Genomic DNA, 72089 nt, shown 5'->3' with positions numbered 1-72089 from the left:
CTGCCTGAACAAGCGGCAAACAAAGAATGATTGGCAATTCCCTCCTCTCTCTTTGCTGACTCCTATCTGCATGGCTAAAATGAATTTATTTAGGGAAACCCAACTTTCTGGGTGCAAATTCACAGTGCATCAATACACATTTTCCTGCTGTGCAGTGACACCCTTAGTCACATGAAGTACCTGAGAACTAGAAATAAACAGGGCATGTTTCCCATTGGCATACAGAGGAGAAGGATGCAAATCCATATGGATTTAGTTGTCAGGTTTTGTTTTCTTTTGTTTTTACCTTAAACATTCACAAGAGATACGGAATTCCTCTTTTGAGACTTCATTCCACATGAATGTTTCTGGTCATTCTTTTACACAGGAATTCATTGTCCATAGGACTGGAACAACAATAACCAGGAAGCCACATTTGCTATGAACTTTATCAAAGAGAATTAGCTATGGTGACTGAACAATAACTTTAAATGGCAGAGTTACAAAAATAGCCTGGACTGATAAAGGCAAGCTAGTAATTACAATATTAGCACTCTCTACATGTCGCATTTTAATATTCTCTTAAAACTACAATAAAGCTTTCCTTTTCAACAGCACCAACCATCAGTGTGTCTTGCAAAAAAAGAAAGGAAAATAAAAAGAAAGGAATTCTACGAAAGCGAGGGAGGTTTAATATAATAAACTAAATGGAACGATCAGTAAGGAAGGAATCAGAATTGGAAAGGTGATGAGGCTGTAGAAGGTGTTTTTTTTTTTAAGATTAGAAATGTCAACACCCCCCCCCCAAGTGATCACTTTGTCATTCAGTTCTCAGGATGGGATTGCTTTCATGGAGGACTGTTTTGTGGTAGGGGTGCCCTATGATTATATTTTTACACATTGCTCATATTTGAGGAGCTCTGTCCATAATATGTGGGAAATGGTCTTCTGCATGTGTGTGTTTGTGTCCAACCACTTGTCCACCTTCACTCATGAAATTCAAGATCACATGATAAGTGATCTAGAAGATAAGAGTTGCAGGTGTATCTTAATGGCAGCAGCAACAAAAACTAAAAAGAACTAATTATTTGATAGAAGGCTAATCTACAATTGTTATTTTGGTGTAAAATCTACTCTAAAAATTGAAATAGCTGTGTTAAATAATGTGAGGGCAATTGAGCATTAATGATCTGCTTTCAAACTCTACATTTAATGAACATAAATTTAGGCTGCAAGCCCATAGACCTATCTACAGTAGGTGTAAATTTCAATAAATGCAGTGGGACTTATTTTGAAGAGTAGATACATATGAGATTGCATTACAAAGTGATTTAAATAAATGCTTGAATTTGGTCTGAAGTACACTTGCTCTGCATTCCCTATCAAACATGAAAGTTTTTGTTGTTGTTTAGTCGTTTAGTCGTGTCCGACTCTTCACGGCCCCACGGACCAGAACATTCCAGGCCCTCCTGTCTTCCACTGCCTCCCGGAGTTGGCTCAAATTCATGTTGGTTGCTTTGATGACACTGTCCATCCATCTCATTCTCTGTCGTCCCCTTCTCTTCCTTCACGATTTCCTAACATCAAGGTATTTTCCAAGGAGTCTTCTCTTCTCATGAGATGTCCAAAATATTGGAGCCTCAGTTTCAGGATCTGTCCTTCCAGTGAGCACTCAGGCTTGATTTCCTTTAGAATGGATAGGTTTGTTCTCCTTGCAGTCCAGGGGACAATCAAGAGCCTCCTCCAGCACCACAGTTCAAGAGCCTCAATTCTTCGGCGGTCAGCTTTCTTTATGGTCCAGCTCTCACTTCCATACATCACTACAGGAAAAACCATAGCTTTGACTATTCGGACTTTTGTTGGCAAGGTGATGTCTCTGCTTTTTAAGATGCTGTCGAGGTTTGTCAGCGCTTTCCTCCCAAGAAGCAGGCGTCTTTTAATTTCATAGCTGCTGTCACCATTTGCAGTGATCGGTAAAATCTGTCACTGCCTCCATATCTTCCCCTGGTGATGGGACCAGTGGCCATGATCTTGGTTTTTTTAATGTTGAACTTTAGACCATTTTTTGCACTCTCCTTTTTCACCCTCTTTACAGGGTTCTTTAATTCCTCCTCACTTTCTCCCATCAGAGTGGTATCATCTGCATATTGGAGGTTGTTGATATTTCTTCCGGCAATCTTAATTCCAGCTTGGGATTCATTCAGTCCTACCTTTTGCATGATGTATTCTGCATATACGTTAAATATGCAGGGGGGCAAAATACAGCCTTGTCGTACTCCGTTCCCAATTTTGAACCAATCAGTTGTTCCATTTCCAGTTCTAACTGTTGCTTCCTGTCCCACGTATAGGTTTCTCAGGAGATAGATAAGGTGGTCAGGTACTCTTATTTCTTTAAGGACTTGTCATAGTTTGCTTTGGTCCACACAGTCAAAGGCTTTTGCGAAGTCAAGCAGAAGTAGATGCTTTCCTGGAACTCTCTGGCTTTCTCCATAATCCAGCGCATGTTAGCAATTTGGTGTCTAGTTCCTCTGCCCCTTCAGAATCCTGCTTGTACTTCTGGGAGTTCTCAGTCGACATACTGCTGAAGCCTACCTTGTAGGATTTTGAGCATAACCTTGCTAGCGTGTGAAATGAGTGCGATTGTATGGTAGTTGGAGCATTCTTTGGCACTGCCCTTCTTTGGGATTAGGATGTAGACTGATCTTTTCCAATCCGCTGGCCATTGTTGAGTTTTCCAAGCTTGCTGGCATATTGAATGTAGCAACAGCATCATTTTTTAAGATTTTAAATAGTTCCACTGGAATGCCATCACCTCCACTGGCCTTGTTGTTAGCCAAGTTTCTAAGGCCCACTTGACTTCATTCTCCAGGATGTCTTGCCACCTCTTCTTGATGTCTTCTGCTTGTGTTAGATCCCATTCTTGTCCTTTATCATGTCCATTTTTGCACAAAATGTTCCTCTAATATCTCCAGTTTTCCTGAACAGATCTCCTTTTTTTCCTTTTCTATTATTTATTTATATGCCATCAGCTTCTTATTAAGCCGTACTCTCTTTGTGAGTCTAGAGATCATTGAGCCAAGGTACACAAAGTCACGAACAACCTCCAATTTTTGTGTGGTGATGGTAATAGAGGGAGATGAGTCCGCACCCTGGCCCATATTGATTGGCGGTTGGGTAACCGAATGATGAGTGGTTAGCGTGATTAGTATGTTATGGGAATGTGGGTCTGGTGAGAATAGAGTTGAAATTTGATAGTCTAGAGCAGTGATCCCCAACCTTGGGCCTCCAGATGTTATTGGACTTCAGGTCCCAGAAATCCTGGCCAGCAGAGGTGGTGGTGAAGGCTTCTGGGAGTTGTAGTTTAAGAACATCTGGAGGCCCAAGGTTGGGGACCACTGGTCTAGAGAGAGAGAGAGAGAGCAGAAAAGAAGATTTGAAATTTTGCTACGTAGAGAGAGAGAGAGCACAAAGGAAAAATGCAGATATAACTGTCTAGAGCAGTGGTTTCCAAACTTGGGTAACCCAAGTGTTCTCAGACTGCACCTCCCAGAAACCTTGGCGAGCACAGGTAGTAGTGAAGGCTTCTGGATATTGCAGTCTAAGTACACCTGGGTCACCCAAGGTTGGGAATCACTGGTCTAGAGGGAGGTATCAGAAAGTCAGAAGAGAGAACTGAGGGGAGTTAGAAGACTTTCTGAAAATAGTCTTTGGTAGAGTATATGATCAGAAGTCTGGCTATAGTAGTTAGCATATGCATGTAAGCCAGACTGAGGATCTGTAATCTAATTATTTTGAAACTTAAATTCTGAATAAATATATTTAGAACTTACTGTTGTTTTAAGGGATGTGGTGGTGCTGCGGGTTAAACCATAGAAGCATCTGTGCTGCAAGGTCAGAAGACTAGCAGTCATAAGATCGAATTCACGTGAGTTCCTGTCACTTGTCCCAGCTCCTGGGTGGGACCTAGCAGTTGGAAACCATGTAAAAATGAGAGTAGATAACTTGCTACCACAACAGTGGGAAGGTAACGGCATCCCACGTCTAGTTGCACTGGCCACGTGACCACGGAAATGGGCTACAGACAAATGCTGGTTCTATGACTTGGAAATGGGGATGAGCACCGCACCCTAGAGTCAGACATGACTGGACTAAATGTCAAGGGGAACCTTTACCTTTACTGTCATTTTAGCCCTTATCATTTGTATCCAAGAAGCTTCCTTTCCCTTCATACCTACTATTATTGGTCCTTAAAAAAAATTCCTATTTGATTGTTTGACCCAAACTCTCCTCATTATTTTATGTGGAACTGAGAATAAGGAACCCAGACTACTAATGAACAAAAAAAGAGCATAGTCATGTACACTTACACTTTACCACTAGGTTTTCAGGAATTAAAAGGTGTAAAAAAAGTGCCTTCAACAGCTTGAATATTGTGTGACCTAGTGTAAAAATTAGTGGAAAGTTCAATGTCTCCCAGTGCCAAAATGTCACACCAGCTATTAAACATTTCTCAGAAATATACAAAAAAAGCAACATATTTACAGCTCATTTCTTCTACAAAAACATACACAAAATCTACCAAATTGAAATGGAACAGATCAGTGCCATAAATAGTGTAATATAATGCACAGTACTGATCAATACATATACAAAATATGTAAGTTGTGGCAGGTATAGGATTATGAAATTACCAGACCTTTGTTTCAAGAGTTCAGTTGAAAGCAGGAAAAAAACAATCCTTGTTCTGAACCTATTTCTCTATTGACACTGAGGCAGAAGAACAGAAAGGTTATGGGCCATGTGCACCAAAGCATTTTGCTTGCATTTCATTTCTTTAACCCAGCCTCAGAAAAATATCTGTTACAGTATCTAAGGAATACCGTGATTTTCCACATAGAGTCAAATTAAATATGATTACATTATACAGTATTTGCGAAGGCTTTCACGGCCGGGATCTAATGGTTGTTCTGGGTTTTTCGGGCTCTTTGGCCGTGTTCTGAAGGTTGTTCTTCCTAAAGTTTTGCCAGTCTCTGTAGCCGGCATCTTCAGATGCTGTCCTCTGAAGATGCCGGCCACAGAGACTGGCAAAACGTTAGGAAGAACAACCTTCAGAATACGGCCAAAGAGCCCGAAAAACCCAGAACAACCATATGATTACATTATTAGCAGTCAAATTCACATTAGTGTGCCAAAGATGTGATTCCATCAAAACTTAGTTGCTAATTCATCATATTTGCAAACCAAGCTTGTGTTCACTTCCCAATGGCCATATCCAGGTTTGAAATTTTGTATATAGAGAGCACTAAAATAATTAATGCAAATGTAAAAAAAATGCAATCCTGGAGAAGAAACATTACAGAACAAGAACCCAGAGAGAGACAGCTGAGATAAGTATATACAGATATGCTGGTTACCCATCTCGAAGGATTCAATATTAGTCAAGTCATTCCCAAATGTGAAATGCTACAATAATTATGTGATTATCTGATACTATTTTTCATGGTCCAGTTTCCTTTCAAGTAACGATTGCCACTTTTACAGAACAAGTTTCAAAGGTAGAGTCAAGCATTCTTAACTCATCACCAAATGTGAATAATAATAAGCCTCCCACATCCCCAAATTTAGTAAAACTTTTCCAAATCCCCCTCCCCCGCAAGTCTTTGAGAATGTTTTCACACTTCTCCAAAAGCAGTGGTCTACTAAAATATATGTGTGTGTGGTGATGGGGGCAGGATGCTCAGTCTGACAATGAGTCTTACACAGTGTCCTGCTAATAGTATTCAAGTTTGGCTATTGCCTAGCTTACACAATAGGATAGGGTTTATTTCTCTATGTAGAATACTCTTTCTCTCACACACATATACATATAAATATACATATACTGTACATCTGTATACATATACATATACATACATATTGCAATGTTAAACAGAGTTCTCAATGTGGTTTTTCAGGATACATGATTTATGCACCCATCTGTGTTAGAAAGTTTATTGCTGCTTCTGGTTAACAGACAACCCAAGAAATGGATAGGGTTCAGAAGAGAGATCTTTGTCTTAACAACTGCATATATTTCCCCACAATTCAACAGCCAGTTTGCTAAATTTAACTGGTTTCTTCTCAAAATATGCCCAGAAAGACTGGGGTGGGTGGGCGGAATTCCCATCTAGCTTTCTCTGTTTAGTTTGTCTGAAGAACAATTATAAGTGTGGGATGTTATGCAGAATGGTTTTGAAATACTGTGTCAAATGGCAAGAAAATAGTTTTTTTCCCAAAAAATTAAACATTTTTTTTCACTAGCAGCATGAAGGGAAATACTAAGATATTTAATTTTACACAGCATTCATCTGGGAGGAAATGGAGTCCAGCCTCATTCTTTAATATTTAATGAAAACTTTATTAATTTTTTGAAAATGAAAGATTTCATTTCTGATTTAGTCCTACCTCTAGAGTAGCAGTAACATTTTTCTTACATGTTGTCAGGTTTGCATTTATTTGCACTCAGGGCTTTGCTTAATTATTATTTTATTTTGTTATATTTTTCTTTGGCCTTAACATTACAGGAATAAAATAAAGAGGCTCCAAGTATTTGCTTTGCATTTCAATACAAGTTTTAATCATTTTCAGTACAATATCTATAGCCCCAGCTCAAGTATATAGGCATTTAAATTGGCTTAACTTCATGTAACATTATATGGGATTAAAGTCAGTGAACAGAATCACAAGAACTAGATGAGAGCTCCTTAAATTCAAGAGCAATTCCAGTGTGGCTTTTAAAAAATCTCCATATCACAGATTATTTTCCATAGGAAGTGTTTTTAGTTTCAAAAGAGGGAGATATGTAGCTTAGAGGACAGTTGCTCAAAAGAAAGAAGCCCTGTTGGGTATTGTATGTGTCTGTTGAAATAGACAGAAAAAGAGAGAGAGAAAGAGAGAAAAATTTCCCACCCTTCCCCCAGATAGTGGTCAAAAAAATTCCTTCAGGAATGAGTGAGAAATGGGAAAACCAAATTAAAAATATCTCAGACAAAAGCATCTAGAACAATTGAACGAGCTGTTAAAATCCTGACTGGGGGTGTGGTTCCACTAGCAACTTGATTTGATTCTTGATCTGAATTTTTATATCTATCATGTTCTAATCACTTAGTATATACAGTGGTGCCTCGCTTGACAACGATAATCCGTTCCAGCAAAATCACTGTAGAATGAAATTGTCGTCAAACAAAAGTAAAAAGCCCATTGAAATGCACTGAAAACCGCTCAATGCATTCCAATGGGCGAAATACCTCAGCGTCCAGCAAAGATCCTCCATAGGGCGGCCATTTTCCGGTGCCTGTAAAGCACCTCATCATTAAGCGATTTCGTCATGGAGCAGGGTAATCATTAAGCGGGGCAGCACTGTAAATCGGTACAGTAGTTGCATCTACTTTGACTGCAATTATATCTATTTCTGTCAATTAAAACAGGTTTGACAGCTTCACTGGTGAAATTCACTCATTTCCTTTCTGTTTTAGGAGCACACTTTTGGTAAACTTTTTTTAAAAAATCAGTGATACAGTAATAAATTGATGGTTGCATTCATCAGACAAAAAAGTTAGTTGTGATGCATCACTAAACATTTCTATAAGATGTTTTTAAAAAACAGGAGAGAGGAAACATTGTAGTTCCAATGTTGCTGACATTCAGCAAGAGTACAAAATAAATCAACAGCTTCATCCACAGCCACCAAACTGAACTAAATTAAATTGTTTTAGAAGTGAGGTATTTTAAAAGCCTCTATCAGCCAGTAAAAAAACCCTCACTTTGCAGCCCAAATAAATCAATTTCAGCCATGTGATTTTATAAATCGATTTAACTATGCTTCTTATTGCAGTGGAACCACACCCTGATACAAATAATTGTTTGGGGGGGAATAATCATTCAGAATGGGATAGGTAGAATATAAATTCCTCTAGTTTGGCATGCCTTATCCCATTTTGAAGACTACACTGGATTTCCCCAACTAGACATCACTGGACTCCCACGAGCCCTAGGCAATAAGCAGCAGTAATAATGGAATTACACCCCAACAGTATCTGGAGGGCCACAGTTTCCTTTGCCCCGTATTTGACTTAGCCCCAAGAAATGCAGGCCCACACCAAAATCGATTCTTCAGCTATTGGCAGGCCCTGTCCAACCAGTATCCTCCCAATTTTTTAAAAGCACAAATAAAGGTTTCTAGCTAGTGTTTTCAGAATGGATGGGAAGTTACTAGTATGCATCATTTTTACTTGAGGCAAAACTGGGTACACCTCTCATGTCCCTAGTGAGGCCCCCACTTCCAGGTTGCATACTTTAACTGTTCAATTTTACTTTCATTTTTAGAAAAGGTGCTGAATTTGTGCTGAGACGTTTGGCACAAAATATGGAAAACATGAAGAAACAAAAAAAAGCATTCATTTTCTTGCTCTTGGGATGGAGAAAAAACAGGTCTGGAAAGCTTTCTGCAAATGGACTCACTGTGTTGAGACTATGTTATTACAACAGTCGATGGTTTTTTCTGCTTTTCTAAAGACTATACTTACATTTTTTTAAATTAAAAAAAAACATGTTTATAAATTACTGGCCCTTTTTCAGGCCCCCTTAACTGGTGACTACTGAGCTTGTGATAATGGCAGCCAAATAGGTGTCTCCAGATGGATATGAAACTGTCCTGTACCAATTCCAGCCATTCATCCACCCACTCTAACTGCAAGATTTCCTGGGAGTTTCAGAAATGAGTGAGTTATCTGTCCCATTACTCTGGAAAGGAGAAATGAGGAGCCTAATGTGGACTGCTTAAAGAAAATTAGCTGCAGGAGCTTCAAAGCCCTCTAAAGAACATTGTTATTTCCCAATCGTAATCCAATGAATAATTTCACTGCAATGCAAAGTGACTGCATGGATGTTAATTTAGCTTGCACTCATGAGGTGCAGGAGTCAGGCTATCACCTCAGGGCCTATCTGTGAGTGTACAGAATAAATAAACACGACTACAAGCTTCAGTGCAACAGAAAATGGTGCTTTCTAACAGAATAGTGATCACGAACGTAGCAACCAATACATTATCCTCTTCAGTTTTATAGTTGAGAGAATGGGAATGGCATTTTGGCAACTCCTGGCACAATATACAATCTATTGCCAGTTCTCAAATATCGCACAAGCCTTGGCCATGTGCAATATTACGTAAGTCATCCCTCAGGAAGGACATCCTTAGAAGCTGAGCAGTTTTCCCTGATGTTAGCCAGCCTAACTGCTGAACTGAATTTGTGGGATGGTAATGAAACATGCATTATTAAGTAATTTTTTTGTAATCATGCAAGCAAATTAGTAATGGGACAGCTGATTTGTTTATTTAGTAAAAGTATCTGGCCAGAATTCTGTTACTTGCACTCACTGGCCAAAGTGTAAATCTCAGTAGTGAACTTCTGTGAACTTAGGAAGTCAGTCTAGGCATTTAGTGTTGGTGGTTGTGGCAGCAAATGCTCACACTGACTTCTCAATTCAGCATTCAAACTGGAACCAATAGCAACATATTTCTTCAACTGCATGCCAGCTACTGCAGTTGCTCTTCTGTTCATCAGGTCTAATAAAGTACCATACAGTAAAACAGATTGAAGATCATTTTAAATGTAAGTTTAAAAACTAATTCAGAAAACCAGAGGTTTCAAGAGCATAGTTTTAAAAGGGAGTTTCACAAACATTGCTACAAGAAAAGGAAAATCTGCTGTACTCAGGAAAACTAGTGGCTTGAAGTGGTGGGGTGTGCAATAGAACCTCAATTAAAATTTGTGTTTGTTACTTGCCAATGAAACTTTTGTTATCAGCTTTGTGGTGTTATTCGTGGAAGGGTCAGATACTTAGCTAGACATAAATGAAGGGATCCACCTGCAGAAACAGAGGTTGAGAATGGGATTCCCCACTCTGTCTCCCAGAGAAGAGCCAGCCTTGGGCAAGCTGCACAGTCCCAGGGTGTCCCCAGAAGAAGGGAATAAGAAACCGCTTCTGAGCACTCTGTACTTAGAAAACCCAGGAAAGGATTGTCATAACTCAGATTTGACTCAATGGCACATAATTATAATAATTAAGAATTAATTCCTTGAAACCTTGAGCCTGGATGGATAAATATGTTTGGATTTCATTTTTCCACATTCTTTTCTTTTTAAAATTAGAATGTGTTTCAGTCCCAAATATGAAGAAGTTTATGCGTTTGGTCATATTCGTTCATTTCATTTCACTTCCTTCCTTCATTTTGTTAAACAACCTAAATGAAAACCAAATTATCCCCAGTTCTGAATATCCTCAATGTTATCTACCATCAGATTTGGTGCACACCAAAAGCTGGTGCCTGCAATGACCAATGAATCTAATAAATAGATAAAACTGGAGGTTGTGGAAGTGCACAAGATAAAATCTGTTATACGTCTGAGATTTAAGAACATCTGTTGTTGAGATGTGTGCAGTTCTACTGTACATTAGTAGTTAGTGGATTTGCTCTGCATTTGTACTCATATAATTGGGGACAATTTGCCTTCAGGACTACAATAAACAGGAACAACTGCAAATGAACTGTGAAGGTGATTGGGTTATTCGCTCATGTACGAAAGCAAAACTACATGGTGGATTCCCCCTTTTCAGGATGTGATTAACTTCTGTTGATGTAATTGTGTCTTGTGGGGAGAATTAGACCTTGCAGTAAAAGTGCTGCTACCAGCACTGTCATTCTCTCTCTCTCTCTCTCTCTCTCTCTCTCTCTCTCTCTCTCTCTCTCATATGCACACACAAACACAAACACAAACACAAACACACACACACACACACACACACACACACACAGAGAGAGAGAGAGAGAGAGAGAGAGAGAGAGAGAGAGAGAGAGAGAGAGAGATGCCTTGCAGAAGGCTTTAAAGTCAAGGGAGTATTTTTTTAAAAAAATATATACATATTTAAAAGCATAATTTACAATATCTGTCATTTTAGAACATTTTGATTGATTTTTGGATCTTGTTCTTCAATTGCCTTCACCCAACAGGATTGCTTGACTAGGGTGACCATTCACACTTGGCAAAAAGGTGGACATACATCACCAAAAAGGATGAAGAAATGCACTAATTTGTATGATATGACATGTGTTAATATCATAGCATCCTTTCCAATGAAGGACTGTTCATCCTGAAAAAGAATGTCACTCTAGAAGTTTTAGACCACAGGCTCTATCAGTCCGAGGTAATGTGGCCAATGGTTAAAAGTGCTTAGAGCTGTCATCTCACAAAAACTGGGGACCTAAGGGTGCATTTAGTCCTTTTACTTTTACTTTACTTTATTTAGACTTATACCCCACCCCTCTAGACAAAATCTACTCGGGGTGGCTTACAAAAATGATAAAATACAATAAAAATATAATTACTAAAAACTTAATAATACAATCAACTAACAGGTGGATATATACATTATCAAGATGGGGAACTAAAGAAATGAAACAGTTAATTGACTGGAGGGAAGGCCTGCCTAAAGAGCCAAGTTTTTAAATGGCGTTTAAAAACACCCAGCGAGGGAGCTGGTAGAGTGTTCCACAGCCGAGGGGCCGCTGCCAAGAAGGCCCAGTTTCTTGTTCTTTCTTTCCGGGCCTCTCTCGGCATAAGGACCCTCAGCCATCCCTGCTGGTTTGTCAGGTAAATCGAGTAGACCTGGGTGGGAGAAGGTGATCTGCCAGTTATCGAGGTCCCAAACCATTTAGGGCTGTATATGTCATCATCATAACTTTGAAATCAATGTGGAAATGAATGGGCAACCAATGTAGAGCAGCCAGGGTGGGGGAGATATGCTGATATTTCCTCACCCCACTAAGGAGCCTTGCTGCCGCATTTTGAACCATTTGAAGTTTCCGCATCAATCCCAAAGGCAGCCCCATGTAGAGTGCGTTACAATGGTCTAATCTCGAGATTACGCACGTGCAGACAAGAGTAGTGACCCCCCCACATCAAGATATGGTCGCAGCTGGGCAATCCGCCACAGGTGAAATAGGCAAAACGGACCACGGATGCTACCTGGGTTTCCATGGTAAGCGTTGGGTCCAGGTGTATCCCCAAGCTGCGAACCTCACTCTTTGCCATGAGGGTTGACCCCCCAAAAAAGAGGGGGTCACACACGCCACCTCCGTCTTGTCCAGTGGTAGGCAACTTCCAGAGGTATGGGAATAGCATAGAATTCATGCCCAGCAGCCACTGATGACCTCAACCTCCATGAATTTATGCAGTTCACCTTGAAAGTCATCCACACTACATCTTATGGTAGCAAATGTCATAGTTTCACTATGTGTTATATGAAGGCATATTTCTTTGTATCTGGCCTGAGTCTTCCCTATTCACCTTTGGAGAATGACTGTGGGTTCTAGTACTGTGACAGCATAGGTTTACTACTGCACTATGTGAATAATTTTATGCCTCCTCTTACTGAATATTTTTTCAAAGCTGAGGAGACCCATATTTTCCTTCGCAGGGCGGATGCTCTTGGCCTTTGATAATTTAGAGTGTTCTTGTTTCTCACCTTTTCCAGGTCTATACTTAAGGCTTCCATATAACCAATTTGGCTCGGTTTTACCTGAATTGTATACATGCCACTGATTGCTGATTTAGTCTATGGGCTGGCTCTAATTCCATGCTTTCAGCATTCAGTATATATATGCAGTTCCTATTTGGGCCAATTGTCTTCAGTAAAACAATCTGCATTGGAACCAGGTTGCTAGTCTCTTCAGTCTGGCATATATCCAAGGAGTCAACACAAATAGCTTCAACCTGACCAGAAATTCAGCATCTTTCCAAACACAAGACACAGCCTAGTTACAATAAAATATTGTCTCCTATCAATGAAGAAAATGACAGCTTGTGTGTTTTTTCTCTCTCGATCTTTGAAACTTTCTCTCACTTTCTCCTGCATCTCCCCCATATCCATGAGTGGAGATTCAGTCATATCATGGGAATATCACTGGAAGCCTATGTGCATGACACAGTGTCATTATTTATGTATATGCACCAGTGACCTACTTGATTCACTTTTCCTCTTTCATCTTGATGGCACCCCTGTAAATTAGATTGGGCTGAGAGGTGCCATTGAGCCCATGAACACCAAATGAGCTTTGTGAGTAAGCTAGCATTTGGCCAATAATACTTTTTTCAATCAGAGGTGCTGTATAAAAAAGGATAAGGCTGAAACATATTGGTAGAAAAATAATACATTGCTTAATGAGTTGAATTTGCAGAACATATAAGTAAGGCTACCCAATCTATAAAAATAGGTTACTCAGCTCTGGAGAACTGGAATATGACAGGTTGGCAATGCTATCTATACTGCTCTTTTTGAAATGCAGGGTCCAAAACTCTGCTGCATATTCCAGGGATAGTTACATGGGAGATTTATATCAAGGTATTACAAAAAAGGCAGTTTCATCTTCAATTTCTTTCCTAATGATCCCCAGCATGGAATTTACCATGTTCTCAGGACAGTCAACATTTCCTCAACCTGCACACTACAACTATAAAGATTCTTTTCCTTATCATTCATTCACCACCTTCTTAGACCCCATCAATATATATGCAGCGTGTCTAATGTTTTTAATGGTTTTTTTTTTAAAGTGAATGGCTATAACCTTGCCTTGTGAAACAGAAGCCCAAGTAAAAATAGCAGTGCTGATTTTAATGGCTAATGTAGATGGATAATACACACAAGAAAGTGCATCAACTGAAAAAGATTGGGATTGTTTTTATTTTATTTTATTGTTTATCTTCTGCCTTGGCTTGTTTGTTCTGTTTTTAGGCCACTTTCAAAGGCAGGCCAAAGGGACATTTTTGGATTTGCATACCTGTTAATGTATAAATGCATACAAATGAGACTAGTGGCCTATTTTTTCCTTTTTCCTTTGGGAGAGGTATTGCCCTAAATCACATTGCTACCAACACAGCTGGAAAGAAAAAAAAATTGTTTGGGGCCAAAGAAAAGTCCACAATCCCTGTATTTACTGTTGCATCTGTTAACCAACAAATAATGTAGGAAAACATATAAATACCTTTCTGAAGGTTACTGAAGCATAATAGCTGTCTAAGAAAACCAAGTGTGAACCAGAAAGTACTGGGCTAATAATATCTCATCCTTCTTATGGGCTCTCTGAGATCTGCTCCAGAATGAATAAGTCCAGAGCTTCGAATAGTTACTTTTTTTGGACTATAGTTCCCAGAATTCCCTCAGCCAGCATGGTTCAGCATGGTCTCAGGTTAAGTTCTTCATCTACAAGATGGCAACAGTAATATAAAGCTATTTAATAGACATGCTATAAAGGGCAGGGAGATTAATTGTGTTTCCAGTGTCCATGATCATCTAGGTCTTAATATCAATTTATCCAACATGTAATGCTAGGGTGCTCTATAAATCAAACGATCTCTCTCCCTCAAAGATTTTCTCTGACTCAGAATCTGACACAGGAATCTGAGCATAGCGAGTCCACATTATAGATGCAGAAGCAGATGTTCTCCAGTGATAACTTCTTACTCTAATTGGTTGTAATGAACTACCTGATGAGAACACCTGGCCAATTGGGTGGGTATCTGTCACACACCCCCAGTTCCCCTGTTTGTTCTTCCACACAACCCAGGTTCACTTTCAGGTATGACATTTATTTCTCAACCCTTTTCCGCTGCCGCCACGGTACTTTTTTACCTTTTACCCACCAAAAAAATTTATATAAGCCAACATTACCCCCTTGATTTGAAAGGAAGGAAATGATACAGTATTTGATGAAGCCATCCTTTTTCCTGCCTTAATTCAAGCCTTGCCTGTTTTTTTCATAGTTTTGAGTCAGTCTCTCTCTCTCACACACACACACACAGACTCAAACACACATCCTTCCTCCCACCCTCCCTCCACCCTTTTTCCCCGCCTTAATTCAAGCCTTGCCTGTTCCTAGTTTTGAGTCACACTCTCTCTCTCTTCTCTCTCTCTCTCTCTCTCTCTCTCTCTCTCTCTCTCTCACACACACACACACACACACACACACACACACATCCTCCCTCCACCCTTTTTTCCTGCCTTAATTCAAGCTCTGCTCATTACCCCTAGGATTTTCACTTTTACCCCATCTGGGATAATTTATCCCTGTTCCCCGACCACTGCTCTATTAAATATGACTCTTAATTCACAGTTCTCCGTTATAACAATGTTTATTTATGTATTTATCAGTAAATCATATAAAGTAAATCATGGATGATCTTATTTTATTCATTCAATAACTTGTGCTTTGGTAACTTTTATATTTTCTTATGTATAATCATGTTAATCAAGGTATTTATTCTTTTCTTATCTTGTTCTATGTATCTGTTTATACTTCTTTAACACCAGGCTGGTCCTAAATGTCTAAACTGCTTCTTTCGAACTGATATCCCTAACTCTAACTCATATCCCTAACTCATCCCTAACTGATGTTTAACTTTCTTCCATTTCTCTTATATATCCCTAGTTCTGCCTCTTCTGTTCTCCCATTGATTGTTAAATCAGGGTTCCATTGTGATGGACAGGAATGGTTACTGACCTGTCCGTCACAGTATCTTTGAAACAATTTTATCTTATTTAATTTAATTTTATTTTTGTGAGTGTTTTATAGTTTGAGGTTTTTGGTCAGGGGCTCACCAAAATGTGTCTTGACCACTTTCAGAGGTTTTTTCTTTTTCTTTTAATAAGGATTTTAAAAAATTATTTAAATAAAAATACACTATACGAGGGCAATAATAAAAATCACAACCCTCCAAAATAACACGCATATCAGATAGCATTACTAAATCAAGTTAACACATCTCTGCATCCATTGACAAGTGAGGCTGGATGATTGCTGAAAGAATCAGTACAATTATTAGAATACTGAATAAAGGGGAGCCAAGTTTACAAAATGAGTCTGTGCTGGAATTCTGGTACATTCATCGTGACTGTGCAGTGCGTTTTTCCATTGAATGTTAATTTCAATACTCTAGATCACTGGTTCTTAACCTTGGGTTACTCAGGAGTTTTGGACTGCAACTCCCAGAAGCCTTCACCACCAGCTGTCCTGACTGGGGTTTCTGGGAGTTGCAGTTCAAAAGCATCCAAGTAACAAAGGTTAAGAACCTCTGCTCTAGATTTCCGAGCATATATTGAAATTTCTGCAGCCCTTTTCCAAAATTGAACTATTGTTTCTCTAGCTACTACAATAGAATTTTTTTTTACTTCTTATGATGTAGTAATGCATGAGAAATATATTCAAAAATTAAAAAAATATAAACTCATTAATCCCAGTACTGGGGTTACAACAATCTACTTTCAGAACTTTTAGTCTACGGTTTCCAGAATCCACCAACTCATAAGGCTGGTAGCCATATGGAATGAAGGATTCTGAGCAATGCAGTCAAAAAGGAACATTCCAAATTTCTCTATATAGATACAGGAGCAACCCCACAGAGTAAGCCCAACTGAATAGACATGGACAAGTTTTAAAAGCTCTTAATAGACAGGTTTTAATAGTCCAGTTTCAGCTGGTCTCTTATTTAAATCCTTTAAATCTCACATTCTTTGTGCAAATTCTTTTTTTTAAAAAAAGTCTCCCCCTAACCTAACATCCTAACCCTTCATCAGGTCATAGTATGCTGTTTGGGATGAGGCAATCTTGCATTGGCATGTTTTAGTTCACATACGTAGTTGTGTGTTGTACTTGGAATGATTTGAGACCTAGTTTGTACAGATCGGTATTGTGGAGCCTGTAAGAACATAATGGTGCTGCTTTATTTATTTATTTATCGAGGTGATTAGAATGTTAAGGAACCCAGGAAACGCTGCTAGAAAAAAATAAAATGACACCGCTCAGCATGGGAGAGCAGGAGCTGCTTCCTGGCCTTCAATGTAACACACACAGCAGGCACTGATAATACAACAGCTCCTGTAACCTCTGCCTGTTCTCTGTCACTTTCTGTGTTTGCTGTTATTTGTTTTATGTTGATACTGTCGGTGCAGTGAAAGAGATTATATATTTTTTCCTGTGGCATAAACAAAATGACTTGGGTTTCACAATGAGAATAATGGTAATGACTAGTCAGACTTGTAGGAGACTGATAGCATGGGGGAAATAAATCTTCTGCATTCACCGTGGGAACAAGGTACCATGGCTTCTAACAAATATGTCAGTATATGGGAAGGAAACAGAAAAACTGAGCTGAGGGCATTCATTTCATCTCCCAATAGTCTAGTTGATAGCTTTGGGTTCATCCAAGCCACGAATACTCACACAACTGCGCTGTGAGTATTAAAGGGCTTCCTAGGCTCACAGCCTGGTGATTCTGTCATAAGATTATCATCAGTGCAAACAAGGTATATGCATTCTCTTTGGAGAAATATTCAAAAAAAATGGACGAGATGAATATTATTTGTGGACTTTTGGAGCAACTACAAGGGGAAACAAGGGGCTGCTCTTCCCCCTCAAGGCAGAACACGACCACAATGGTCCCTTTGTACCTCATCTGGCATTGGTTTGGGGGTTTTTTGCAGCCATTTCACCAGCAATTTCATGGCGCTGTAAGTCAAAGAGAAATACTTTTATTTCTGTTTAGATAGCCTTTTTATTTTCTGGAATATTTTTCTTTTTTCATTGTTTTCTCATGCAAGTTAATAAAATAGCATATTGCACTATTAGTATGTGTGTGTGTGTGTGTGTGTGTGTGTGTGTGTGTGTGTGTGTGTGTGTGGTGTTTGTAAGAGAGAAAGAGAGAGAGAGAATGGAAGGATGATCTTTGTATAGTCTTTGAGTGAGTAGTCCACAGAATTATGAAACTGCGCATTTCCCCTGCCCCCAAGTCATAGCTGTTTGTATTCCCCTTGTTGGTGGAACTTTTCTTTCTTAAGAAAGATATTGAAGCACACAATTAATTGAAGGAGCTCAAGGATGGAACAGTTTGGAGTGTCTCCTAAGAGTGCAGGGTGAATCATCCCTGATGTTTTTCCACTTTATTTGGGTACAGAGAACATCAGGAGGCTTCTACATACCAATGCTTTAAATCTTCACCCAGGAGTTAAGACTCCTGAGCTTAATAATTTCCACAATCATTCTTTTGAAGCTATAAACATTATTTTTAAGCTATAATAATAATAATTTATATTTATTTTCCATATTTATATGGAATTTATAATCCATATTTAACATAATGCAGAGTTATTGGTATATATAAATGTTGCGATGGCCAAAATCCTGTTGTGTAGGGTAGTATATTGCATTAGAATAGACCCATTGAATCAATGGGAACTTAGTGAGTCAATTCCTCCAGAAGTTCCATTTATTTAAGTGGGCCTGCTCTAACTGTCCTAATATAAGTTGCAACTGACATCCTAGCTATGCTACACTAGCATGTTGGCTACAGACTAATATGTATTGGTGACATATGATATTTTCACCTAGGTAGTGGTTTAATTGTGAAATGTAACTAATGGTGTGGAGTTTTGAACCATAGATCTTTGGTGTAAGGATTTGCAAATGTCTCTCTGCAAAAGTAGAGTGATGGGGGAGTAGAAGAGTGAATCAATAAACATACCTCTGCTAAAGTTGATGAGGATGTTGAACTAGAACACAGGAACTTCTGGCTGTAGTTCTCACTACATTATAAAACACATGGAATGTACTGTGGGCAGCCACTCAGTTCTCTGTTTGAACTATCTCATAGGATTCTTGTAAAGATAAAATGGCAAAGAAAACCATGTATGCTATGTTGAGCTCACTAAAGGAAAGGATAGAAATATAGCAAATATATACAGTAAATGCTTCAAACAATCAACACACAAGTGTTTATATGTTTTGTACATCACCACAATGCACATATTGTGGCAGATAATTCCAGTTTGTACCATACATATGTGGTCAATCTGAAAGACAGAGACTTACCCAGATATCTTCTGTTCATTTCATCTCCATAACCATAATTGTGTGCCGTGAAGTTAATTCTGACCTCTGGTGACCGTTTTCAGAGTTTTCTAGGTAGAGAGCGGTTTGTGGTTCCCTTCTTCTGTGGCTGGTGGGGCGTGGTGATGCTGTGGGTTAAACCGCAGAAGCCTCTGTGCTGTAAGGTCTGTAGATCTTCAGCTGTAAAATTGAATCCATGCAACGGAGTGAGCACCCGTCGTCTGTCCCAGCTCCTGCCAACCTAGTGGTTCGAAAGCATGCAAATGCAAGTAGATAAATAGGGACCACCTCGGTGGGAAAGTAACAGCGTTCCGTGTCTAAGTTGCACTGGCCATGTGACCACGGAAGATTGTCTTCGGACAAAACGCTGGCTCTATGGCTTGGAAACAGGTATGAGCACCACCCCCTAGAATCAAACACGACTGGACAAAAATTGTCAGGGGAACCTTTACCTTTACCTCTTCTGTGGCTATTCTGGGACTTGCACAGCTTACCAAAGGCCACACAGACTGACTCTTCTGGGATGAACAGTGGGGAACTGTACTCTTCACAGTCAAATACCTAACTCACTGAGAACAGCTAGCAACTTCATGACAGGAGGAGGGAAATCTTCTAGATCACCTTGGCCATTTGGTTGTAGATTTTCGTTGTCAGGAACATGTACAACATCCATCTAGACAGCATGCTTATAATGTTACTCTAACATGGCTGGGTAGGTTGAGCTGGCTACCTCACTGTGGAGCCAGATGCTGGGAGTTTGATTCCCCACTATGACTCCCGAAAGAAGGACCAGCCTGTGTAGCCTTGGACAAGTTGCATAGTACTAGGACATCACTAGAAGAAGGGAATGGTACACTGTTTCTTAGTACTTTGCACCTAGGAAACCCCTGGACAGGAATACTATAAGTGGCAATCAACCTGACAGTATATAATTATCATTATTAATGTTGATCTACCTCTTCCCATCCCTATTTCCAACCTTGTTGACCCTTGTATATCTGAATGGAAGCATACCACTTATATGGCTGATCAAACCATAAAAAACTCAAAAGAAGACAGAGGCCTTCATCTAAATCAACCCTGGGCTAAAACATAGATTAAAGGATGACCTGTGAAAAGCCATTTAACATACTCTGGGAAAGGCCCTCTAAAAATAGAACTGCACCATGATAGCTAAGAACAAACCAGATGATATAATGGATTCAGTCAAGCTGTGCAGGTTTAAAAGTTCAGCCATAGATCAGTTGCATTATGTTTTTCCTCTCTCCATCCTACTCGAAAAACAAAAGTAGTCTGGGAGAGAGGAAGTGGTGTGGACCACAAAATGATGCAGCCCGAAATGGTTTAGCTTAGTCTTTCATTCAGAGAAGAGACAGCACTTTGTGCAGTTAAGTCATTTAAAAAAAAAACACCCTCTTTGCTTTCTTATTATACCTGTTTCTTTCCCTTTTGGTTGCCACCCAAACAGTGAATGGTGGCAGCTGAAATGTCTTGCAAGAATAGCATTAAATACGTGTAATGCACCATAAATAAACAGAAAGAGACAGCCAGGAAGCTGCAGCAATTGCGCTTTGATGTAGCATGAATAATGGTCTCTGTGAAAGTTTTGTGTCTCCGGGGATGCTTATTTTCACTCAGTCACCACTGATATGGGAAGGTACGGAATCCAGTTTTCTATTTCCAGATTTCCTTCCTTTGCAATGGCAGCTGTTGCCCCATGAGAAAGTAGATGCCACCTGCCCCTCCCATATTATTTCCCCCACATTAGATTTCCCCTTGCCCTGCAGGAGAAGTGTTCGACTGGACCATGGGCCCTCTGCCAGGAGGGACACGACAGACAGCTATTTAGAGTTCCCTTGCAAATTTCCAGGCTGAATCAGGACCCTCACTGAGAACAGATTCTTGAAGCCAGAAATGCTATCTGGGCCTATATCTCTTCTTAAAATGTCCCCATGTTGAACTGACACCAATGTAGTTTCACTGCGGCTTGCGGAAAGTGCCGATACACTTCTGGTGGCCCTTCAGTCATCAAGCTGCCTATCTGTATTCCAAACTGCTTTTAAATTAAATAAAGAAATGGCAGATGGTTAGATCATTGTAAATCTTATGTTTCTACCCTTGCCTGCTTTTACCTATAGATACAGCATTGTCTTGTCAACAGGTTTCTATTGACTTTTTCTCCCTGGACAGTTACATTGCTTGCTGTTTGCTTGGAGTAATCTCCTGTCAGCTCCTGACACAGTAGCAAAGCATTTGATTAAACCAGGCTCACTTTTTCTTCACAGGTTTTCTTTCTTTCTTTTGTTTCATTCTCTCTCTCTCTCTCTCTTTTAAAGAAACATATATGATCCATTATCATTTTACCTTCACTTGACCGTCCTGCTGTTGTTTTCATTCTATTCCATTTTATTTTTTATTTTTTTTAATCTTTCCAAATTGCTTAGTCTGAATGGCCAGAAATGAGATGAAAAGTGCTTAAGTACTGCTAAGGTTCAACAAATGCACTGACCTTATGATAATTTAGGTGTCACAGGGCACCAATAAATGCCAAAATGCTGTCTTCCATTCCATAACTAGCTAGATAACTGCTCTAGAATGCAATAAAGCATCAAGTCTTCCTGCTAGCACTCCTAATGAACTATGATGAGCCATAAAAAGTTTCTTTCTTTAGACTGAGAGTCCTCTAGTGGTAGAGAGTGCTAAGACACCAACAGCCATGAAAAACATTTTTCACACATTCCCTTCTATACCTTAACACTTTCAAAATCCTAGTTTAAGACAGAAGGAGAAAAAATGACCCTGTTTAGAAATGCAGGCATAAACAGGAAGGATAACATGGGAGGTTGTTTCGCTTTTACATGGCGATGGCACTTGTTCCCCTTGCATGGTCTGAAACTGGTCAGTGGCTACTTGTCTTGAAGGTTGTGTGCCACCTCCAGGATCAGATCCAGCAATGCTCACCACACATACCAGCTGCTGAGAACAGCAACAAGAAAGAGGTAACAACTCATGCCCTGCTAGTGGCCTTTCTGTGGGCATCTGGTTGCCCACCATGGGAAACAAGATGCTAGCCTAGAGTGGTCTAATCTAGCAGATTGTTCTTATGAGGTGCTCTTATTCTGAAGTAAGAGAGTAACAGCACTTTTTGTGGGGGGGGGCATTGTGGCAGAATGGGCCATGTAGCCCTTAGCACTCAGAGTCCTGCACTGCTCATAGGACTTTAAAATGAAGTTAAAAAGCAAGGGGGGAAACCCTCTGGCTACCTTGTATAAGTAAGGCGAGTGATAATGAATTTCATGTTGTTATTGTTGCTTTTCTTCATCAACACTTTGCTACCACTAAAAGTAACACTGTCACTTGTAATACTTTATTTTAGAGCAGCTTTGATAAGAATGTGGTAATACAAGAATGTAAGCTCTGTCCACAGAGGCTGGCTGACTAAAACAGTAAATTTGGAAGTTCAGATGCTCTTCATAACAGCTGCTAAAACTACCTCCCCACACTGGAGAGTGCAAAAACACAGGCAGATGGATCATTGAGAAACAGACCTTTTGTAAGGTTATTGGCACTTGATTGCCCACCCAAGACCAAACAACCTGCTAATAATTTGCATTATAACTGTGACCATGTGCAGCAATCTTAATCTTCTAGGTACTGTGGGGATGATAGCTAATCTCAGAGGAAACAGGGAAGATAGAAAGCTGGGATCATAGTCCCATCTACTCAGAAAATCTTAGGGCTTCAATCTTGTGAGCCCTTCACTATCACATGAGACTTGGGAGGTTTTCTTTAGTAATCGTCCTGAAAATAATAGCCATAAGAGTCTGATGATTAATCCTGCACAAAACAACATAGACAAATTTAAGAAACAATTTTTTAGAACTGAAAGCAAAGGAATATAAGAATTCCTATTGATTTCCAGATTGTATGTTTCAGTTAAGTAGAATGAGTGAAAAATGTAATGAGTAACACAGCACGTAATGTAATGTTTTACTTCAAATCTATGTAAGGTTAATGACTGTGCATTATGTTTTTGTTTTAAAAGTAAAGGACTGAATGATTTTGAAGGAAAGAGTATCCTAATATCGGGGAAAATCCTGTTTTCAAGTTCCAGGCCTTATTTCCCCCCAGAGCAGCCATGAGTTTGTAGGGGAGGATCCCATGCTGCTGAGCTCAGTGACTGGGATCTGTAATGCCATGCATCAATCAGTCCCTTAAAACTACAAGGAAGCTTGCAACTGAGTGGGGTGTGTGTGGAGATGCCGCCCCCCCCAGCTCTGTCCATAAGCTGCCCATACTTAGCACTCAAAGACAACCACAGTTCTCATAAATGTGCATTGAGAACTAAGTCGTTGTTTCCCTCACCTTCATCTGCATTGGCAAGCCATGGGTTCCATTTCACAGCCGTGTTTTCTTTTGTGATAAAAGTGAGGGAACTGACATTCATCCATCCTGGTAAAGAAGTATTTTTTCCCCAATCCATCTTTGGGCCATAAAATTGTCAAGCTGTCAGTCGCTTGTTTATGTATCAACTAATCATTTTAATTATATTTAACACATGAAAAATAATCTTTTGCTGTGATTTATTCTTGTTTCCAGTAGTCATTAGAATATAGTTTAGATTGCATCAGAGTCTTCCTTTATGTTCTGCATACATTAACCTTTCATTGGTGTGTGTTTGGGAATCTTACGTTCACTGAAAGAATTCAAATGCATCGTTAATGATTGCTTGCAAACTCTGATATAAAGAACTTTTTTTGGCCTGAGTAGTAATAGAAGAAAACAGTATAACAAGTGTTTTCTTGGTTTCTCTTAGTATTTTTTCCCTACAAAACCGAAGAAGGAAGATAAGTGTTTTCCAAAGTATTGACCAAAGTCCTGTTGCTTAGCACAATAAATTGCAATACTGTAGGCATTTCACATCAGTGGAGATTTAGGGAGTAAACTCCTCCATAAGTTCTATTAGTTCATATGGGCCTACTTTAACTGTGACTTACTATGCTTAAGGAAGTCACAGTTAACATAGGATAATTTAGATAAATGGAACTTATGAAGGGGTTCACTGGTGCTGCGGGCTAAACCGCAGAAGCCTGTGCTGCAGGGTCAGAAGACCAGCAGTCATAAGATTGAATCCACAGGATGGAGTGAGCTCCCATCACTTTGTCCAAGCTCCTCGCCAACCTAGCAGTTCGAAAGCATGCAAATGTGAGTAGATAAATAGGTACCACTTCAGTGGGAAGGTAGAATGGCGTTCTCTAGTCATGCTGGCCACGTAGCAACAGAAACTGTCTTCAGACAAGCGCTGGCTCTACGGCTTGAAAACAGGATGAGCACCGCCCCCTAGAGTCGGACGCGACTGGACTAAAAATGTCAAGGGGAACCTTTACCTTTACCTTAGTACTATTTACTACATTAAACAACAGGATTTGGGGCATTGTGTTTACAAATACTTAATCACATTTGCAAGGCAGTAAAACCATGGTTATTTGTTTCCAGGAAAATTACCTTACTTTTCATCATTCATTCCTTTGATGTCGCCAGCTTTGAACCTCATGTGCTTATACATGATGTCTAAATTTTCAAATCCTAACAGACCAAAACCTTTAAAGGCACAAGGCAAGAATTTTATTCCAGTCCTACGGACTGTCTTTTATTGAACCCCTAAGTTGAAAAGCAGTTTAGGTGAAGAAACTACGCAACCTCTAAAATGAATGTATTGATCTCCCCTCCCCCCGCCACAGTATTCTCAGGCCAGTACTCTTGATTCTTAATAAGGAAAACGTACATTAAAATGCTGATTCCCAACCCCGTCCTTGAGTCTTAAAAACTGATACAAAACAAGGACGGGAAGACAATGCAGGTTGAATTGGGAGAAATATAACAAAATTCAGATTCTGAGTTCCCTACACCAAACTTGCAGGGGCTTCCAGGTGCTGGAGGATCTGTACCCTTAGGTGCTCCTTTCCAGTGAATACAGACACTCACAGGGCAGGTTCAGAGAAAACACAATGTTGGGAGTGGGACTCCCACTCTCCCTTAATGAATACACTGCATAGATGGAGGTGTAACACACGAACAGTCCTGCTGTAAATACACTTCTGGAAATGCTGTGCTTCAACAGAAATGGTATTGTTAAACTGCCTCTCATATATGGCTTGAGGCTTGAGTAGAGGGAGCAGTCCCATGAAATTGTGGGGTGAGGAGCTCTCCTGCTCTGTCCATGAGCTGCCCTGGCCACCTGCCACTGACACTTCCCACTACTCAGAGCAGATAAGCCACAAGGACAATATAAAGGTTTTCTTCTCCTTTGTTGACTATAAATCTGAGTGAGCAGCAGGCATTACACTTCTTGAAAGTCAAATCAGTGTTTACACACTGCATTTCTCTCCATTTAGCAGTTTTTAAAGACTCACATAAATTAATAGATAAACTTGTTAACATTGGCAGAAAAGAATCTAATTAGTTTGTTGATGTAAATTGTAACTCAGCAGGAAATGTGGGTCTGCAGAATGATCACACAGTTGTAGTTGTTGATGGTTGCAATGCTCTAAATCAATTATTTTTCACAACTCTCACAAACTCCCAAGAATGAGATTCTTGAATTAATTTACTTCGAGTCACCATATAGTTAGGTATTTCAGCATCTTACTTCTACCTTGTGTCCAGGAAGCTTTCCTTTAACATCTTGTTCACACAGGTGGGAACATGTACAGAAGCCAACATGTACCACCCTGTAGAATTGTTAAAACACCCACAATTGTGGCAACTCCAAACAGGAAAACTGCGATGGCAGGAGATTTATACAATGAAGTCTGAAGATTCTTCCTGCTTACATGCTATTTCTTCCATATGAAAGCAGGCCAGTATCATCACAACGATGGTTGGAGACTGCAAGTGTCAATCAGTTTTTGGGAAGAGCTCAGTAGCAAATGCCATCATTAAGTAGTTTGTACATAGAGTTTTGGAACTGATTTGGAGATGTAATCAAATAGGGCCAATTCAGAATGTCTTAAAAAAATTCAAAACTGAATCCGATCAGTCCATATCAGATCCAAGTTGGATCTGGGTCAGTCTGAATTGCTTTGGACCATTTTGGTGATTCAGTGTGTCTTCAAAATGTTACAAAACAGTATCATATAAATAACACCAAAGAGTATGATGGGAAGAAAGAGAGGAGCTGACTTTCCTCATCAACAACTCTAGCTTGCCAGCTCAGACAAGGCTCTCATCAACATCTCCCCCTCACAGTGCTTGCAGGGATGGATTTGAAAGGAGAGATTGTATGATGTCATTGAAAGCTACAAGTGTCCTGACAGTTGTTGACTGCCTGGATTGCTTTGAGTCTCTGACTCATCATTTACAATTTTTTCTCTTTTTCATCAGGGTAGCCTAACCTAATCCTGTGTTTGCCTTTCTCATTTACCAGTTTATTATTTGAGCAGTAACCCATTTATTGTTTGCAAATCTTAGTGTCCTAGGAAGTGACAAATGTTCTACCCTGCACTCCCAGTCCATTCCTTTGGCTTCCAGTCTGGGAAGGACAGATGTCTCGGCTTCTGTACTCTGCTTACAGTTTTTGGTCTTGTCCTGGTTTTGGTGTATTTTTGTGTTTACTGTAGCTTGTGCTTCTCCTTCATTCATCGTATCAATTCTCAACCTTCAATCCACCATTCTTGATTCTTTGCCAGTCCATTTGCCTGCTTCCTTACTCTGTATGTGTTGCTTATTTGAGTGAGTCTGTGTATTGATCTCAGTGTTATTACAGTAGCATGTTTATTAGGATGTGGAACTTCCCTTATTCCCTTATATCTGCCACACATGTCAGCCCTAGTTCTGTGCTATTAAGTGTGTGTTTTGGATTAGGTTTAAGTGCACAAGCACCACACATAAATCATAGACAGTACCATAGTGCAGAAAAACAGCACACAGATTATGAAACTTCAAACATGTTAAAGTACCTGTTAAAGAACAAAAATCCTAGGATTGATCTGTATTAAACTTGATAAGAATCACTAACTCAAGAAGACCCAAATTTAGTATGTAAAGAACAAACAAACAAAAATTATTTTAAAAGAACAATAATTATAACCATTCAGAACAGAAAGCATTGGATTTATTCGTTTGGAATCTGGCAGAAATAAATCTCTCTGAGTGGCCACTGAGTCTGCAGTTTCCATTCAGACTGATGAAAAAAAAAGTGACAACCACTTTAATTTCCCAATGTAAGTCAAAGGGAAGCATGGAAATCTGGATTTTTAAATTTATTAATAAGCTCATTTTTCTTATTGAGAGTTGCAGCTATTTTTCAATAGTCAAAAATCAGAGAAGGCAGACTGTAGATCTTCATCTCAGTGAACAAGACTATTCTGAGATGTGCTTTTAGGATTATGTCCTTAGAAAGGCCACCAAAGACCAGGAAACATCTACATTTCTTAGAAGTTTGATTTCTTTCCACAGCAAACAGTGTGTGTGTTAGCTCCTGGGTGATAGCCTTTCTAACCTCCCTTTGAAACTCCCCTCTTAGGTACAATTGAAGTGACCTGGAAAGGCTAGCCTTTCAGCAACTTTCAGAGCAAAAGGTCAAACAGATCTCATGCCACTTCTTATTTCGTCTGGGCCCCTGTACTATCATTAGCACAAAGCTGGATTTTAATTCAGAAAGGCCTACGTGACTGCTCACACAGTGTACATATCCATGTTTTCATACACTAAAAATACATTTGTGTTTTTGTTTTTAACCCACAGTCCCAATTAGCATAATTGAACTGGTACCAGCAACAGTAACAACCAACTATGTACATACCTATTCCCTCAATGATGGAAATCAGTTTGAGTCCATCTATTGGTGGCACATGTTCCAGTGTTTGAGTACCACTGCCCTAGAAATGTTCTCTGACTTTTGAGCAGTGGTTGCCACAGCTGGTACATATGATGCATGTACTATAAATGGAACACGGAAGTAGTCTAGGTGGGATGCAGTCTTTTCATCATATTTATTAATGTGTTTTTTTTCCTTCCCAGTCCCCATGGGCCATGGGCACCACGGCTGGTTTCACATGCCATCTCCTTTCAGCCCTCTTTTCTATGGATTATTCATCTGTGACCTTTCCAAATGCCAATAGTAACTTGGGACACTTGGTGTTTCTCCTTATCTCCCATTTTAAATTGTGATTTTTATCTTTGAACAACTTGTCATATATGATAAATATAAGAGCAGAATGCCTGTAAACATATTAATGAACCTTTTGTTTCTACCTGTGGTAGGAGGCCAGTTCTTTGACTGATGACTGTGGTGTTGGTCTAGCTGCTTTCGTGGCTAGGGATAGAAAGAACTCCTAAAGTCACATCAGATTAAAAACACTCAGTCAGAGGTTGAGTAGTATGGGATGCCATGAACTGCAGATAAGGTGTCTTCTCAGTCAGAGTAAATACACAAATACTCCATCCTTGTCCGAACTAGCTTTGAGATGCCGTTACATAACAAAATGTGGCAGGTCATCATATTGTCATCATTCTATATCATAGGGCAATTCCAGGGGAGCTGAGGGCCATTTTTCAAATTTGCCAGCAGCCCAGAAGCTGTACACACAGAGAAATAGAATTAAAGGGGGAGGAGCATGGCCAATAAGGCTAATTTGCCTACTTAATCTTTCTTTCTTTTTTAATTAATGAAGTGATTCTGTGGTATAAAGATGGGTCCATTGGATTTTTGTGAACTGGAAAATGGGCTTACTTTAAAAAAGGAGGGTTAACTGAAAAAGCTGCCTTGTATTTTCTAGTAGCTAAATTATAGTCCGTCTACATCCCAATCCCAAAGAAAGGCATTGCCAAAGAATGCTCCAACTACTGTACAATTGCACTCATTTCACAGGCTAGCAAGGTTATGCTCAAAATCCTACAAGGTAGGCTTCAGCAGTATGTGGACCGAGAAATCACAGAAGTACAAGCTGGATTTCGAAGAGGCAGAGGAACTAGGGACCAAATTGCTAATATGCGCTGGATTATGGAGAAAGCCAGAAAGTTCCAGAAAAATATCTACTTCTGCTTCATTGACTGTGCAAAAGCCTTTGACTGTGTGACAACAGCAAACTATGGCAAGTTCTTAAAGAAATGGGAGTGCCTGACCACCTTATCCATCTCCTGAGAAACCTATATGTGGGACAGGAAGCAACAGTTAGAACTGCCTATGGAACAACTGATTGGTTCAAAATTGGGAAAGGAGTACTGTAATGTATGGAGGTGAGAGCTGGACCATAAAGAAAGCAGACTGCTGAAGAATTGATGCCTTTGAATTGTGGTGCTGGAGGAGGCTCTTGAGAGTCCCCTGGACTCCAAGGAGAACAAACCTATCCATGCTAAAGGAAATCAAGCCTGAGTGCTCCCTGGAAGGACAGATCCTGAAGCTGAGGCTCCAGTACTTTGGCCGTCTCATGAGAAGAGAAGACTCCTTGGAAAAAACCTTGATGTTAGGAAGACGTGACGGCAAGAGGAGAAGGGGATGACAGAGGACAAGATGGCTGGACAGTGTCATCGAAGCAACCAAGATGAATTTGACACAACTACGGGAGGCAGTGGAAGACAGGAGTGCCTGTCATGCTCTGGTCCATGGGGTCACGAAGAGTCGGACACGAGTAAATGACTAAACAATGATAACAATGTTATAGGGGCTCCAGAGGTGCTTCAAACCATGTCAAGATTACCCTCCACGCCCTAAAGGGCCCAAGGTTTTTTTTCAAACAAAGATTTTTCAATCTATATTTAAAGAGGTAAGGCAAGGCCTGAGGAAATCAGGCACTGGGAGTCACAAGTGGCCCTCAGGTCACATGTTACCCACCTCTACTGTACATGATGCACAAAATTATAAAGATTTACTCAGTTGACTTCAGGAAGTAGAAGACGGAAAAAAATTGTGTGTCTATGTGTGTAGGCTTGCATGTGCAATGGTGCTGAACTAGTTACTAAATAGTAAACGCTGGGAGAACTAATGAAAAACAAAACAAAACAACACTGAGCAATCCTTGAGGTGAGGGAGGAGAGACAGGGTGAGAAATGTATTGTCCACAATGTTAATTGTGTGCTGAAGATTTTCCCCTGCAAGTTCCTAGCACGATCCTTGTTTTTACACTGACAAGCCACTTCTAGAGCTAGATTTTTTAAAATAAAGGATACTTCTAAAATTTTTTACAATAATACAGGATGCTGCCATACAAATGTGGACTGTATCCTCTCCAAATGTAGGTGTGCACTTCAGGCAAAGATAGTAAACCACATCATTTCTGAATTACATAAAGCATGTGAATGTTTTATGCCACAAACAATATGGTTTCTTCATGCACAAGAGAGAATCCGGATTTCCTTCTGTGTTCTTAATATATCCTCCCTCATGACAGAAAAATATTTCCTATTTGTTATCAGACACTAAGTGAAGGTACCAACCTATAGCTTCTGGTCCACCAGCAACCCTTACATTTGTGCACTGAATGGTGCTTCTTTATCATGCTAACTTTTTAACTGTGTGAGGGAAACAGAAGGGCGAAATGTTGCTCTTGAATGTGTGTTCATTCACATTTGCATGTGAAGTAGAATGGGGCATGGCACAGCACAGTCTCAGCTATCTCGAGTACTCTTCTGCAGGAACTGGCTTTGTGACTGGTTGTAGATCTCCCCCACTTCCCATCCCCTCACTCCAGCTTGGCCATCTCTATTGGGTCATACCCAGCCCAATGCCTAGGACAGTTGGAACCATAGTGCTGAGATATTCCATCGCATCCCATCCTATTTAAATGCAAATATTAATAAACACACATTTGTCCAAGGACATCTTTTCTCTTTTTTCTATTCTACCTTCCCAGCCAGGAATGTGGGCTACTGAGCACGGTGCACTGCTTGCTGATACAGCTAATACTGTGACTGTAACTGGGTAAGCATTCAGTGCATTCCCCTCACAATTTGGTGCTTGATAATATATCATCTCCAGAAGTAGTGGCGAGCCAGCTTTTTGTCCTGCTGAAGGACAGATTTGAGGGTATTATTTTTTCCCACAATAGGAGTTTAGGCTGGGATGGCTGTGACACTGCCACAGGGAATGTAAAGCATCATCATCCTTTTTACTCCAGCTGCTGAGCTCTCTACAAGCCGTACTCTGCTCTGGATTCAACAGATAAACATGGGTGTTCAGTTCAATGTATTCTTTTATTAAGGGTGAGTTAACTTCTGTTAGAAATCCAGTGGACTTTGTTTATTCCCTATCATGGCTAATTGCAGATGATTAGGGATACGAAGGCCATCAATTTTCCTAGATAATGGGTAATAGCGATGCCCCTGTGTTTTGATGTTATTCTTTAATTGCTGATTTATTTATTTAGGAAACTTCTGTTGCAAGGCTGAATCTGGTTTTTAGCTTGATGCAGCATTTTGATTAACACTTTTTTCTACAGTGGAGATTCTTCACCTTCACTACAGTGGATCTTCACTGAGTCTAAGGAACTGAACATAATTACCTGGAAGATAAAAGTATGAGGGAATATTTGGTCCAGCCTCCATGAAATCTGCTGAGATTGAACAGCAGATGAGAGTATGAGCCTGGCAGTCTTTAGTATAAATACAAAAAAGTGGCTATAGAATCATCGACCTGTACCTCCGAAAAGGACCTTAAGAGTTATAAAACCCAAGCCCCTGACAAAGCAAGAAATCTACAGCTAAAACATTCCTGACAAGTGGCTATCCAATGGCTGTTTAAAAATCACCAATGAAGGACAGTCTCCCAATCCATTCCATTGTCAAACAACTCTTACAGTCAAGACGTTCTTCCTAATGTTTAGGCAAAATCTCTCTTCTCACAATCTGAATCCAGTATTTTAGGTCTTACTCTCTAGAACTACAGAAAACAAGCTTGTTCCATTCTTCATTTCAGGGCCCTTCAGATTTGTAGGGGGCTCTCATATTACTTGTTCATTCTCTTCTCTTCAGGGTAGATACAACAGGTTCCTTCAACCATTCCTCAGAGGGCTTGGCTTTCAGAATTTTTCCTCATCAGCCTCCTCTGACCACATTCCAATGTTGTTGATATCCTTCTGGAACTGTGGTGTCCAGAACTGAACATAATATTCCAAGTGAGATCTGTTCAACGCAGAATAGACTGTTACTATTACTTTCCTTGATCCACTTTCTCCTAGTTTGGGCAACATCTTTATTGGACTACTAAAACAGCTACACGATAAGATGAGTGCTCACATCCTCTGGAATTCTTCATCAGACTAAGGCAACCTGGCTTCATGCTCAGGATAACAGTGGCTTCATTGTTGTGGAGACCTGAATGTAGAAAACCTTTTCTAGTGAGAAGCGACTGGTGCTGACTTTGCAATCCTTCTGCCACCTCATTAAACCCTTTTTGCACCCCCCTTGTATTTTGGTTTAGTCCATTTTACTGTATTTGCTGCTTCTCAATGTCTGCATTTTAAGCCAATTTTATTAGTTTTTGTTGTTGTGTTGTTGCCATATATTGCAGTTGTTAGGCTGTTTACTGCCATGCCTATCATACCTTACCCTGTGCCCTGCAAGGCTGAAAGATGGTTTTAAGAAACAAACAAACAAGCAAACCAACAACATTGTAATCTGTGCAAGAGCTGGGTTTTTCCTATAAGCTGTTATATTTAAAATAAGTACATATCATTTCAGCAGCTTCACTGCTGTCCTTGTGATAAGAATGTGCTGCTGCCCAGAATAGGAGAGTTTTGTGATCACCTAAATCCATTTTCAAATTGTTTGAATTCAAACAGCATTTGTTGAGCTTATGCAAATGCTAGATATGGATAAATACACTAAACCCTATGTTTTGCCTCCCTCTCCTGCTGGTGATTATTTACCTGGGCTTCCTCCTAATATGTCTGTTTACCCTCTAGTTCACTATAAGTTAAATATGACTATTTCTTATCCAAATACACTGCTGCTTAGCTGCGGTGCATCCGACTGGAAGTGCAAATTACACAGCAATGCTACCAGCAGTGCCCCAAAATGGCAGTTAAGCAGGAATCAGGTTTGGAAATATAGCCCTAAGTATCACCAATATACTTTGCAAACAGATTCTTTGTGTAGAATTATGTTTGTCATATGCAACAGTTATGGTGCAGTTTATTTGAAAGATACATTTTAAAACAACATCTCGTTTAATGGGAGTGAAATGACTTGGAGGAAGAAATTGCCCAATTATTTAAGGAGGATCAGAGAAACATATAGGCTGCTTACAAAGGTCTTTGCCTCCAGACTACCCTCAGAAGAAGAAGAAGAAGAAGAAATCAAATCTGCCTTTGAGAAGGCCAGCTTTTTAATTAAATCCTTTTAAATGTGCTCTACAGCAACTGGGCTACTAAACAAGCAGATGACGATGGCAGAAATGCTCCTGTCGAAGAAGAAGTAAAGTATTGCCCATTATGTCATTGAATTCAAGAGCAACTTCTTATGCATCGATGCTGCCAAAGAAAATAAGGTGAAGCTGTTTGAATACAGTTAGAAACTGACGCTAATGTTGCTACTATGAATGAAATAGAATTTAGGAAAATTACTTGCCTGGATTACAACCTCCAGAATCCTAGAGTTACTGACCATGCTGGCAGAAGGATTCTGGAAACTGCATTTTTTAAAAATTTAATTTTTTCTGAGATCTCAAGACTGGCAAAAGGCCACACTTTGTTTTCTTAAGAGCACTCAATTGTTTTAGATTGTTTACAGTGTTTTCAAGTTATTTTTATTGATTGCACTTTGCCTTGAAACATTTGGTTATAGGTGGGATAGAAATGTTTTAATAAATAAATAACTATTTGAAGTCTACTCAATCCAAATATCAAGAACCACAATAAGAGAGATGGAGGATGCTTGTTAAAACTACATTATTTTTCTTCTTGTTTTCTCACATGGCCACAATACTTCTGAATCCAGAATACGAAAAAGTGAGGGGCTTGGGGCCAAAATTCTCAGAACCTGTCCCCACCCACAGCATGGTCAGTGGCCATATTGACTGGGAGATGCTGGGAGACAACAGTTGAAAAAAGGAACTTAAACTGTCTCCCTATTAATAATGTAACTTAAAATCCCTAGCAAAGGCTCTGATCTATGTTTTGACCTACTCCCTGAAATGAATTTGAGAATACATTAAGCTGATGTGGGCAAGGGAACAAACAGCTTCTTAGACATTTGAGCCATGATCCCAGACACTTTTAGGCTCACGTAAGCCATTTGGATGTATCTAAATACATTCCAGTCTGCTTAGTCCTGGATTGTGGCCGTTGGTCATTATGTTGTCTGCCAGAATAGCAAAGGGGAATATGATCTGTGCATCTGCTAGTGGCATTAAAAAGAAGGAAAGAAAGAAACGTCCAAGTCACTCTGGTGGCAAACCAAGACCACGACCCAGCCTGACCTGACAAAAAAGTTCCTGAGACCCCGGTATAGTCCCTTTAATGGATGTGAATCCAATCCCATTCTTTCGGTCTCCCCAATATAAAATCTTACTGGATTTAGACAATAAGCACGTGTACATAAAAAGAAGGGTTCCTGGGTTTTGCAGCAGAAAAAAGATGATACCTGCCATCCAACCTGCCACAACTTTGTGTTCAAATGGCAGAATTTATCTGGGATAATGAATGACACATCAGCATGGCACATAGGAGTCAACTATTAAAAAGTAGCATTGGCTAGAGAAAAGACTTATTTACATACTTTTATGTTTTATGAAAGGGAAGATGTTCTTCAGATTCAGATTCAAAGGGAGCAAAACAGAGTTACTATACCACCTGTGGTAGTATTGCAATAAGGCTTTTTTTACAGACACCTAAAATTTCCAAAAATGGCCCTGCTGCCTGGGGGTTTCTGTATGTTGAAGTTTAAAAAGTACAGTGGTGCCTTGAGTTGTGAAATTAATTCGTTCTGGATGATGGTTGTAACTCAAATTGGTTGTAACTCAAAGCACCATTTCCCATAGAAATACATTGAAAAGTGATTAATCCATTCCAGCCATTTTTTTTGTTGTATCTCAAGGCGCTGGTTGTATCTCAAAGCATTAGTTCACAAAGAACTAATGCCAAAGCGGTTAATCCATCCACTGCCACTAGGGGGAGACTTTTTTAACCTAAGATGACCTCTAAGGTTAAAAAAAGGACAGGAAAGGAGGGAGGAAAGGAGGGAGGGAACAATGGAGAAAAAGAGGCATTTTTTCCGGTCGTATCTCAAAGCGCCAGTTGCAAGTCAAAGCAAAATGTTGTGGAGCTGGTTGTAACTCAAATTGGTTGCAAGTCAAGACAGTTGCAAGTCGATGCACCAGTGTAACTTGTTCACACTCTATGTAGTTGGGATGCCCACAGAATTCTCACCACTCAAATGTCACTTTGGATGATGGGATTCTGAACCGCTTTGTCTTGTTTGCAGTGCAGCCAATGTGTTAGCTATCTGCCATTCCTCCATTATAATTTTTACATGAGGACTTTGCTCAGTCCACTGCTCATTGGGTTTGTCTTTCTCTTTTTATTTTATAAGTTGCCAATGGGCTTTGTTTACAGAAACTTCATGTCTGTATTTATTTTTGATTATGTATCAGAAGATCTCAGGATATTTTTAGACAAATAAAACAGCATTGTATAAAAAAGGCATGTAAAACATTATAAACAATTTAAAGCATTTTTTTAAAAAATAAAGGCCAGAATCTTATTAATTGTACCTGCCAGTGTAACTTGATTGGCATAAATCTCAGCTGCCAATTGCTGCAAGTTAAAATGTCAGCATAGGCATTTGCTGCCACACATCAGGTGTATGACTCAGTGTGTGATGACAAATACCTGTGTTGACACAGCAATTCACAGACAAAACTTATACCAACTGAGTTACACCAATATAAATTTTCAGTTGTAATCTGGCCCAAGAGTTCAAACGCTATACACAGCAAACCTTATGTCAAAACTACACAGCCTAATCAGGCCATGATCCTTAGGCCCAAAAAGCTAGACTGAAGAGCGATGATTGAGCCTGTTGATAAAAAATGAGGCTAGCAACAATTAAACCTCCACAGGAATAGTGTTCCATAACTAGTGTGACACAGCAGAGAAAGGTTTCTCCCATATCTCAAGGTATTTCCTCTACTGGAAGAAAACAGACAACCCCCTGCTCCACCAGATCTCAGTGCCTAGCCAAGTATGTATAGAGAGAAATGCTCCTTTAAATAGCAAGGCTGAACATATAATCAACATTACTTCAGTTGATTAACTCACAGTGCAAAAAAAATTAAAATAAAATGGAATTGTGATCTCATCATGGCTCTTCTTGAAAACATTTTTATTTACTTAACCTCTGTCATCCTCAGTGAAATTACTGTGGAGCAAATTCCAACTGGCCACATTGATCATGGGATGATCATGGGATTGCATCACCAAGTTTTTAGGTGCTGTTCTTATTCAAGCAACTATGCATGCAGGAGCACTAGTTCCCCATTAGGAAAAGAAAAAAAATATGTGAGCTAGAATCTGCAGCAAACTATGCACTGGGCAGTCTTAAAATTACATTTCTACAATTTGAGTGTTGAATAGGAAAACAGACTGTGGGATACTAGGCAGAACCCAGGCAAAAAAACATTTTTTTTAAAAAATAGAATGAGGGGCATCCACTCTTCCACAGTGGCATCCATCCACGTTAGCAGAAGGGGCAGATGTGAGCACTTACACCAATGGAGCAGGAAGGTGGATGAAATTCTAGGATGTGTGGTTTTCCTATTTGCAGCACTGATTTATTTATAGAGGAAAGTGAATGAGAATTTCTCTTACTCCTCCTGGACTGTATTTTTACTGCTCCCTAGCTCAGAAGTGCAATAACTTTTCCACCACAGAATGTAATTTCTCTTACCTTTTTATATATAGCTGCAGCCTGAACAATCGTTTGCTAAATATATGAAGAACAACAACAAAAATGCTCTCAGTCTGCAACTTGAGGTTGTGCTTTTTTTTGGAGATGGCTTCCACCTACCTGCAAAAATCCATTATCAGACCCACATAAATGTATCTATGTGTAAGGAACTTGATCAGTTTAGGCAAATAAATGTGAGGTGAAACAAACAGATGCCCTTCCTCATTTTTTTTTTTTTTGTTAACATAATTCTCCTTTGGTGATTCCCCCACCTCAACTGCTATTTATGAGCCAGCATCCTGCTGTTTATGCATCTGCAAGCAGGCAACTCTGCCAGCTGTGGGCGGCATTCTGCTGCCTGTCCATCAACCACTCAGTTTACTCTCTGGTTGATCAATTGGTCATACAACCAGCTGCACAACCGTCAGTCAGAAAAGTGTTGTGCTCCAAAATCCTCAGAGCTATTCTCCCAAGAAGGCTTGTTTATTTAAGACCATGATGGTGGGATGGCACAGTGCCCTCCAATCCAACCTGGGCAAAGGCATTATCACCAAAAATCACAGATGTTATACTTTTCTAGGGTATAAATATTTTCTAACATTAGAGTCTCACTATCCTAGCAGTGTTCTATGGATGAAATATCTCAGTAAAGCATGGCATTGTAAAACTGGAAGGCAATTAAAAGTCTGTTTGTGGTTAATACCTACACAGCAGCTGGCATACTGTACCTAAACTGTTCGTGAGATACTAGCCACTACGTTAGGTGTTGTTGTTCAATGATATCTGCTAAGTGAGGTGGTGCAAGCTTGTCGGCTTTGAAGAAGAGTTTTAAAAATGTATTCTCATACATTTTTTAAATCATAAACTGATGGAAAGTATTCTCTGTAGTGGACAGGAACCAGAGGTGTTCACATGATATGGAACATTGATCATGTGCAACATTTCATCACACTACCTGTTTCTTGTTTCCTTAAGCCACCATTCCTTGGAAGGGAATAAGTCGCACAAAACATTCAGGATGCTAACTATTCCCCCCAACCTCTGTCACCCCAGACATCCTGGCTACTTAATTCTGAGGAAGCACCTGGGGAATATGATCTAACATCTGACAGTTGGTGTGGCCAGTGTTGCAGTGGAACAAAGGCTTGAAGTACTAAGACGTTTTGAAAAGGAAAGATTACTGTGTCATCTGACTTCTGAGCTTAGCTGTGGTCCTCATAGTCTTGGGACTGCAGATGGATTTTCCCAGCAACAATATACCAGTGGGTACATATCTGTGTGCCAGATGGACAGACAGGGATCAGCATCAGGATGTGCATTTGGGGACCTCAGGCTATATTGGTGGGTGTTTGGCCTTCAAAATCTACCATTGCTCTGCTGACGACTGACATACTATTGGGCTGAAATGATATGTCAGCTCAGTCCTCATGTGCAGCTCATACCACAGGGGTGTAACAGAATGTGGGAAACCCTCTCCATATTTGAATAAAGGGCAAATAGATTTAATAAAGGGCAAATTTGCCCATGCTCTTTCAGAGACCCTCTGACTATATCCTTGTCTGGGTCCATGAGGGTCTTTGTGCATCTCTGAGCATTCATGAAGATTCTGTTCCTGCAAATGGGAAATGACAAGTGACAAGATCAGGACATAGACTGAATGGTGCAGGCAGGACAGAACAGCACCACTGGCAGCCCATAGAGGTAAGCACTGTATTTTAGCTTTATTTTCCCCCTTTTTCTGGCTGCTAGGAGAAAGGCTAAATTTATATCCTAAGGCAGTCACAGGTTAGAGAGTAACTGAGGGACTTTACAATGGAAATAGTCACTGTTGTCTTTGATTACTCCTTAAAGGGGTGATACAGGAAGCCTGTGCTTGTACACTTCCCATGTTTTGTCTCACCCTCCACCCTTCTTGATCCCTGCCTCTGATACTAGCGGTGTTGCAGCCACAAGACTTTGTTGTGTTAATCAATGACTTTCCAGCAGGGAAGGCAAGGATGTTTCATTTCTAAAACATACTCTTCTTTGTTTTTCTGTATTTTCCTTTTTCTTTTTTCACTTCTGATTATGATGTGTGAATGTGGGATTTAATATGAGGGATCTGAGGACATGCCACTCCCCTGTGTTTGTGACTCTGTAGTCTCCTCAGAAATGCACAAATATCCCTGGTTTGGTTTGTTCTTGCAAATCTGTCTGAAGACAACTCATATCCCTCCCATTTAAGCTTACGCCTTGAACGTAAGGCAGATTTAATGCTCCTTTTGATTCAGAAAGCTGAACAAAGGCCAACAGCCATGGCTGTCACATGTTCAGGTTCTTTCAATACCTTGTGTTTGCAACCCCAAACGAGAGAAAAACAAGGAGGTTTGTCGAGAGCAGGGCTTCCAACGCCAGTCTTAGGGGCTGGTGAGACTCAAGGGGGTGTGGGTCGTCCTTCAGTTAGTCAGTCACTTCATGTCCTGGAGGCCCCTTGAAAAGATGGAATACAGGCATTAGCTCACTCTGAAAGCCACCTAACAAGCTATTTCTGAGGCAGTAAGGGGAGTGTTTCCGTTTATTTAGTGGCTGAGGCAAAATGATGAGGAGTGGGGCAAAGGAATGTATCCAGCTGCTGACTTCGCGGTGCACAAACAGGGAGAGGGATTTATCAGATTTTGATGGGAAGGGGGGGAAATCATGGAAAGAGTCTGATCTACTCTTGAGTATAATCAAAATTAAATTGTACCAATGCTGTGCATTTTCAGAACATTTCCCCCCTTCTCCTTTAAAGAAAAGCCCCTCATAAGAACTGCAGATGAAAGTATTGCTTGTGAACAATCGTGTGTGCTGTGAAGCAGAATGAGGAGCAGGCGGTTCTCACCCTTGCCCTCCTGGAAGAGTGTCCCTCATAGAAAGCCCTTTGTTTTCGACATTTTGCATGCCCAGCGCATGGCATGAGAACTGTATTCATTTAATAAGCCAGCCCCATCTCCTCAGGGTGGGAGAACAAAAACCCCTGAAAGGACGGTGGCAGGCAGCAGGGCATTGAAAGGTAGTTCCCTCAGAGCACACAGGCATGGCTGCCATAGGTGGGTGGACAAAGCGGTTGTTCTGTTTGGTTGGGACAGTCAGTGGTGCCAAACAGGCCATGCCAAATTGTCCATCACAGCTTGGAGGCTGTTGCCCAAATGTTATTCACTTGAGAAATGCTTGTCTCTGGGTAATGCTTTAAGTCGGACACTGAGGTTTCCGGGGCATGAGAATTTCTCAGTCCTGGAAAGGGAATAAAAGGCCACTTCCATTCTCTGCGGGCAAGAAGAGACTCTAAATTCCCTCTCTGTCGGCTCTTCTTTGTTTTTAGTCCAGATACTGTCTTAGATCCAAGCCAGCCCAAACAAAAGCTGATTATCTCACCTTTTAAATAGAGGGATTGCTGTAAGCATACGAAGCTGTGGCGAATCTGTGGGCTGCACTTGACCAGCTGAAAATACAGGGTTGCATGCAAAATACAAGAGAAAGGAGAAGCAAGGGTAAAAAAAGGACTCAAAACTGAAGATGGGTGATCATTTCAGCCTTTTGTGCTTTGATGTGTGGGATAGTTTCTAGCCATTTGTATAACTTAGAGGTATTATCCACAGGCAGTACGGACATGGATGTGTTGGTTTTTTGAGAACTGTGTAATCCTAATGTTTTTACACCCACAAAGAGTCTAACCAGTGGCAGAATTCTAGGACAAAATGTACCTGTTATGAGCAATTTGCAACTCTTTTCCTCCCATTTTACAAATCAAAATAATTTCTAGCATTTGCTATTCTTCTACTTCCTGCATGGAAGGCAGCCCATCTAGGAGAAGGAAAACTCCAATTTCAAACCTCCACTACCTTGTGGCTATATCCACTCATGGAAAAGGATTCAGGAGTTAACCTCAAGGCAAAATCTGGAGCTGGAGTCCCGAAAGCAGCATGTGTCGTTCTGCCAACTCCTGCGACATTGCTGGAACCAGTTGTATTGGCTCTTGCCTTTCCATTGGACCATTTCAGCAATGTGGAGAGGGGGGATCTGCTGCTTGGGTAACAGCCTATCCTCCATATTACCTTACCAGGGCTTCATGCTCTGGAGAGGACACTCCTCGATTCAGAGTATGTTACCATAGTCTCTCAAGCGATTCAGAGTATGTTACCATAGTCTCTCAAGACTGAAGGATGCCTATGTACTTCCTGCAGTTCCAAATTTTGATAACGTTGAAAGCTTGAAAATTACTTTTATTTGTTTATTTATTTACGACTGCAACTCTGAAAAACTCCCATCTAAATGCTTCACACCAAAATGTACCCTTTCTAAACTCTGGTCCCAGAATTATAGACAAGCTATCATTTTATTTAAAAGAGAAAACTTTGGGTGGTAAAGTATGTTTATTGCTGTTGTTGTGATGTGCCATCAAGGCGTCTCCAATTTATGGTGATTCTATGAAAGGATGACCTCCAAAATTTGTTTCTTCAATAGCCCTGTTCAGCAACTCTAAACTCAAGCCTGTGGTTCTTTTAAGGAGTCAATCCATCTCAGTTTTGTCATTTTTGTTTCCAGAGGAAGTTCAGGCTTGATTTGATCTAGTACAGTGGTCCTCAACCTTGGGCCTCCAGATGTTCTTGGACTTCAACTCCCAGAAATCCTGGCCAGCAGAGGCAGTGGTGAAGGCTTCTGGGAGTTGTAATCCAAGAACATCTGGAGGCTCAAGGTTGGGAACCACTGTTCTAGTATCAAATAGTGACAAGGAATGAAAACCAGGGTTTGGGGCACTGAGTGGCTCCTGACATGGAAAGACATATCTGTAGGACTATGTGACATATCTGGGGTAACAGGGGAAACTACAGAGGGCATTTCAGGGTGGCTAATGGAAACTGAGCAGGGGAGTGGAACTGGTAAAACCTCTCCTTAAATATATCACATACCTAGAAATCCCTATTATGGTTGCTATAAGTCGGTTTGAACTTGAAGGCACAGAACACACACACACAAACACACACACACAATGGGAGCAAAGAAACAGTTGCAACCAAATAAATGGAAGAGCTGAAGGGTATTATGTGTGCAGTATGGAAACAGTGTCACAGCTGGAAGTGCATTCAAATAATTTTCAATGGGTTTGGGTATCATTAACATAATTGACAAATACACAAGAGCAAGGAAATGAACCACTGAGCAACACTCTCCTCCACAAATGAGTTGCCTTTTGCTGCTTCAGGCCTCTAGTGTGGCAAGCAGTAATAAAAGGAAAGAAGACTTCTCAAAGGGGCACCTGCAGAACAACCACGTAATGCATGGAAATACAAAAATAAACTATGCTTAATTGTCCTATCATCCATGTGATGACTATTTTCAGTAATGGGCAAGCCCAGATGAGGCGAGTAAGGGGATTATTCTCGTCAGATTCTTCTTTTCAGCTATGGCTTACTTCAATCATATCTTGAACCTACAATGTGTTGTCCACATAATGAGCACTTTATGGGACTGGCTGAAAGATGTACAAAGAGCCTGATGTACAAAGTCTCTTTCAATTATTTCCTCCTAAAGTACCAGCACAGAGATGCTCTGGCCTTTAACACCCTGGAAAGGAGAATCTATGTAAACAGCAGTATTTGTGTAGCAGTTTTTATTCTTCCAGAGACTCTATCATGAGCTACTGTCTCGTCGCAGCATCAAGCCAGAAGTCAACATTTGCCTTTTTAACCCGCACATTTTCTCATTTCTGTATCATGTGAACACCAGATAGATATCTGTGTGCCTTTCATCTACACTCCACCAGAAAATGTTTACATATTTTTGTATGCATATTTTCTTAACATATGCTTTTCTTTTTGGCAAGTAACTTCCCCTAATATATGTCCTTTGTATGCTATTTCCCCCATCTATCTATTTTTAATGCATAGGAATACCGCACTACAGAATTTGGAGAACTGTGAAAAACAAGAGATAATTACATTGTGAATCGTGTATTAATTCAGGAAGTGGGATTAAGTTGTTTCATATTAAAATGCAAACCAAATTAACCATTTCCTTGTATTTTTTTTAATATCATGTTTAAAACAAAGTTTGTGATTGTTCATTAGTTGTTGTTTTAGAAAAGTTGGAACAAAAAAGAGATGAACAAGGTTCTCAGTAATCTGTGGTGGCCATATGAAACACATATACCTGTTTGCAGCATAGAGAGGAAAATTCTATACCTGCCTGCCACATCAGAAGAAGATGTGTTTAACTTAATTGAGTGCCACAAACATGGTTAAACAAATGGAGATCCAAAGTCAGATTTTAAAAGGTAAGAGGCTTAGATGCACGAACATGATGATGCTCCTTTCATATTCGAAAAAACAACAACTCAAGTTCTCTCTATCCCAGATAAGCACCTGGGGAGATGTTGGCACCTTTCACCAACCAGGAAGATGAAAGTAAACAGTGTGGACTGGAAGAGACTGCCAATTTGATGCCTCTATCTTCTTTGGCAGCATCAGGTATGAATTCAGCCTGAGCTGGATATAGAATGCTTTGAATGTAACAAGAAGGTTCCTATGAAAAGACTTAGCCCATTGTGCGGAGAGACTGGATTTTTTTTTTTAAAAAAAGTAAGACGTTTTATTCTCAGCCCTTTCTTTACAACAATGCCCTGTTTGATCTTCAAAAAAGAGTGCAATAAAACCTCAAAGGTTGTCATCTACTCAACAATACTACCTGGTTCAGTATACAATTGGCTGATCATAGTGTGTTTACTAGGGCATGGTGGTCTTCTGCAGTGGTACCCTTTTCTCTCCACTTCAAGGACCCGGAACACTTCATCCATATACTTCATGATCAGTATTCTGTCCTACAGCAAGGCCCATCTTAGTTTTTATTTTCGCTTCCTCCCCCTGCCATTCTGTAATCCTTAAACAATTAGCTTTGGCATGATACTAAGCAGTAGTATCAGCAAGATCACTATTAAATATGAAATTATTTCATATTTCAGAAGCTGCGGTAAACAGTCAGAAATCAGAGTGCATCTGAAGTTTATGGGGGGTTTTTTTGGTGAAACTTAATGTGATTGCAACAGAGACGGAAGAGGTTCTGTGAGTTTAATGAAATGTGTTCTTTGATTATAGTAAGCTTATGGTACCACCTGATTACTGATTGCCATCTGCTGGTGTCTTCAGTGCAAATGGTACAAACAGCTACAGAAATCTTCCTTAAGTTTCCTTCATGATTAGGTTATGGCCATGCATGAATTTAAAATAGGAATTTTAAAGAAAATGCTAAAAGGAGTTGGCCTTCCTCTGAAAATCCACTGTCTATTTCAGAACAACTTAATTAACAATTTAGTGAATTACTAAATGTTTCCATCCCCCCAACAGCAGCAGTGATTATTTAATCTCCCGGTTTCTAACAGTTATCAGCAATACATCAACATTTCTAACAGCTAAGGTAAGCATTTACCCATTTACTCACAAATTTAATATTTCAAGCTGTGGCCCCTCAGCATCTGGAAGACTACATGTTGCTTTCCCATGTGGTAGGACCATAAAGGCCTCCTGGTCATATTTGGTCTGCTTCTGGACCACCATTAAGCCTCAGTGATGTGTGCTCACCTACCACAGCCACCTCTCAGAAGAGGCTTGCTTCATGTGCCCCTTCTTTCATTCTTATAAGTCCAAATTTCCCACAGCCAGGCCACAGTCCCTGTGGCAGTTCTGTTTTCTCTGTAAAACTGCCTCAATGACCCTACTGTGACAACAAATAGTAACTCTTTTAGGTTATTTCTAAAATCTGTTTTACATATAATCAGAGAGATCAGAACATAGTAAAAGGATTATTTCCACTCTCACCGTGCTTCCCCTTTCAGCCAAAGCTCCAGGATGCAGTAGACTTTAATTCGTGCTCATGACAAGTACACATGGAAATCAAGGATTGCAAGCAGCAAGTGAGCCTGTGTGCGTGTGGCATCTGTCACGCCTCCGAGAAGCACAACTCAAAATCTCTCTCTACAGAGAATAGAAAGATGTCACTTGCCATTAATTTGAGGGAAGCAGTGTCACAGCATTCTCTTTCCTCTGATCTTAAAGCATTTTGTAGCATTTAATAAAGTGTAAAGGGCAGCTGCTTAATTGGAAGGATTTGTGCAGTTCTTAAAGGCTTTCTAATTGCAATTGTAACCTCCCTCAGGCTCTGTTCCCCTGTCTTGATAGACTTTGCAAATGTATCCTTCTCGTTTAAATGTGTCACCAAAAGATGGTGTTAGTGGTGACAATAGAATTCTTGATTCAGGAGTGACCTGAAAGCAGTCAGAGGTTTACTAATCCCATAAAACACAATGATTCATAGATGATGTTGGGTTTATCTCACCTTGGATATAACATATAGCCAAACAGTTTACAATCAATGCCTGCAAATTTCTGCTCTCAGCTTATAGAGAGCTTATACGCCAATTCTGTTTGTCCCAGGCTGAGGTCCATGTGGACTTTGCTGCCTCCAATCCAAGACATAATATTTGTTTGTGATCAGAGATAAGCCTCTGATGCTGAGTGACCTCCAGGATAATGCATGGATTCCTTTTAACTTCCCTGTCATTTTTATTTATTATAATGCTCCACTGTTTGCTAAAATCCCAATAAGGTACTATATTACAAAGATAAGGCTTTATGTAAGATGGCATTTTTATTCACAGAAAGGGATTGCATCCAAAGCCAACCTTAAGACTTCTCTTCTAATGAATATATATGTTATCTGGTTATCAAGAAAGCTGATTGTAAGTATAGAAACACAATTGCAATACAGGGACACATTGCTCCCATCCTAATTCAAATTCTACATGCCCCAAGAAAGCTGCTATCCCATATTATCTCTGGTAATTTGTTGTTGTTTAGTCGTTAAGTCATGTCCGACTCTTTGTGACCCCATGGACCAGAGCATGACATGCCCTCCTGTCTTCGACTGGTTCCCGGAGTTGGGTCAAATTCATGTTGGTACCTTCGATGACACTGTCCAACCATCTCGTCCTCTGTCGTCCCCTTCTCCTCTTGCCTTCACACTTTCCCAACATCAGGGTCTCTTACAGGGAGACTTCTCTTCTCATGAGATGGCCAAAGTATTTGAGCCTCAGCTTCAGGATCTGTCCTTCCAGTGAGCACTCAGGGTTGATTTCCTTCAGAATGGATGCATTTATTTTCTTTGCAGTCGTACTCCTTTCCCAATTTTGAACCAATCAGTTGTTCCATAGCCAGTTCTAACTGTTGCTTCCTGTCCCACGTATAGGTTTCTCAGGAGGTAGATAAGGTGGTCAGGCACTCCCATTTCTTTAAGAACCTGCCATAGTTTTCTGTGGTCCACACAGTCAAAGGCTTTTGCATAGTCAATGATGCAAAAGTAGATGTTTTTCTGGAACGCTGTGGCTTTCTCCATAATCCAGCGCATGTTAGCCTGTTAGTTTTTAAAATCATTTCATCCAGGTATTACCAGAGATAATGCTAATCGCATGTTAGCATTATCTCTGGTAATACCTGGATGAAATGATTTTTTAAAAAACTCACACAAAGAATAGTTTGCTACCGCTACCAAATAGCAGAGAAGGGGGCATTTGAGGTCCCTGGTGTAGGCTGGAAATGGTTCCTCTCTGTCATGACAAAACCCTTGCTCAGATGGCCCTGCAACTCTTTTTAAGGGTGCAATCAGATGGCTGCAGAGGTGCATGTCTGATCATACTAAAAAGGGTTGCTTTGCCAAGAGTGATCTCTTTCAAAGTGACCCTTCTGTCAGTTGGATACTCGCTCCAATCCAGCCTCCAGAAGTAGTAGCCCTACTCCTGGACCAAAAAGGCCCAGCTTAAATACATATTGAGTTCAGGCTGGTGTGTTACTCCATGTACGTTATGTGATTACTAGGAAAGAAAGACCCAGACTCACCTGGGTCCTACGTTGTGCCCAGAGTGATAGCCCTGCCTCCCAAGCTCCCCTGCAGCTCCGTAATGGTGGCACCCACATGGCAGGCTGTGAGGGAGCCTGGGAGAATGACGGCAGGGGTTAAGGATTGCGCTGGCAGCCAGGGATTGGATGGCACAACTGGGGCGGGACCAACTGCAACCCCCGCAAATAAATGTGGGACACTCCTGGGACAGAGTTGTGGAGGCCTCGGCAGCATTCACTTTCTCCACCCACCCAGTGCTTGGTACAATTAAAGAGTTAAGAACGGTTTACATTAGATGTGTGGTTTGTTATTGCAACTCAGTTTGTATCCATGCCACAGCTTTGCTGGTGATTTGGGAACATTGGAGATGGATCTGAAAGGATGATAGAGGGCAGGTGAGGTCCTGTCCGCTGCTGTTGCTGAACCCCCTCCCTTTGGGGGGGGTAGAGGCAAGGACCAGAGCAGCCCCAGCTTGGGAGGGGGCAGGGCTTTGCCTTAACCTTGGGTGACAGGGAGCCACAGAGTGGCATATGCCTGCGTGGTCTCAAAGGAACTCTCACCCCAGGTCACCGGAGAGGTCTGGGAAGTGGTGGCTGCATCAGTGACCCACTTGGGCCTCCCAATGGAACCGGATCTGACCCCAGTGCTTAACCAGGGGAACCGTGGCTGGAATTCAATTAATAAAGTTGTGGCCTTTTAATTCCAGTTTAAAGTGTGCAGTGTGTTTATTGTCTGGGGGAGGTACCGGGCCGGCTTAGCTATAGGCCCACAAATAGCTTGGACCGCAACACTCCAGAAGTAGTCCAAAATACAAGGTATATGCCCATGTGATCACACCCTTAGAGACAAGAGGAAACCATGCATGTAATTAACTTGTAGTTTATCCAGTAGTCCATTCAGTTGGTTCACTACTGTACTGTGTACAGATAATTTCTGGATTCCGCACCAATGAAACATTTCTACCAGGTGCGCCCTGAAAGGGAGCCTAAAAGCAATCCCAAATAGATAAAACTATTTTTTAAAGACTTTGGCTCCCCTCTCCAGTGAACCACTTACATTTAGATACAGCCGCATATTACCTGTATAACAATATAATCAGTTCTTTGATATACGGAAGTACTGTAAGAGTGAGAATTCATAGTGCAATAAACAAAGACCCTTGCCTGTTATCTGAACAAAAGCTCATTATATTTTCTGTTTCATTTCTTATTTCAGGAAAATACTAAATTCAAAAAAGAGAACAGCTTCAAAATTTTAGCATAGCCTTACCGATTAAAACTGACCCTTTCCAATTATAATTGGCCTCTATCAGTTTGGAGTATCCCTGACTGTCAGTTCCACTGATTAAAATTTGCCCTCACCAATTAAAATTGGCCCCATCAATTAATCAACTAAAGTGTTAATTGATTAATATACCAATTAAGTTGCAAACCTATGGTTTTCTGTTGTCAGGTCTTGGAAGAAAAGCGACTGTGCTTATAGTACTGAGTCCATGTTAATTTCAGTGGAAACTATCATTATAGCAGAGGGTTGGGTTATATGCACCTATTCAAAATTCAGCCCCATGAAATTCAATGAGACTTCTTCTCAAGTAACCTCCCAACTTTAATCACCCTGAGAGCTGAAAAGAAGTTTAGACCTGAAACAGACATGAACATTATATTGTCACTTGCTAGGGAGTCACTGCTAATATTCCTTATTGTATGCCAGTTGTGTGACTTGACGCACAGTAAGGCATACAAGTGGCAACTCATTAACTAGCAGCAATCCATTGCAACAAGTTATGCCACTGCACTTATGGTGGTGTAAATAACCAATAGGACTCTGGCCACTACTTCAATGGATGGAGGAATACATTAGTTTCAATTTAATCCCCAAGAGTCTGGGTTTGTGCCCCCCTCCCTTGGTACATAATATGAAGAACTCTGCAAAGATTATTCTTCTAAATATGAACTGGATTGAAATATGGATTAAAATATTCCTCCATCTGTACCAGACAAATTCAATGAGTATAGCTATTCCCAGCATGGATATATTTCCCTGCCGTAATGATGTAAAAGAAAAAAAGGGGGTTGGCAAGTCCCCCCTATGTATAAATACATGAGGATTCAAAGCCATACTTTTAATAGTTAAGGATTCAACATCTTCAGCCTGGTGGACAAATCTGCCAATTCCTATTCTCCTCATGTTATGAATTTTCATGGTCTTTATATCCTCAATATGAAGACATTTATGAATATGGGCAAAATTGTCTAGAAGATAAATTGAAATGTAATTCTCCTTCATTCCCTAGGCTCTGAAATGGCATTAAGCAAGTGTATCTGATTACATGCTATGGTATAAATATATTTCTGCCAGCATCCTATTAACCAGATTCCACCTCCCCCTCGCTGTGTCTTCACTGGAAGTTCTCAATTCCTATGATCTTAATGGTGTCTCTGTATTGCTTCCCAGGTCTCTTGTTGTACTCTCAAATACTTTCACAGATGGATAACGGGCAATGTACACATGTTAGTGAGTTGAAAATATACTGTATATAAACTAGTATTATCTGCAGCCAGCCATTGAGGTGCAAATGATGTCTTTTGTGGAAGTTCATGCTCTCCATACAAGACAGAAAGAAGGATCATTCCAGGCAGGGCAAATATGCTGTCAGGCTCCTTGCAACAATGCAGTTGTAAAGTGGGGAGGGTATCTAATCTGTCCTAGAATAACAAAGGTAAGTGTTTTGTGTGCTGGTGCATCTTGATCTGTTCTGTGAACAGAAGAAATTGTTGTATAGAAAAGATGGAGACAATGTTATTAGATTCCTCCTATATTCTAACTGAAATTCAAGTTCAAGAGTGGTGAAAATGTCTTCAACAAATAGCTGTTGGAAAGGGGGGGGAGCAGAGGACGTGTCTTAAATAATAGTGGAATCATGTCCCATCCCCAGCTGGGCTGGTCCTAGGAAGTTAAAAACAGAGGTCTACCACAGCGTGGAGTAACGGATAGAGTGATGGACTAGGCCTCAGGAGACTAAGGTTCAAATCCCTGCTGGGAAATTCACTGGGAGTGTGGAAGTGTTTAAACCACCCCTTAAACATTTCACTTACCGTGAAAGCCCTATTAGGATTGTTATCCTTGGTTCCAACTTGACATCACGTAACTGACTAACCAGAAAGTCAGGTAAATAACAGATCTGAGGCCAGGGTCTAAGAACAAGCCAAAGTCAAGCCAGTCCAGTGATCACCAAAACAAACAGGGAAAGTCTAAGAAACACAGTCAGGCTGGTCCAGAATATACAGCTAGAAAGAGTTAGAATATATAGAGCACAAGACAGAGGAGACATTATCTGTATCAAATTTCCCACTCCAGGCCTACAGTTTATACAGCTGTGTTGCTGGAGCCTCACGTATCACTCAGTGTGGTAATTTACCCAACTGGGAAGGGAATTCAGCTGCAAGATTTGGCCTGGTAGAATTGGGGGGGGGGGGAAGGAGAGAGGTTTTCCCCAAGAACGCTCCCATACTCTTGAAAAGGTCTTTTCTCCTAAGTAGTTTTCCGTTAGAGCTGAGTACTTTTCCTGGCAGCTTCTAGTTGGGCGCATGCCTTTATCCTGTTTGTTTGCTTGTTTGTTTGTTTTCTGAGATGGGTGTTGACTTAGCCTCTTCCTCCATCTCAGGCACAGATCAACCTTCCTCTGAGACGTCAGCCCCCTGAATCCCCGAGTGTCTACAGGATCTGGCCATTCTTCCTGCATGCGAAACGTGTGTGTGTGTGTGTGTGTGTGTGTGTGTGTGTGTGTGTGTGTGTGTGTGTGTGTGTGTGTGTGTGTGTGTGTGTGTGTGTGTGTGTGTGTGTGTGTGTGTGTGTGTGTGTGTGTGTGTTTCCCCAACCTGTTGCTTGCTGGAGATCTTGTCAAGCAGGGCCATGACAAATGCACAAAAAGAGTTTAAGTATTAGATTCAACCTTTTTATTTGATTATGGTATGTGGTGTTTGATTATGGTCTGATAAATGAACTGGCACGTGTCACATTTAAAATATAATGCCATTTCAGTAGCATCTCTTTAGCTGCACAGTCTCTGTGGCAAGACTGAGTTGCCATCTCCTCTGAGATGCAAATCTTTCACAAATGAATGCCACTTCCTCTCATAAGATATTTGAAGGAGCACCTCTCTCTATATAAACCTGCACGGTCACTAAGATCTGCTGAGGAAACCCTCCTCTGTGTCCTACCACAAAGAACAGTTCATTGTGTGGAGACATGGGGGAAGGCTTTTTCTACCGTGGAATGCTCTCCCCTTGGAGGCCCCATTGGTGCTGACATTGGCATCATTTTGGTGCCAAGTCAAGACATTTCATTATTAGTGCCTTTGGGGGTTGAAGATCATTCCCTACATAGGTTTTAGTTCAATCTGTTTGATGTTTTTAATATTTGAATGTTTCAATTTTTTGCTGTTTGATTTTAAATCCTTTCAAATATCTTATGTTCTTAAATTGATTTATACAGCTTTGTAACCCAAATTGAGATCGTGTTATATGGGCCAGACTATAAATGTTCAAAAGAAGGAAGGGACGGAGGGAGGGAGGGCTGCTGGGAAGCAAGAGTCACTCAGAAATTTATATTTCCAAGACTACTTTATTCAGCACAGTATTGTTTATTTATATATTTCTTTAACAAATTGCATTCTTGATCTGGCACGTGCTAGAGGCAATGCACAATAAAAATAAAACAACTCAGAAAGCCATGAAACACAAAGATCATCAGAGCAAAACAAATGGAATAAAAAAGAAAGCCCAAACCCATACAACAGCTTTTCAGAACAGCATGAAAACTGAAGACCAACAAAATGTTTTAAATTAGAGATGGGCACAAACTGAACTAAGAAGCAGAAAAAGTGATAAACCGGGCTGGTTCATGGTTTGGTTCATGACCTGGATGGGTGATTTTGTTTTACCAAAAGCAAACAAAATGCTGATTTTCCCCCCACCTTATTGCTTCATTTTACTTCAGCAAAATAGGATGCCCCTCCTTCCATTGGTCCAATTGCCCGGCCTACCTTCTGCTGCCGCTGCTGCCACTGCCACCACTGCCGCCTCCACTGGTGCCTAATTGTCTGGGTGCCATGCACAGAGGCAGTGCCTGGGCTCCTTGCTGAGAAATCAGTTGCTGTCTCTGTGCATTCACCCATCTCCCAGCTGAGCAGGGCAGTCAGTTGGGGGTCAGGCATATGTGCAGAGGCAGTGACTGGCTTCCCTGAAAGGAACCTTGGCGCTGCTGCTGTGCATGGCACCTTGGGAGACAGCAGTGGCATGATAGCAGTGGCAGTGTTGTGATGCTGACAACGGTGGCAGCACGGCAGCGGTAGTGGCATGAAAGGAACAGGTATGAACTAAAAAATGAATTACAAACTGGTTTGGTTTTCTGGTTGGTTCGTAGCAGATTGTGGTTCATTGTTAACCACAAATCATGAACCATTATTTTTCAGTTCCAGGTCCATCTCTGTTTTAAAGGTCTGATGCAGAACTTGCTTTACAGTATGAGAAAGTAGCCAATCCAACCACTTTCTGGAGATTACAATATCAAGAATCTAGTAATCTAGCTGATCTAGATGGTGGAATATATAATAGAAAAGGAGCCATCCTGCAGATGTCCTGGGCCCAGTTTGTACCTGGAATCCAAAGAAATTGTCCCTGGCATTTTGCACTAAGGCTGTGAAGAATACTTTCCACAAATCTCATCATGCCAACACTTCTCACCAAGATTTCCTCCTGAACTAGTGAGATTTTATAAAATCCTAGAATAATGGAGTTGGAAGAGGCACCTCCCTCCCCCTTACAATTCAATTTAAAGCCCTCCTGATGAAGTTCTTCATGCCATGGCCAAACACATTCTTCTGAGTCTGTGTGAGGTGCAACCCATCATTTGCCAGTAGTCCATCTTCCAGGAAGTATAGGCTATGGCCCCCTAAATTCTCATTATTATTTTGCATGAGCAGTAGTTTCATCAAACCTTTCATGGTCAGCCCCATGTATACCACGAAAGAGTAAGCCCTGATTTACTGGAGCTTCAGATGCGTCCAGAGGTGGTAATAACAATGCAAGCCCTATCACACAAAATTGGATTAATTAAACTTAGCCCAACATGTGCATTTATGTTTTTCTACATATGCCATTGAATTATATTTTAAACAATATCAGCAAGAAAATAATACAGACATGCCTGGGTTAAAACTAAAACCTAGGAACCCTGCTAACAATAGTAACAATAACAAATACAATTACAATAGCAATAGGAGAGAAACAATTGTAAAGAAACAAAAGCAAAATCTGTCTTCTGCTTTAATCTGGTCATGCTCTTTTCCAGTCATCCTTTGATGCTCCTGCTCATGTAATTATACTAATGATTCATTGCTCAAAATTCAGAGGTTATAGGGCAAACCTTTTGATAAACTCTTTCTGGTGTTTCAATGTTAACTTCATCTGATCAATCAGCAACAGCATAATAATGTGAATAATTGATTAATGGCAGGATGTCACTGTAAACTAGAGTGATAATTTTAGGGTGATTTTCTCTTCATCACATCTTCCATTCATTATGGACAATCTATGTCCTAAATTATGTACATATCTTCCAGTGGAAATTGATCCCAATATACTGTATCTAATTGGTGGTTCAGAATCATACTAGCATGAAAAGCATCTTCCTGACCCATTGGGAAGATTGGCTGCTTTGAGGCTCCATAAAAATATGAGGCTAGAAAAGGAAATTATCTTTCTGTCTTGTACAAGAAATTTCCAAGGATATGCAGTGTAATGGACTTGCCATTGGACAATAAAGAAGCAACACAAAACAATATGTGCTGCCAAAACGTAGAATACATTTAAAAGAATAATAATTCTAGAACAAAGTTTCCCAACCTAAGTGTCCTGACCCCCAAGAGGGTTGCAAAACATGACTGGGGGCTGTGAGTCACTTTATATAGTTGTAACCCTTGTTAAACAATTTCTTCCTAAAGTCTGGGGAGAAGGTTGTAGAGTGTGTGCTGTTGATATGCAGGGTACCATTATATGTTCTAGGAGTAGGGGACCTTTGGCTTTCTATATGTTTTGGTCAGCTTTAAACATAAATGATATACAGGGCTTGAAAAATCCACTTGTCCACTCTTCTGTGATGAGTGAAAAAACGCTGCTTGATGAGCCACAGGTCCCTCGTCCCTCCCTCCTTACCTCCTTACCCTCAGTCCTTCTCTCTCTCTCTCTCTCTCTCTCTCTCTCTGTGATCCTGCAGTCTTCCCCTCCCCCTTCCCACTGCAAAAGGAAAAACAGCCCTCTTCTTGCGAGAAGAGAGTTTGAGCAGTACATAGATATATAGCTCTGAAGGAGAATGTAGAGTAGTCCCATGCTGGAGAATACAGTATGGAGATTCCCTGCTCCCAATTTCAGCTGAATGACTTGACTCCTTAAGAGGCTAGGTGCTTTTGCTTTCAGTTTTAGTTTTGCTAGAGACATTCAAAAGAAAGACATTCAAAATGCAAGCTTCATGACCCCCCACAGGCATACAGGTAATAAAGCAACCCAAGTCTGAGGGTATATTTATTTTGGGTTTGTATGCATTGTTATGTAGAAAGTGCCTAGTTTAAATTTAAGTTTAAATATAAATTGCAAGGCTATAGTCCGATCATGCTGACTGGTGAAATTTTTGACTGACTGGTGAGACATTCTAAAATTTTTCAAGCCCTGACGATATATGATGAAAAGATACCTCTGTTGTAAGAGAGAGAGAGAGAGAGAGAGCAAATCCTATGTTGGGTATCATTAGAAAAAGAATAGAAAATAAAACTGCCAGTATAATACTGCCCTTATACAGCACCTAAAAAAGATAAAGGTTGAAAGAGGTATAGAAAAAAGCAACCCAAATGATTAAGGATCTGGAGGAAGTCTTGTTTGAAGAAGGAATGCATAATATGAGACTGTTCGCTCATGGAAAAAGAGGCTAAAAGGGACCTGATAGAGGAATGTAAAATTATGCACAGTGTGGAGAAAGTTAGGGACAGAGAATAACTTCTTGTAATTCTGGAATCCAAGGTCATTCAATGAAGCTGAATGGTGGCAAATTCATGGCAGAAATCCACACAACATATAGTAAAGTTGTAACATTTGGTACTGCAAAAAATAGTAGTGGCTGCTACCTTGGATGGCTTTAGAAGAGGAGTGGAGAAATAAAAGGAGGATGTGGCTATGAGTGTGTTCTGTTAAAATAAATATGTATTACTTCTCATAACAGCGAGAGCATTGTCTCCATTTATCAGCTGCTGAAGAACACAAGCAAGAGGGTGAGATGTGTTTACATGTGTGTAAACACATGTCCTGCCTCTGAGCTTCCCAAAGGCAATGGGCTAGCCAACCATGTCAGCAGAGTGCTAGTCTAAATAGGCCTTTGGTTTGACCCAGAAGGGATCATCTTATGATTTATGTCATAGTTGTTATGTGCTTCCAACTTTGCAATCAACTTACAAAAACCTATGAATTAGTGGCCTCCAGAACATCTTGTTCTCAACAACCCTGCTCAGTTCTTGCAAACACAATGTCAAGAGTCTGGGAAAATCAGGGATCATTGTTGCACTTATGGAAAACAGGCTTTGTAGTTTATGCCTGGATCAAGCTGACCTAGAGAAAGGGAGAACTGCCCTTTCATAATTGGAGGGCAGCAACCACCTGCACTTTATCTCTGTGAGAATGGAAAGTTCAAGGCTGGACTGAACACTTTCCTTGAGTTAATTAGCAGAATGGTTTCAGATGAATAAAGGGAGGAGAATTATTCTCTTCTTTGTGAAGGTTCAGGGCAACTCAATGCCTGATTGGTGGATCTCCTAGAAGGATCTGGAAACTGGAATGTTGTTTATAAAATTGGGAAGAGAAGTTTCTTAGTTTAGCCTCGTTTTCTCTTAGGGGAATGCTATACTCATTTGCTGCCTGCTACAAGACTTGCACTTATGTTTGCTCTGAGGCTATGCTGAACTTGTGCCAGGATGTACTTATTAGCATAGGCTAGCTAGCTTTCTTATTTTCTTGTGGGATTGTTCTGTAATTGTTTTTGTCTCACTTGTTTGATTGCTTATTTGCTCCACAATATTTTGCTTTTTTGATATTTTCACTACTGTTAATAAAATATAAAATTTTACAGCAGGTTGGCTCTTTTGGACAAAGATGTTTGGTGGTACTAAAATCAGGCTTGTCTGATTTATTAGGTATGCATTTTGTGAGTATTGTTGGCTTTTCTAACTTGTAGAGTAGGCGTAAGAGAGTGCCTTACAAGTAACCTTGTGGCAACTCTCTGGAAGCACTGGTTAGTCAGAGTGAAGTAAGGTATTGGGAGAGTATTGGGAAGCAAGATTTTCCCCAACCATCAACACATTTGGCCCTCCTGGACACAACCCACATCAAGAAAATCAAGGTAGTGTGGCTGAGTGATTAGTGTGGGCCTCTCTGACCCAGAGTAATCTTGACACACAAGGCCATGGCCAAACTGATGTGTGATAGTTCAATTTAGTCACTTTTGCTTCCAGGGATTATTTTGATTTGATTTTATCTAGTATTCACTTGTTTGTCTTTTTGGTGGTCGATGTATGCATAAAGTTCTCCTCTGACACCAGATTTCAAAAGAATCATTTTTTCCTGTCAGCTTTCTTTAATGTCCAGCTTTCACATCTGTATATAGCAATTGGGAATATTATAGTGTGTAGATGATATTCACTTTTGTCTATGTGACATTTCCTTGTTCTTGAGGATCTACTCTGACCCCTTCGTATTCATGCTTCCACGTCTTAGACTTCTGATTTCTTGGCTGCAGTCTTCATTTGGACTCATGATTAAATTGAGGTACAGAAAATCTTTAAAATTTTGAATTCTTCAGTGTCAACATTTAGTTTATGTAATTCTTCTGTAGAAATGATTTGTCTCTGCTTTATATTCAGCTGCAGCACTACCTTTGTACTTTCTTCTTTCACCATCAAGAGTCATTTTATGTTCTTGCTACATTCTGCTAGTAATGTGGTTTCATCTACACATCTTAGACTACTAAAATTTTATGCACCAATTTTCACTCCTTTCTCTGAATCTACTCCAGCTTTCCATATGATATGGTCTGCATATACATTGAACAGAAAATATACATTTTCTAATGGGGAACCATTCTTTTACTCTATGTATTTGCAATATGGTGTCTGGTATTCTCCCTTTTCTCACTCCAGCATAAACATCAAGCATTTCTAGCTCTATATATAGTAAAAGTATTTCTTACATATTACATGATATACAAGTTAATGCAAATCAGCCCAGAGTTTCTCTGCGCCCTATCCATATTTTTCTCTCTGCAGCTGGGGCTTCTCCTTTTTTGGAATCAAATACATATGTATTGGTTCAGGCAGTGTGATTCCTTGAGCTGACATAGAGGTGTTTGTAGCTGTTGTGTTTGAAGTCATTGCACCCTGCTACAGCAGCAGCTAGAGATGCAGGCAACAGAGAAAGTTGTTGCCATTTGGATCCTCTCCTCTTCCAAAGTAGTGGCTTGATCTGCTTTCCTCTTCCAATTCTGCTTCCTTCCGTTTTTTTTCTTTTTAAAGTCTTGCTCCCTAGTGCTAGAGCAGCTGGGCAAACAAAGGAAAAAAAAGAGTGAGGAATCAGCAGAGGGACAGGAGGAATTTATCAGTCAGCTTTGATCCCAGCTTGTTAATGTAGCTGTACTCTATTCCTCTTGCAGATCTGGACGGCCAGAGCAGAACTCTCTTAACAAGCTGCAGACAAGGCTCGGAGCTTCGTCACTGTGCTGTTCAGCTGTACCCGGGGCGAGAGCTACCAGAGAAATGCTGAAAACTGACCAGCCTGAAGATCCTTAGGGACAACAAGGGTGAGGGGGAGTCAGGAGAGACTCTTCTGGGCTGAGAGTGAGCGTTGGAGGAAGGAATGAGGAGTGGCGGCCCGTCTTTTTCTCCCTCTGAAAAGAATCACGGAGCACAGGCTGGAACGGAACACCATCTTGGTGGTGACTAACAGTGAGTAACTCCAATTAACCCCCAGGAAGAAGGAGAACGGAGAATTACAGTTAAAAACTGATAACAACAAACAAAATTGAAGCCCTTAAGCTAAATGAACTGGTAAAGAGATAAAGGCCGAAAGGAGTATAGAAGCGGCGAATCTCTGCTGATCGGTTCTGCTGGTGTACTAATCTGAAAACGAAACTAAACTTTGAGTGAACTGATTCAAGGTCAAAAAAATTAAGCTGTTCCTGGAAAACTGCTTGCTGAATTAAATAATTGTGGACAGAGCTTGTGTCGATGTTACAAAGAACCAGACAGAGTTTTTAATAGCAGATTGAGTACCAGCTTCTGAGACTTTGGGACGATATCTTATCTCCACGGGGGAGAAACTCCCTCTCTCTTGGAGGCTATGGCTGTAGGCTGGAGTGAAAAAGCAGGATTGGAGCTCTGGCTATAGTGGATTTACAGTGCCTTAGACAGACTACGTGTGGGAAGATAATGACGCCTACTGAAGGAAAGCGTAATATCAATGCCTTTGGGACTCGAGACTCTGCATTAGGAACTGAACTGTGGAAATATCGAGGTGGGAAAGGCAAGGTTTTTTTTCTTTCGTTTTTCTTCTTCTAGTGCCAACTTGGCTGTTGAAATAATACTAGGAACTGTGGAATATTGAACATTGACTCACATGCTGCTGGGATTGTACATGGTTTGGTTTTCTCACTAGTACATTCAACTGTTTGGTAAAAAGCCCTTGGGACGTTAAAACTTTATACGATATCAAGAATGGAAATGTGGAAACATCGATGGCAAAGGCAGGATTCTCTTCTTTTTAGCTTCAATTTGGCTGCTGGAATAATATTGGGAATAATATTGGGAGTCGTGGAATATTGACTCTTGTGTCTTCGGGACCCTATTTAGCCTGGATCTTCGCTGAAGGACTATGTGAGCAACTCAAGAGCTGTGGTGCATTAAAGGTGTATTTTAAAGTGTTAATTTAAAAACTGTTTCATATATTGTAATACTGGGTAAAGATTGGGGAAGGTATAGGTGAGGTGGTTGATAGTGGGGTTGTATTTTGGTTACATAGTGAACCATAATGGCAGCAAAGAAACCTAAACCCCAAACACCTGGAACTTCCCCAGCTCAAATATCAACACTGGGAAAATTAACCTCCCAGGAACCAGAAAAATCAGACAAAGAGTGGCAAACAACTATGCAAAACCTACTAGCCACAGGGTTCCAACAAATAAATGAGTGCTTGACTCAAATAACAGATCAAATAAAGGATATCAAGACAGATCTGATGGAGACAAAGCAACAGGTAACAGAAATTAAAACAAAAACACAAGACATAGAAGAAAAGGTAAAAAGTACAGAGGCCAGGCTGGACAGAACTGAAGAAACACTACAACTGACTCAGAGAAATCAAAGGCAATGTGAAGACTGGCTGATAATGCTAGAGATGGAAAAAGCAACGAAGATGTTAAGAATTCAAAATGTACCAGAAAAGGAAGATGAAGACTTGGAGACATTAATGAGCGAAGCCTTGGCACCGGAATTGGAGATGGATGTAGCGGACTTCCGCCAATGTCTGGAAGCAGCCTTCAGAGTGAGTACAGCATATGTTAGAAAAATCAAACTACCCAAAGAAATTCATCTGAGATTCATGAAGAAGGCAATCAGAGATAAGATTTTAAGGGCGTCACAAGTTAAACAATTGATAATAGAAGAGAAGAAAAAATTCCATGGCAAGTGAGACAGAGAAGAAAGGAATATTCCTCTCTGGTACAGCTACTCCAACAAAATGGAATCTCATATAGATGGCTAACACCAAAAGGGTTATTTTTCTGGATTGATACACAGAGATATAATATAACATCCCTGATGAAAGCACAAGACTTTATGGGAAAAAAATGAGAAGTTGAAAATACCCAGCGACAGAGAGAAGGAGAAGGAACCAGAAGAAGGATCCCAGAAGAAGCCAATGCAATTACCACAATCAGAATCAGATACTGAATCAGGAGACCAGGAAGCAACTGAGCCAAGATGTACTAGAAGTATGGTGAAGACAAAACAAAAGGATAGTAATCTCCAACAAGATGTCTAGAAAACAAATGAAGATTTTTTCAGTAAATGTAAATGGCCTAAACTCACCTAAAAAGTGGAAAAAGATCTTTCTACAATTGCAGAAACAGAAACTTGATATTATATGCATCCAAGAAACTCATGTGAAAAGAAAAGACTTGAAATTATTAGAAGGGCCAAGGCTAGGAAAATTATTTGCAGCCTCTGACGTGAGTAAAAAGAAGAAAGGTGTAGCCATCTATATTAAGAAAGAATTGGATCCAAACCTGATTTTTGCCTCAGATGATGGAAGGATATTAATGGTGGAAATTCAAAGAGAATCAAAGAAATGGTTAATCGTCAATATATATGCACCAAATGGAAATCAAGAAAACTTTTATAAACAACTGCAACGGGAATTGGCAAATAAAGATTACGATCACTACTGTGTCATTGGAGATTTTAACGCCATCCTTGATAGAGAATTAGATACAAAATCAGAAAAAACAAGTAAAAAGAAGAGAAGCACAATTCCAAGAAATTTCTTACAACCGGCAGAAGAACTAAATATGGTAGATGCATGGAGAACATGTAATCCAAAAATAAGAGATTATATTTTTTTTACTCTAATAGACATAAATCATGATCAAGAATTGATACATGCTGGATGTCAATAAACTTAATGAAAGAATTGGAACAAATAGATATTTTACCTAATACATTTGCAGACCATAATCCAATTTTGTTACAAGTAGGTAGTAGACCAAGAGAATTTAATTGGAAGCTTAATATACTACACTTGAAAAATGAAGAATTCAAGAAACAAGCAAAAGAAGAAATGGATTTTTAAAAAAACAGAATATGAGACCAGAGACCTCAATATTTATGGTCTGGGAGGCAAGTAAGGCCTTTTTAGAGGAATAGCCATAAGATTTGCAGCAAAACAAAAAAGAGAAAGACAGAAAAAATACGAGACTCTGGAAAACAGATTATCTTCAGATGAGAGGCAGTTGAAACAAAACTCAACAAATAAAGAATTGACAGAGAAGATAAAATTTATACAACATCAGATAAATATATTATTCACCGAAGAAATTGCAAGGAATTTTAAATTTGCAAAGCAATTTTTTTTTGAAAACGCAAACAAACTGGGAAGATGGTAGCATATAAATTAAGGAAAGAGAAGGAGAAGACAATAATACGAACCTTGAAAGATGAAAAAGGAGCAGACAAATTTAAACAGGAAGAAATAAAAAAGATTGCCAAGGATTTCTATCGGAAACTATACAAGAAAAAAGAAGTTGACAAAGAAACCCAGAAAGAATATATATTAAAGCATAATAAAATGAAATTGACTAAAGAACAAATTCTGTCCCTAAATGAGCCGATAACATATGCAGAAATCTTAGAAGCTGTCAAAAAACAAAAAAATGGGAAAGCACCAGGTCCAGACGGGCTACCAGCGGAATATTATAAAGAATTGGAAGAGGTGTTACTTCAGACATTTAAGAAGCTGTTAGAATGTGTAGAAGAAGAGGGGAAAATACCAACAACATGGACTGAAGAGACAATCTCTCTTATTCATAAGGAAAATATGGAAGGTAAAGAAATTCAAAATTACAGGCCGATTTCATTGTTGAATGCGGACTATAAAATATATGTGACCATCTTGGCAACTAGAATGAAAAGAATTTTAATTCAATTAATACATCGAGATCAGTCTGGGTTTCTTTCAAAAAGGCATATGAAAAATAATATAAGGATAGTCCTAAGCTCCTTGGAATATTATGAAGCACACCCAGAGAAACAGATGGCCATGATATTCTTGGATGCAGAGAAAGCCTTCGATAATCTCGATTGGAATTTTATGATATATTTGCTGGAAACACTGCAAGTTGGAGAAAGATTTTTGAAGCTAATTAAAGCAATATATACTCAACAAAAGGCAAAAGTGAGAATGGCAAGTTGTTGAAAAAAATACAAATACAGAAAGGTACTAGACAGGGGTGTCCACTCTCTCCATTACTATTTATCTTGACTCTAGAAATATTAACGGAACAAATTAGAGATAAGAAGGAATTGAAATGATTGAAAGTAAAAGGCCAAATCTATAAACTTCAGGCTTTTGCAGACGACTTAGTCATTATACTGGAAGATCCAGTGCATTCAATAGAAGACCTGATGGCAATGTTAAAAAACTTTGGGGACATGGCAGGAATGAGAATAAACCAAAAGAAAACAAAAATACTTACTAAAAATATAAGAGAATAAGAGTGGCAGAAGTTAATAGAGAAGACGAACTTCCAAGAAGAAAAGAGAATTCGATATTCAGGGATACAAATTACAAAGAAGACGAGCACATTATTCAAAGATAATTATATGAAATTGATGAAGGAGACACAGAACAATTTGGAGAAATGGGATAAATGACAATTATCGTTGTTAGGAAGGATTGCAACGATTAAAATGAACGTCTTGCCAAAAATCCTATTCTTATTCCAGACAATTCCTATCATATTAAAACAGTCTTTTTTCCAAGAACTTAATAAGATAATCATGAGATTTGTATGGCAAGGGAAAAAACCAAGAATCAAAATTAAGGCAATGCAAGATGCTAAACAGAGGGGTGGCTTTGGTCTTCCAGATTGGGTTCTGTATCCTGTATTTTAGATTGGATAAAAGAATGGATAACTTTGGGAAATGATAGATTACTTAACTTGGAAGGACACTATTTGCAATTAGGCTGGCATGCTTACCTATGGTATAAAAAAGATAAAGAGCAAAAGCATTTTAATGTACATATGATAAGAAAAGCTCTATTGGGAATGTGGAGAAAGATTATACAACAAATTTACTATAAAACACCGGTATGCGTGTCACCTATAGAGGCCTTTACACAATCTAATTTCATGAGAAAAGCAAAACTTTTAAGATACCAAGATTTATTTAAAAAGGATGGTGAATTAAGGTATAAAGAAGAGCTAGATTCACAGAATATTTATATAGACTGGTGGTCCAGACCACAGCTGGAATCTAGATACACAAAAGACAAAATAGAAGGTTTCTACTCAGAACAAACGATGTTTGATAAGCTCTTATTAGGTTCAAAAGACAAAATTCTTAAGAAAATGTATAACTATTTGTTAGAAATTAAAATGCAAGATGAAACGGTTAAAGAATGTATGACTAAGTGGGCACAAAATATAGGGCATAATATTGATATTGATCAATGGTTGAAAATATGGCAAAGTAATATAAAGCTTACAAGAATGGTTAATTTTAAGGAGAATATATACAAGATGTTTTATAGGTGGCATATGACCCCAGAAAAGCTGTCGAAGATGTATACAGATGTATCAAATCTGTGTTGGAAATGTGAAGCGCAAGTGGGAAGCTATTATCATATGTGGTGGTCATGTAGACTAGAGTAGCGAAACAGTATTGGAAAAGAGTACATGCTATGCTGCAACAAATATTGCTCTGTAAGAAGTCATTAACCGCAGAATTGTTTCTATTGAGTATGATACCTGATAACATAGATAAGTCAAAGGAATATATAGTTATATATATAGTTACTGCAGCCAGAATTCTCTATGCCAAAAATTGGAAAAGTTTAACAGTACCGAAACAAGATGATCTCATAGAGAAGATACGGGAAATAGTGGAAATGGACATTTTAGCAGAAGTGATGAAGGACTGTCCTTTATAAAAGGCAGCAGAAAGATGGGACTTATTCTACAAGTGGATTGAATCAATAGGTAGCGCATGAATAGCATATATTGAAATGAGAACTTAAACCTGGAAGGCAGAAAAGAGTAAATAGAGTAACTTGGAATCTTGATATGGCAATAGGTATAGAATGGACATTAGTATGTTATTGTTTCTTCTCTCATATATATATAAACAAGCTGCAGACAAGGTCTACTTCCTCTCATCTCCCTGCTGACTCCTGCAAGGTCAGCTGAAGTGAATTCACCCAAGGAAACATAACTTCCCAGTACAAATTTAGAGCAAATCTATTCACATTTTCCTTAATCTCCATGTATCAACTGTTGAAAATTTGCATTTACAATTCTGGCCCTATTTATGGTCTTATAGCATCATATTTGTATATTTATAGTTTAACTTCCATCAGCCTCCCATCAGTGATGAAGTAGTGTAGGAATCATCAGTTGAAATCCACTAATAAATCATAACTACAATAGGCTCATTGAATTGATGGAACTTATGGTTCATAGTCTCATTAAATTCCCACTGATTCAGTGGGCCTTCTCTAGTTGCTACATACTACTGGACTTCAGTCACTGAGAGCCAAATGTTCACCCAGTCCTACTATCTTCAGTCTTATGAGCCGAACTCAGAGTGAACATTATAGGATTGACTTTAGTATATATAAATATAGGACTGCATAGTTGAAGACTCTGAGCTCAAGCAACTGAGTTGCAGAAGAAGCTATGCCACTTCTCTAAATGATTCCAACCAGGCAGTTTGTTTATGGCTGTAACAACATGCTTTCCTCACCCTCACATGTTTAATAACCCTCTTATGTATGTAACAATCGTGGGGACTGTTCTAGTGGTTTTGTCTCAGAAGATGCCATATTGCCCTGCAAATTATGATGTTGCTTGTAGCAAACACTACAAGTTGTATTATTGCTCTAAAGTAATCAATTTAGCTCCCGCAACACATTTGATAAAGGACACATTCTGAAAATGTGCCTGGAAAAGTATTATTCAAGTACACTTACTAATTTGTTTTTCTCTCAAACCTTTGCAGTATCAGGGAAAACACAGGTTTTGTAGAACCGATTTCTCAGTTCCAGATATGTTGTCTTGAATAGGTTTGAAGTGGCTGTTTAAAGTACAAATATAAATTTGCTGCAACTTATATTTGGAGAATGTAATTAGGTTTGCAACGTATATCCTTTTAGTAAAATAAATAATAACTAGCTTTTACATTCCAAGAACCATAAAAGCAGGACTGTTTTATTTCTCTCTGAATTGTTCTACCAATAAAATGCCACCCATACAGATGATTGAATGTTGCAGCAAAGAGTTTTTAACAAGTTTTTGTTTTCTCTTTGCTATCGCCTTCTTGACTTGTATTATCGGAGACCTCCTAAATTGTTTGCTTTAAGGAACAAAATTGGACAGATGTATCATCTGTCATGGGACTTGAACCCACTGTCATCCATGGAGAGTGCTTCTATTAATGGATGAAGATGTTACAGCCGTATTCACGATGGCATATTTATCATGGTGTCATAGGGTCCCTTACAAACTGTAGGATTTCGGTGTTTATTCACAGTGAAGGCACTTAATTAATGACTAGGCCTAATCACAATGTTTTATTATTTACAGGGATACCAGCATGGCTTAGCTCAACTGATAGGCAAACAAACCATCCCCATCCTGCTTTAATTAATAATTCTGAGCCAGGCTCAAAGAGTGCCACTGTCAAGTTGCTCTGCGGTGATTTACAGCACCTCCTCCACTACATTCACCTCTCCTGCATGCAAATGAGCAGCCACCTCTGCAAATCTTACCATTTAAAACACAAGCTGTCATGCTGGTGGCTGCAATGCCCTTATCTTGCACATGACTTAATGAAGACAAATGTCTGATTTGGCCAAGTTCCTTGGGTCTTTCAGAGGTAAGCACCTACAAAGGGCAACATTTCAGAAGGAACAGGAGCTAGAAGAGCAACCTAGAGCAGGCCATTATTTCCTGGCGTTCTCCTCTGTCCTTTGTCTCCTTACACACCTGTGGACTCTAGCTTCAATGTCAACATTTCACTGCTGAAAGCCACATCATGTGTATGGCAACACACAGTTATTGTAAAAAAAGGAAATAGGCAAAGATACTGAAAGATGAACAGCATGAGAAGGGGTGCAAGGATATTGTGAATGAGGATGAGCAGTAGTGGATTTAGTATGCTACATGCAGTACCCTGCTGATACTTAGTAGTCATTAATAGACTCATGTGCCAACTGAACACTTGGAATGGTTTGGTATAATTCAGAATAATTCAGGTGACCAAAGTCTGTAATACATGGAGAAAAAACTATGGCTACCTAAATGTAAAGTACCCCTTCCTATGGACTATGACAATTCCTTTTCCTATTTCTTCTGATTAGTACAGTAATTTAACCATGGTTAGTAAAAGCAAATTGGTCCTTATTTTTTTTAACACTATTTTTTTTTCAGATGGCAATTGAAGGCTGCTGTGAATCACTCAAAGCTGTAGGAAAATTAAGTCCAGAGAGTGATGTTCGCCTTCTGTAGGGACTGACTTGAGTGCAGCCCTTTCTGAGCCCTAGGCTGCATAGAGGATGGTACACAATGCAAGGAGAAGTAGGCTGCCTTCTGCCTACCTCTGCCCTGCAAAATGGCTGAATTAAAAGCCAATCAGCTGAAATCCTTTTGCCTAGAGCTGTGAGTCTCACTAGAGTGGGTGCATTGAATCAGCAGGGATTTGGTAAGTCAACTCCTCCATAGGTTCCATTAATTCAAGTGGGCCCATCCTAGTTGTGACTTACTTAACCTGGTAAGTCATAACTAGAGTAGGTCCATTTGAGTCAATGGAAAGTATGAAGGAGCTGACTCACTCACCAAATCCCTGCTGATTCAATGCACCTACTCTATTGTGGTTTACTCCATTAAGCTAAAGGATTTTACCTTGAAATTCTAAATGAAAACATAGAGAAGGTAGCTAAACATTTTCTTGGAACAAAATTTGGCTTAAAAGAAAGGAAGGATGCCTTGAAAGCATTAATAATTTAGACAATCTGTTTTCAGTCTGTGAACAATGAGCCTTCTCTCTCCCCCCCCCCCATCATTTAACAACAGACTAATTGCTGTTGGAGAGCATCCCAGTTTGTTGTGATGGTTAACTTTACCATCAAATAGACACTTTGGGTTCTTTTAAGAAGAAAGGTGGAGAATGAATGAATGAATGAATGAATGAATGAATGAATGAATGAATGAATGAATGAATGAATAAATAAATAAATAAATAAATAAATAAATAAATAAATAAATGTAGGGCTCAGAACCTACCCCAGAAATTGCAAAGGATTGCCCCTCACTGTTTTGGACGTTCCTGGAAAAATATCCTCCTTCGTTACTTACATGTTTTACTTTAATCTTATATTAGTCAGCCACTTTTGAAGATTCTAGATTTGAAATTCCAGTAAAAGCCAAACTGAGCAGCACCTCCTGGACTAATGTGATGATTGTAACACATCTACCGATTGTGTTTTTCAGTTCTTGAAATGCTGTGATCTCGGCTTGAATCAAAAGAAGCTTAAATATTTATTGCAAACAATCAGAAATTTCTGAAGAGTATTTGGAGACAGAATGTTAAAAATACTCATTTAAATGTGTCCTTAAAGACATATTTTGTGCCATTTTTAAAATGCAGATTTATGCAGATTAAAGAAAAGACAAGTATGCTGGGAAAATTTGATGGCAGCGGAAAAGAAAGGAAGAGCAGACAAGAGATGGATTAACTCACTAAAAAAAAAGCCATATCTTTGCATCTGCAAGACCTGAATAGGATTGTTAACAGTAGGACCTTCTGAGGTTACTGTTAAGTCAGAAGTGACTTGATGGCACATATCAATGACAATCAGTGGTAATAAACATGGGAGTGAGCATAAGCACAGATGACATAGATTTAAAATAGATTGACCTGTCCATTCCTAAATTCTTTGCTCTACTTCCTCCATGCTTTCACAGTCATCTTGTTGCTACATCAGTCTGTGGCCAGTGGCTCACAAGTCTGCCCATTCTTCCTCAGCAGTGCTGACAATCTGCAGCAGTTATGATCTGACTTCCATCAGCCCGGCTCATGCTAACCATCAGGAGTGGAAATAGGAGTGGAAAACATCATTTGGGGAGTTCCCATTTCCCTGTGGCAGAATGGACAAAGTGGGGCCTACAAGTTACATGCAGCCTTCCAGGGTGCAAATATGGTCTCCCAGCACTCCTAGTGCCCACATATTTGCTTGGAAAGTATCTTTGTGCCCTGTAGGTGGTGTAGTAGGAATTTTACCCTGGTTGAGGGTATCTCCAGCAGTCTTATCCTTATACCCCCAAATCTTCAAAAAAAATAATAATAAATAAATAAATGCCACTAGAGGGCAGAAAAGGGTTGCAGGAGCAAATGTCACCTTCCAGGGTGCAGGGAAGACAGATCCAGGACCTTGGAAGTTGTCCACTCTTTCCCTATGGAAATAATAATTTTACACATCCTAGGATTGGCAACAGGAAAGAATATATCTTTCCTTGGAAATCCATACATTTCCTAAGCTGCCAATGTATGTTTTTTTCCTGGGGAAACCAGGGGTAAATGTGCGCAAAACCATGTATACATTTGAAATATGTGTAGGAGTAAAACTATGGACATTTGGAAAACTGCCAACATTTTGAAAATGTAAATAAAAATACATCCAGATGTTTGTGTAGGAAGTAAAATGTCCCAGATCAGAACACCTGAGAAAGCAGGAAGGAGTGAGATGGGCATATTTTCACATCCATAAGTGGAAAGCCAACTGCTGCGACATTGCTGGAACCAGTTGTATTGGCTCTTGGCTTTCCATTGAACCATTTCAGCAATGTGGAGAGGGGGGATCTGCTGCTTGGGTAACAGCCTATCCTCCATATTACCTTACCCGGGCTTCATGCTCTGGAGAGGACATTCCTCGATTCAGAGCATGTCACCATAGTCTCTCGAGACTGAAGGATGCCTATGTGTGATGTGAAGTGGAAAGCATGGGATCATTTGTTGCCAAACTAAAAAGTAATAAAGTATTTTTGCAGGATGCACCCCTAGGTCTGTTTGACCCCTCATTATTTAGCAAACAATGGGAAGTTACTGAAGAAATATTTGTAAATTCATTTTATCAGTGCTGCACTTCTAAAATTTAAATTCAGCTAGTGACTTTCAGTAAGCTCTTGATTGTTGTAGACTATTTCAGTGGATGATACGTTGACAAAAAAGTAGCTTATTTTAGTGCCTTTTTGGGGGGGAGAATATTCTTAAGAAAAAGCATAGCTTAAATTAAATGAGCATGGAGGGGTGAATAACATACAGTGGTACAAAAACCAGGCCATTTTAACTATCCCCCTTATGGCTCATTTCCTCACTGGCGGGGATAAGTGGGTTATCCCACTGTAACTCATTATGTTTTCTACCTCCCTCTGTTCCTTTGTATTATGACAGTCATTAGTTAGTTCTGTGGCATACTGTTAGACATGAAAATGTATTTGCAGAGTGATTTTTAAATTGCTTGGTTGAAATCTCCCTATTCTGTGAGGGAATACAATAAATAGCAATAAAAGAGCCTGTTGTGCAAGTAGAACATGGTTTTAGAAAACTGCTTGGCATATGATACTCCATCAAGAAATTTAAAATGTGAATATTATTTCCTTACTTATTTTCCTTCCTCTAAGACTTCCCAGCCCACTGCAGAGAATTCCGAAGTTTCTTTGGCTGCTGAAATCACAACTTGGCAAAGTTAGTTTTTGGATTACAGTGCCAGTGGCCATGAGAGCTGTGGGATTCTGGGAGCTGTAGCAAACAAGAATAAGAACAACATCAACAACAACATGTCAAGCTCTAGTTGAAATACTAGAAGAACGTTATCTGCCAATGGCTCTCCTAGATTGAGTGAAGAAGTTCAGGACTCGCCATTTGGGCAGCAGCAGTGAGTATGGTTCCCTTAGTGATCCAGAGAGATATGATTCTGAGAAGTTGGTCTGCTTTCCATAGTGAATCTGAGGGTTTGTGTTACTATTGGCTCTTTTCATTCATTCATTCATTCATTCATTCATTCATTCATTCATTCATTCATTCATTCATTCATTCATTCATTCATTCATTCATTCATTCATTTATTTATTTATTTATTTACATTTGCTTTTGAAAAACACAGTTCTTTTATGTAAGGCTTTCTTTTCTCAACATTGATGTCTATGTGTTCCTATGTTTCAAAAAGCAAGTGAATGAGAGAGAGAGAGAGAGAGAGAGAGAACTTACATTATGTGCTGAGAGGTGGAGGGAGGGAGGGAGGGAGGGAGAGATTTTCTCAGAATTTGGAGGTGTTTTGTTTTCATATTACAGTGGTGCCTCGCATTACGATGTTAATTCGTTCCAGTGAAATCGCCGAAGAACAAAAACATCATAATGCAATTTTAAAAAGCCCATAGAAACGCATTAAAACCAGATTAATGCATTCCTAGCGTCTTGAAACTCACCGTCCAGCGAAGATCCTCCATAGTGCGGCCATTTTTGTTGCCTGTGCAGTGAGGAATCCGTGCGAAAACACAGCGGGCAGCTATTTTGTTTACCCAGCGGCCATTTTGAAACCGCCAATCAGCTGTTAAAAATCATCGCTTTGTGATGATCGGTTCCCGAAGCAGGGAACCGATCATCGCAAAGCAAAATTCCCCCATAGGGAACATTGTTTTGCAATCATTTTTGCGATAGCAAAAACATCACTGTCAAGCAATTTCATCATCAAACGGAGCACCCGTCGTGCGGGGCACCACTGTACGTTTGCCTATATCTCCTAGCCCGTATGGCCATTGTATTTCCAAATTCTCCATTCCCATTTCCTTCCAGGAACTGAGAAAGACTCAGATTTAAACAAAACAATCTTGTCCTGATACATAAAGAGAGAGGCAGGTCAGTCCTGTGGACAGAACTTTGGATCTGGAAAACCTAGGTCATAGTCCAAGAGCTGACTTACATGATGTAAAAATGTGAAAAATAAAATTACACACACATGCTATAGATCCTTATTTCCTTCTGCGAGGTGGGAATGAGAGCTAGTCTTTCAGATTTCTGCAAGAAACGCAAAAGCTCCCTGACCATGGAAAGTAAGTCTGTGAAAGGTTTAGCAGGAAAATTCTTTCCTAGCAGAATTCACAGGTCTTCACCTCTCCCTTATATTTACAGCTGCAACTTTAGTTTATGTTTTTAATGTAATGTAAGTCAGCTAGTCCCATAATCTTTGTAGAAACCTCACTTCGTGTTTATATACTAACACCATCGGCTGGGTGCAAATCAACACTGGAACAGAATTGCAGGAGTTATGTAATAGGAAAGTATATGCCTCCTTCATTTTTTTGCCCTGGCTGATGCATCAGCCTGTAAATTTGTGCCAAGATATTTGATGGCCTATTGGATGAGCTCAGCAACAGTATCGTTGCCTTATTAAATCTTCCTCTCAATTCCACTCTCTCCGTTACATTTGTCCGCATTTGCGCTTTCTGAAGATACTAACACAGCCAGGCAAGTTTTGCTGAAGTTAGTTTCTTGGTTCTAATAAATTCTAGTGCTGGCTTCGAGAACTGCTTGGTCATCAAGCTGGCACCTCCCAACCTTCCTTCTGCTATTAGAAGAAAGAAATATTTCGGGAACTGAACCTTTCTTCTCCCTTTCAGTTTACACTCAGTTGCTCAGCACTGTAATTCACTAGCCAAGACCTTTATCTTGGGACAATTTCTTAAAAAATCTGGAAGCTCTTAGTAGATGGCACAGATATAAAAACAAAGATGTCACCTCAGAAGGAGGCATAGCCCTTGCCTGTCTCCAAAGACACTCTATTCCTATTTGATGAATGTATAAAGATTTTTGGCTATTATCTTTGTGTCAGATGTGTGTGTGTGTTTGTAAAGTGTCTTCCTGGTTAGGACTAGAGGCTAGGCAAAAAGACGAAAAGCTTTCCATTTCCTACAAGTTCTCTGTGATATGTATGAAGAGTCTTCAGTGTCCTTTCCTCCTGAGAAGCAAAGCACACGCGTGTGTGCAGATGCATGGATACATGTGCACATAGGCATATACATGAAGCAAGCGCGGAATGTAAAGATTGATTGTAAGAAAAATGCCACCAACTCAGCAAATGCCTCAAATTCTCAGATAACGCTGCAGGAATCCTAGGCTGGGGCAATTTGCACACTGGGCTGATGGGTCAATTTTGCACAAACCTTGGTGTTCTTGTGCAAAATGTCACTCTCACTGTGAGAACTATACTAAGAGTGTCAGGAAATTTCTCAACGTCCTTGCTTGTGAGAGTGAGACCAGCAAAGATTTCTACTCTTAGTCCGAACTCTGATTTAGGACTGCCATAGGTCTCTGAAGATGGTAATCTCTGGTTAACCAATGTAAGCACATTGGGTGACTTTGGCCCATTCACCACCTTAAGATAACATACATGATTAAACATGCATTCTAATCAGCCACGTTGGCTGAAAT

The 72089-nt window shown here is 39.9% G+C and overlaps 1 long non-coding RNA gene across 1 annotated transcript; it reads left to right on the top strand.

Annotated features, from left to right (window-relative positions):
- The first annotated feature begins 15046 nt into the window (after window positions 1-15046).
- LOC110087888 (uncharacterized) lies at window positions 15047-44946 on the top strand. The gene is made up of 2 exons (XR_013540525.1): window positions 15047-40376; window positions 43211-44946. It is a non-coding gene; the product is annotated as an uncharacterized LOC110087888 (long non-coding RNA).
- The last annotated feature ends 27143 nt before the right edge of the window (window positions 44947-72089 follow it).

The sequence above is a fragment of the Pogona vitticeps genome, chromosome 1, assembly GCF_051106095.1.
Source record: "Pogona vitticeps strain Pit_001003342236 chromosome 1, PviZW2.1, whole genome shotgun sequence".
NCBI classification, from domain to species: Eukaryota; Metazoa; Chordata; class Lepidosauria; order Squamata; family Agamidae; genus Pogona; species Pogona vitticeps.
Note: the sequence above shows the minus strand (reverse complement) of the source record. Positions and strands in the feature narration are given on the sequence as shown.